Consider the following 72,089-nt stretch of genomic DNA (forward strand, 5'->3'; position numbering starts at 1 on the left):
CTTCCGTCATACGAAACCACACCCCATACCGTTGCTCCAGGTGTCGAGCACGCAGACTGGTTGGTTGCAGGTAATCAAGTGGCCTAATTCTGATCAACATACGGCCATCACTGGTACAATGGTGGAATCAGCTTTCATTGGAAAGTACAACAGACTTCCACTCTGCCCTTCGATGGCTTCTCGCTTGACACCAATGACGTCACAAGTGGCGGTACTTCAAGGTCAGTGGAAAGTACGCTATAGGGCATTTGGCTCGGAGCTCTCCTCGATGTGACCGATTTGTAGCAGTTCGTTGTCACTGTGAATCGAACTGCTGCTTATAGTTCTGCTCCGGATAGAGTACGATGTGCCAGAGGCTTAAACCGAACACGATGGTCGTTGATGCTACATTGTCGTCCGGAGCCTAGCCTTGCGATCGTTCATTCCAGTGATCACCACTGCCAGTAATAATGTACAGTGACTACATTACTGCTTCTTGTGTCTGTAGTATTGCAGAAGGAACTTCCAGCTTCTCGTAACCCTATTACACGTCCCTATTCAAACTGAATAAGGTATTGACAATGTCGTATTTGTACAGTGTACAGTGACTACATTACTGCTTCTTCTGTCTGTAGTATTGCAGAAGGAACTTCCAGCTTCTCGTAACCCTATTACACGACCCTATTCAAACGGAATAAGGTATTGACAATGTCGTATTTGTAGCCTTAGAGGCATTCTTGACTTACATAAACTCACCACGTCCGCTCTCGGAAGTAACTAAATACACGTTGTAATGGTCCTGAGAGTTAAATTAAACCTTATTTGCAGTCTTATAGTGGCGGTACTAGCGCCACTCTTATGCGACTGCCGCAAAATTTGAGTGGACATCAGCTTTTAGATGTAGGAACACGCCTCCCAAATCTCGTCTATGTTAGACAATTCCTTCTTGGTGTTGTGATTGTTTTCTGTCAGTGTATGTGTTAATAAGATTTTTACTTCTGAACAGCCTACCATACGTGTCACGTCAATTGTTACTGATGCGAATGTACCACTGTTTCATGTTATCCATATCTGATGAACTGTCTCCTTGAAGTGACAGCAACCTATCCTGCGGTCCGTAACATCCTACCATATCGTTTCTTCTCTACAAATGATTCTGCGTGAACGATAGACACTTCCTTTCTACCGGGGATCCAGTTCATCTCGTCTCAACAAGGAAGATCACGTCGACAGGTACCGTCCAAAATGTCCAAACTTTTCAAACCCACTGTTATAACCCACATATTAACCTGTGTGTCTCTTTTCCATACGTTGACAGAACTCCATGATTCTTGTAAAAACTAAACTCATATTTTCTATCGACCTAGAAAAAATTTTTCCCTTCACACCATGTGTACACGAGATGCTTTTGGAAAGGCTATTATGACACAATAAATTCCATGAAATTTATTTATTTTATTCCAGACAAAACACATTGGGCACAGCAGTATGTTCCCTGCTTAGGGAGAAAATTGAAGTTTTTTTGGATGCTGTATACGCCAGAATTTATTCACTTTTACTAATCCTGTTTGAATCACATAAAGTACGTGTAAAATCCATACACTTACACCATTTTTCAAAGACCTCAAATTCGGTGTACTAGAAGTAAATTCCAAACGTTCTGTGACAAGCACCTTCCGATCCATACTATTTGTTATCATGAACTACGCTATTGTCTGAAGGCCCTGTGCCGCCTTTTCGCTCGGGTTTCTTCGCCTGAATACATGGATAAACATATAAAATATGATTCTAAGCATTGTTAAAGTAATCTATATTCTGACCATCCACTATGATCTCTAATTATCCAGCGTAAACCTGATAAGATCTGTAACTATCTAATGAGGTGTACACTATGCTGTTCAAGGACTGTAAAAATAAAGTCTGTTTAGCAAAGCCACATTCGAATGATAGCCAGTATTGTCCAGTCAAATCATTCTCTTACCACGAACACTAATCAATTACAGTAGCGAAGTGACTAATATTTTCTGTGCCTTTCCAAACATTTTCATAAATCTTGAAGCGAATAATATCCAGTCCAATGGTAATACACAGGTTACAGTAATGATCACTGCCCTAAACAATAGAGGATGCTGTATAACATACCTGAAACCACTGTGTAATATTCCTGTTTATGGACTCTTTTGTAATAACCCCTGATGTTATTTAAGAGAAATATTTCAAAATTATGGCAGCTGAATCGAGTGGACAGTAAGGAACAATTTCTTTTAAATGGTTTATAAAGAGGCATACTCTTTGGAAAGGTTAACGTTTGTAAATCCCTTATATGATACTAATCTTTGTTCTGCAAAGTCTTAATTACTATATCTATAAAGAAAGCGACATTACAATCTTTTCTTCTTCGCTTTCTGGCTGTGGCACTATACAGATATAAGTGAATTCATTGTACATTTAGTCATTAGCAATTGGACCACTGTATTTTAAACTTTGTTTTATTTTCCAAAATGACGTACCTCCCAGGTTTCCTGTTTTAATTATAAAATGCAAGTAATTTCTGGCTAGAAGTGACTAGCTTGGTGATGGAACGATCGAGCGCCATAAGCGTTCTGTCCTTATTTACTTCACTTTTTGAAAGTGGAACCTGCATCTGAATTCTAAGTCTCATTAACTCTATACAGTATAGTTTCTTTCGCATGAACATTAATTGTGTACAGGGTTATTCGTCTCCAAATGAGTCTTTAACCAGCAATGACCATAAAGTTACTTTGGGTCAAAAAAGCACGTTTTGGAAACTCGTAATGATATTGCTACATGTGGAGTTTCGGTTGATCTAATATACATACACTACATAAACAGGTTTCATGTACCCTATGGAAATTATTGCCATTGTGAGAGTCACGAATTCTTTACTGAAGATGGTGGTTAGTTTAAAATTTGACATGGTGATATAGACTCTTGCTCCGTAACGACGATTCCAATGGGTGACTAAGAGAATTTCACAGTGTTCTCTGATATTTCCATATGTTAGCCGAAAATTGCGTTATTCATTACTTCATAAAATCCTTTTCAAAGTCATACATCACAGAAGCCACCTTTCGGTATTTAGAACAATGTATTCCTTCGATGCGAAACACTGTTGACGGAGTTAGTGCTGGTGACTCTATCCAGTTGCAAACTCAATCTTCAGATATTGCTATCTGAAGTACTATCGTGGATGTTAAATTTCTCACAACTTTTAGCCTAGGCCGGATGTGCTGCGTGGTGATGTGGGAGATCACTGATCGCGGTCTCAATTTCAATTCTTGTAGTGGAGTTCGCAGCACGTATTCGGTGCTGCCGTCTACATCCATATCTACTGGTGCGTCATCTTGGATTCTATACTTAGCGCAACTGATCTAATTTTAAGTGTCACGAATAGGGCACAAGCACATTTTTTTAAAAATTTCCCACAAGTTTACACTTAGGATATTTACGACATTTGGGCTATTTTAACAATTCCCTTGAAACTAACTTTCTTCCAAAGATATTAGCTGATTACTTCTTGTGTTGTACACCCATGACAATTGTTTGTGAGAAAGATTCTGCGGAATTAGAGTGAAGTATGTTTTGTTCTTATGTTGAGGAAATTAATAATGCATTTACTTTCATCGAAGCCCGAATGAGAGTAACTATTATCCAAAACTAAGAAAATACAGATTCTCTGACTGCGAGATACGTTTCTTTTAATTGTTCGACTTATCTGGACTTAGAAATCATTTTGGGTAAAGCACAGTCGAATATGAGGAAGTACCTGTTTCTGGTCAAACTAAAGAACCAACGAACCCGTAGAAATTCCCAAAATTTCCGGTAAGGATTTTATGCATTTATAACGTCCACGTGGAAACGCGTTATTTCAACCATCATCAACACAGCCGAAAGGTGCAGCGTCACCTGGACTACACTGTCGTTGTTGTTGTTTTTCCTTTTTGCTTTTAGTCTGATGCTTGCCGTACGTATCTAATGCATTGTATTTTGTGGAATGAGTTTTCTTCTATTATTTTATGTATTAGCTATATATGGTAGTGTTTGTCCTATTTTATTTCTATTTTGGAAGAAACTTTCTATCTCTGTGATTCTTATAGTTTCTTGCTATTTCATATGAAATTAGGCAATTCAATGATGTAATATGGTACAAGATGTATGTTTGGTTTTGAAAATCTCCTTCAGTTTTAACACCATCCTCCATTTTACTACAGAAGTAAGTTGTTACTCTGTTAAAAGTTTTTTGGTTGCATTCCATTTGCACAGTTCACTGCTCTACAATACGATTTTAGTGTGGAAATGCATCCCCCGGTAAAGCAGTCTCAAAACTCTGCATAGCGTAAACCTTAGGGCTACAAATTACTGTGGCTTTATATCACATGAGTTGTTGTTAGTTTTGTGTCTTTTGTTCCCTTAGACTGCTAAATGGTAATATTGCTGACGAATGGTAAATAATATTCAGTATTTACATCAGGATTACCCGTTTCGTAAACTGACATACGGCCAGGAGAGTGGTCTGCTGACCACATGCCCTCCATGCCCTCATCTACATCTACATCCATACTCCGCAAGCCACCTGACGGTGTGTGGCGGAGTGACGCCTGTGGACTGAGGATTACACGGCGGTCAGTTGGCACCGTTGGGCCTTCATCACCTGTTCTGGTGGAGTTGTATTATTTTTTTAGTATTTAGTACATCTTTGGTTTCCTGAAGGCAATGCTGCTGGAGTAGATGGCCAAACTGTCAGTCGATCATTGCTTAAGCCATTCGAAAGGTTTTATAATCAGTATGCATCACAATGTCGCTACTCGCTACGAAGTGTTGAGAATTTACACCTAAGGTCATGAATGCAATACGTGTAAACGTAGATATGTGTTAAAGTAATTATTAATTGACTGAATGTGGGAAAAATGGGACCAACTGAAATGGAAAATTTATCTAGACACTCTGATTATTTTAGATTCAATATACTCAAAGGTAACTAAAACTTAAAATAAATTCAACTGAGTTCTTATGTACTTGATTATCTGTTCTGTGGAATTCACTTCGTGAGTCACGATCGCAGTAGCGGGGAGGTACGTGATAAACTTTGGAACGAGGAATACTGCCCACCACTACAGAGTTGTGACACATCGCCAGTGAGTCAGCTGCCGACCATTCAGCTGTGAGTGCAGAGAGTAAAGCTTATTCGGTTGTCAGTTGCCCTGCAGTGCGTACGTCATCGCAGCGAAGGAGTTCTCAGCTAAAATGAAAGTCTTCGATTGGTTCGTCGCCTTTCTTCTTGTCAACGGTAAGTCTCTTTACAACATTACAACTACAATTTTTTATTCCCGTCTGATAAGGCATGTTATAAAGTGTTTGAATTCTGATACGGGTACTTGTCATCAATCAATATATCTTTGGCTAAAGCTGAGATTCTTCAAGTAGCGAGGCTCGAACAGGTTTCCTTCCACATTAATATCTACAGTAGCTAATGATATAACACACTTAACTTTGACATCGATGGTATGTTAAATTGTGTAACTTATTCGTAGCTTGTAGAAATGATGAGGAATTTGAAGTCATTGCCAACCGAATCACCGGGGTGTGTCTCTCACTAGATTAATACTATAAGAAACGATAGTAACTTGTAACGAGGTACGAGAGTGCTTCAACTTGAACAACTGTTTACGTACGAACGGTCTCTTTGTGTACACTTGTCTTTCTGGCGACATAAATGAAATACATTTCAAGGTATCCTTTTGACCTGGTTACGTTGTGTGCCACTTGATGTGTCTTTTCTTCCATCCCTATTGGATTAAGGTACTGGTCATCATATTCAGTTGTTGATATGAAATGTGAGACAACAACGGTTCAGTAACGGTGTGTAATTATAGTCAAGTTTTCATTTCACTGTTGTCGTACATCGATATATTCACGAGGCACATAACTTTATCATTCTGCGATGCGATCATTATCTGGACAGTAAGTTCAGAATTCACTTCCCAATCTACAACGAAATAATTATATGGGGCACAAAGTCGTATTGGGCACGGCTGCGGAAAGGAATGTAGTGTTGACTTTTCAAAGAAACTATCCTAGTAGTTCTCTGTAACATTTTATGGATACCATGGGAACCAGAAAAAATGCATGAGTGGACGGGTATTTAATTTGAACTTCTCCTCAATACGTTTTCACTGCTGGTCGTTAGAATTCATCTTGTATGTAAGGATACGGTAGTTGCAGGACACGCATGCGAATCAATCAGGTTTTGCTGTAGAGGGAAATGGAAATACACAGCCTGACAAAAAAAAAAAAAAAAGTTAACCACACAGAAGAGGAGGACAAAGACAATTAAACTTAATGAGTTGAGAGGGAATTTTACTTCAGCGATTTCAAAACTGAGTCAAATTTAGAAAACTTGGCAATATGACGCCACATAGAGGTAAGATGCTGCACTGCCTTCTGCCGCCGAGCAGTGTGTCAGCAGTGCACAATTAGCAGCAACTGGCTTATTTAGTGTTCATATAAGTGTAGTAGTCAAGTGGAAAATTTGTTTCAGTGTTCTTAGCACACTTGTTTAGTCAAATCCGTCAAATCATTGTGTAGTTTAGTATTTAGCAGGGGCAGATATGCATTTTAATATCTGTGACGTGTAAAGTAGCGTAGTCGTCTCTCATTTGTTTATTTTTTTCAAATAGTCTTTCTACCTTACTGACAGTACAGTTATACTTATGCCGCCGAGCAGTGTGTCAGCGTGCGCAAGTAGCAGAATTACTGCATTTACTAGGCAGTCTTGTATTTTAATAACCGCTTAAATTTTGTGTTGAATTGTTAGTGCTCTCTTTAGATTAGTTGAGACGTTCTTTGCACAACAGTATTTAGCATGGATAGGGACTGCGACTGCTGTGTTCGAATGCGGGCTGAGTTGTCATTCCTTCGCTCCCAGCTTTAGGCAGTGTTGGCTTCGGTCACACAGCTTGAGGCTGTTGCCAATGGGCATCACTGTAGGGATCCGGACGGGGGTTTGTCGTTGACAGCCAGCTCGTCCCACGCATCCACCGATCGGACTATGGCTGTGGCTGCCCGGGATACTGCCTACATTGAGGCTGACCTCTCACCCGTGGTAGAGTTGGAGGTCGTCTCGAGGTGTGGCAGGGGGCGTAAGACATTCAGAGGGCTTAACGGAAGGCCTCTCCAGTTTGTCTGACGAAGCGGTTTCAGGCTCTTTTTCCGGCTGATACTGATCTTCAGCCAGACATGGCTGCTTGTCCTGTTCCAGAGGTTGCCCCTCAGTCTGCAAGATCCGGGCGGTCGTAGAGGGTGGGTTTACTGGTAGTTGGGAGCTCCAACGTCAAGCGCGTAATGGGGCCCCTTTGGGATATGGCTGCAAGGGATGGGAAGAAAACCAATGTGCACTCCGTGTGCATATCGGGGGGAGTCTTTCCAGATGTGGAAAGGGTCCTTCCGGATGCCATGAAGGGTACAGGGTGCACACATCTGCAGGTGGTCGCTCATGTCGGCACCAATGATGTGTGTCGCTATGGATCGGAGAAAATCCTCTCAGGCTTCCGGCGGCTATTTGATATGGTGAAGACTCCCAGTCTCGCTAGCGGGATGAAAGCAGAGCTCACCATCTGCAGCATTGCCGACGGGACTGACTGCGAACCTTTGGTACAGAGCCGAGTGGAGGGTCGGAATCAGAGGCTGAGACGATTCTGCGACCGTGCGGGCTGCAGATTCCTCGACTTGCGCCGTAGCGCGGTGGGGTTTCGGGTTCCGCTGGATAGGTCAGGAGTCCTCTACACACAACAGGCGGCTACAAGGGTAGCAGGGACTGTGTGGCGTGGACTGGGCGGTTTTTTAAATTATATGGCCTCGGGCAAGTACAGAAAGGGCAACAGCCTCAAAGGGTGCGGGGCAAAGTCAGGACATGCGGGGACCAAGCAGCAATCGGTATTGTAATTGTACACTGTCGAAGCTGCGTTGGTTAAGTACCGGAACCTCAAGCGCTGATAGAAAGCACCGAAGCTGAAATCGTTATTGGTACGGAAAGCGGGCTGAAGCCAGAGGTAAATTCTGCCGAAATTTTTACAAAGGCTCAGACGGTGTTTAGAAAGGATAGATTGCATGCAACCGGTGGTGGCGTGTTTGTCGCTGTTAGTAGTGGTTTATCCTGTAGTGAAATAGAAGTGGGTAGTTCCTGTGAATAATTGTTGGTGGAGGTTGTACTCAACAACCGAGCTAGGTTAATAATTGGCTCCTTTTACCGACCTCCCGACTCAGCAGCATTAGTGGCAGAAGAACTGAGAGAAAATTTGGAATACATTTCACATAATTTTCCTCAGCATGTTATAGTCGTAAGTGGCGATTTCAATTTACCAGATACAGACTGGGACATTCAGATGTTTAGGACGGGTGGTAGGGACAGAGCATCGAGTGACATTATACTGAGTGAACTATCCTAAAATTACCTCGAGCAATTAAACAGAGAACCGACTCGTGGAGAAAACATCTTGGACCTACTGATAACAAACAGACCCGAAATTTTCGACTCTGTAAGCGGAGAACAGGGAATCAGTGATCATAAGGCCGTTGCAGCATCCCTGAAAATGGAAGTAAATAGGAATAGAAAAAAGGGAGGAATGTTTATCTGTTTAGCAAGAGTAATAGCAGGCAGATTTCAGACTACCCAACAGATCATAACGAAAATTTCTGTTCCGACACTGACAATGTTGAGTGTTTATGGTAAACGTTCAGGGCAATCGTAAAATGCGTTTTAGACAAGTACGTGCCGTGTAAAACTGTGAGGGACGGAAAAAAACCCACCGTGGTTCAACAAAAAAATTAGGAAACTACTGCGAAAACAAAGAGAGCTTCACTGCAAATTTAAACGCAGCCAAAACCTCTCAGACAAACAGAAGCTAAAAGATGTCAATGTCAGCATAAGGAGGGCTATGCGTGAAGCGTTCAGTGAATTCGAGAGTAAAATTCTATGTATCGACTTGACAGAAAATCCTAGGAAGTTCTGGTGTTACGTTAAATCAGTAAGTGTCTCGAAACAGCATATCCAGACATTCTGGGATGATAATGGCATTGAAACAGAGGATGACACGAGTGAAGTTGAAATACTAAACACCTTTTTCCAAAGTTGTTTCACAGAGGAAGACCTCACTGCAGTTCCTTCTCTAAATCCTCGCACGAACGAAAAAATTGCTGACATCGAAAAAAATGTCCAAGGAATACAAAAGCAACTGAAATAACTCAACAGAGGAGAGTCCACTGGACCTGACGGGATACCAGTTTAGTTCTACATTGAGTACGCGAAAGAACTTTCTCCCCTCCTAACAGCCGTGTACCGCAAGTCTCTAGAGGAACGGAAGGTTCCAAATGATTGGAAAAGAGCACAGATGGTCCCAGTCTTCAAGACGGGTCGTCGAGCAGATGCGCAAAACTATAGACCTATATCACTGACGTCGATCTGTTGAAGAATTTTAGAACATGTTTTTTTCTCGCGTATCATGTCGTTTCTGAAATTCCAGAATCTACTCTGTAGGAATCAACATGGATTCCGGAAACAGCGATCGTGTGAGACCCAACTCGCGTTATTTGTTCATGAGACCCAGAAAATATTAGATACAGGCTCGCAGGTAGATGCCATTTTCCTTGACTTCCGGAAGGCGTTCGATACGGTTCCGCACTGTCGCCTGTTAAACAAAGTAAGAGCCTACGGAATATCAGACCAGCTGTGTGGCTGGATGGAAGAGTTTTTAGAAAACAGAACACAGCATGTTGTTCTCAATGGAGAGACGTCTACAGACGTTAAAGTATCCTCTGGGATGCCACAGGGGAGTTTTATGGGACCATTGCTTCTCACAATATATATATATGACCTAGAAGACAATGTCGGAAGTTCCATGCGGCTTTTCGCGAATGATGCTGTAGTATACAGAGAAGTTGCAGCATTAGAAAATTACAGCGAAATGCGGGAAGATCTGCAGCGGATAGGCACTTGGTGCAGGGAGTGGCAAATGACCCTTAACATAGACAAATGTAATGTATTGCGAATACATAGAAAGAAGGATTCTTTATTGTATGATTATATGATAGCGGAACAAACACTGGAAGCAGTTACTTCTGTAAAATATTTGGGAATATGCGTACGGAACGATTTGATGTGGAATGATCATATAAAATTAATTGTTGGTACTTCGGGTGCCAGGTTGAGATTCATTGGGAGAGTCCTTAAAAAATGTAGTCCATCAACAAAGGATTTGGCTTACAAAACACTCGTTCGACCTATACTTGAGTATTGCTAATCAGTGTGGGATCCGTAGCAGGTTGGGTTGACAGAGGAGATAGAGAAGATCCAAAGAAGAGCGGCGCGTTTCGTCACAGAATTATTTGGTAAGCGTGATAGGCTTACGGAGATGTTTAGCAAACTCAAGTTGCAGACTCTGCAAGAGAGGCGCTCTGCATCGCGGTGTAGCTTGCTGTCCAGGTTTCGAGAGCGTGCGTTTCTGGATGAGCTATCGAATATATTGCTTCCCTATTTATACCTCCTGAGGAGATCCAGAACATAAAATTAGAGAGATTCGAGCGCTCACGGAGGCTTTCCGGCAGTCGTTCTTCCCGCGAACCATACGCGACTGGAACAGGAAAGGGCGGTAACGACAGTGGGATGTAAAGTGCCCTCCGCCACACATCGATGTGTGGCTTGAGGAGTATAAATGTAGATGTAGATGTCTCTGGCCTGGATGCGTACACTTATTCGGCTGAGGCGAGTTCCATCATCTCCTGAAGCTAGATGGCCCTCAACTGTTGTAACTGGTACTTGATATCGTGGATATTGGCTCTGAGAAGGAGTTGACATCTGAGCTGGGTCCCCAAATGTTCCATCGCAGACTGATGTAAGGATCTTGTTGGCTGCTGGAGTACCTCCACATCTTGCAAACTGTTCATAGAGATAGGTGGCAAGTGTAGGTGAGTGTTCAAAAATGGCACTACGATACCGTCTCATGAGCGGTAACACGTTAGAAAGCAAGATGCACGTGTCGTACCGTTGCGGCGTCAGAGTTTGTTCAGTCACTTCCATTCTACCAGCCGTGACATAAAGCTGTACCTGATGGTTCCCCAACACCATGACGCCAGGAATAACACCTCTGTACCTCCCAAAAACACTGAAAGAATTGGGTCACCGTTATATTCAAGATCGACATCCGGGGTAGAGCACAACATGATTCATCGCTGATTACAGCGAGATGCCATTCATCAGCTCTTCATGCTTCCCGGCTAAGGCACCACTTGAAAAGCAGCTGTATGTGTTGTGGTGTTTACAACAGCTCACGCATTAGACAGTAACTCCCGTGTCCAGTTGCAGCTAGTTTACGTGTAATGGTACGGTATGCAACAGAATGATGCAGGGAGTACATTACTTGCTCTCGGATGGTAGGCACAGATGTGAAGGGGATCAATGTGCTTGACGTGCAGCACGGGGTTCTTTTATTGTACTGGTAAGATGTCGTCAACCAGAAACATGACAAGTATGCATGCCATTCCGTTGCCATGGAGCCCAACATTTAGCCACTGCCACATCCGAAAATCCCACAAATATGGATGTTGCACGATTCGACCACTCGGCCAAATGAGGGCTCAACATGTGACCACATCTAAACTCGGTCAGGTGCTGATAATGCCGCATCAGTGGCTACGCGGCACCTCCGTATCCTTCACAATGATCACTCAACGTCTGAGGCTGTTAATGCCCTTGTGTACTCTACCTAAACAGGTGCTACACATGTTTACATGGTGAAATCTTGACTAAATTACGATCATTCTTACCAGTAATAGTCTCCATAAGAAGGGAACTCCTTTAGATCTGACAATAATTTTCACTATTGCCGGTAATCCTGTTGGCTGTCACTATACTTCAGTCAGAACTTGTCCTCTTTTTCCACTCAATCGTCTACTATTTCTACGGGGAGGCTGAGTATACTATCGCAGATTTTCAATATGCTAATGCTACTTACGTACAATTGCTCTGACGACTCATCCTGTATTCATTTACTTTCTGATCAAAACTATACGGGCAAGCCCATGTAATACGGAACTGATCAGTAGTTATCACGAAAGGACACATGAGTATTGTGTTTTCAGTACAGAAGCAGTAACAGTAGAATAAGTCGTTCCGGATAGCTTAGTGACTTTGAAACTGGACTAGACATGGGATATTAGCTGAGTAACAAATCCATCAGTAACATTTCAACAGCTCTAAAGCTCCCCAAGTCTACTGCTGATGCTGTGACTTTGAGGTGGAAACACGAAGAAACAATCGCAGCTAAATCAAGCTTAGATAGATCGTATATGTCGATGTATAGCTACCGTCGAGAATTGTGGTTAGTGGTTGTGAGGAATCGCATGAAATCAGCGGAACGAATAGTTCTTGAGTTCGAAAGTGCTGTCAGCAGTTGGTTTAGCGCAATGATTTTGCGCAGAGAGTTAAAAATTATGGTATGCAGTGGTCGAGGAACCTCTCACAAGGCACACATTTCTGTATGAAGATGGTATCCGTTCTTTCGGACATGTCGGAAAGAACAGATACCATCGGTGACCATGCTGCTCTCTTAGAATGAAATGATGAATAGAATAAGACCATAAGCTGTGACAGGCGTTGATATACATCAACGGGGACAGTTGAAAATGTGTGCCTCGACCGGAACTCGAATCCGGAATCTCCTGCTTACATGGCATACGCTCTATCCAACTGAGCCACCGAGGACACAGACGATAGAGCGACTGCAGGGATTTATCCCTTTCACGCTCCCCGTGAGACCCACATTCCCAACATAATGTCCACACACTTCACTCGTAGTGGCCCTTCCCATTACACTCATTACTAACGGCAGACAATCTTACCGAGTTTGAAATACGTGTAGAAACTTTGGGGATATTATGCTCACATTAACACGATTGATAAGTATAAAATTACGACGAGAAATGTTTGCTTTACTAACTAGATATAAAAACGTGCCGAAGGAGCAGTACTACCAATTTTACTTTGTTTGTACAATACAATGACCACTAGACCACTAGATCTGTTCAGTAGTAATGGTGGATGACAAAAAATATTACAAAGTCCTCCACCTGTTGCAATGGATCCATGGATCTTCGGACATGACAATGTCACATAATTTAAAAAGTTGCTTTCTACGATGCTTTCCTGAAGTTAACCTCATTGTCACTCGCTGTCGCATGCAATAAGGACTCTCAGTAACCCCATATAGAGAAATCGGCTAAAGTCGCAAAATACTAAACGTGACTGTTAACGATTGTATTGAGAAATGGTAGCAGATAGATAGAGGGCAGAGTGCGATATTGGAGAGAACAGTACCTTTAGTTTATGTTCGCAGCAGTTTTCTCCACAGTGGATGTTCAAGGTAAAGAATTCAACCACATATCGACTGACGCTATGCCATCTTCCGTAAATGTTCCTGTCAGTACGTTTTTTTCAGATTCTTAAATTGATGCCCACTGTTCTTTTTTGCATGGAGTTATAGGTGACTTCTTTGGCATTAAATGACTTTCCACTTAACTAACACAACTGCTTTTCACTAGGTAAGTATAACATCGGAGAAATATCAGGTAAAACCAAATTACTTTTTACAAATGTAGCTCTATTAATGTGCGGTATTATTAACGTACCATGACAGTGCTATAAATGGCTGAAGAGCATTCTTTTGTTTCGTTTCCAGCACTCCAAGGTGCAGTACAGTTCCCTATCATTGACGATACTGCTCCATATTTTGATGACTTCCCAGGTGGCGAGTCCACAGATGCAGTTCCGTTGTGAGTATTCTCATGGCAGCATTCATCGCTGGCGCAGTTCTGATTACGTTCGAGCAAGCCGTGTATTCAAAGTGCCGTCATTTGTTCTATTAGAGAATTCAGCCATAGGCACAGGCGATGTACTGGGCTATTCTTTTGAGTTCATAGATGGTATGATTCACTTTCAGCAGCACATGTTAACGAAAACACATTTGTCTGTTTTAGCGATTTGGTAGAATTCGTGCAAGTAGTAGCAAGTAAACGAGTTTGTCCAACGGTTAAGGACAATATTCGATGTCATATAACTCTTTAACCATGTACACCAATTATAGAATGAATTAGGTACACATCTGTAGTATCGTATCGCACAACATTTTGCCCTGAGCAAAAAATCGCAGTGTCGATCTACATATACATGGTGTCCTAGAAACGTTGCGACAAATTTCGAATGGTGGTAGAGAGTAACTTGATGAAAAAATTGATGATGGGCACTCGTGTCAGGAAAGTCATTCAACGACGCTACAGAGCGTCGAAGTTAAAGGTGCCGGCGCCTGCCACAAGACCAGCTGTCACCAGCAAACGTGACTTTGTACGCTGACGGACCATAGTCGGTATGTCTCGCAATTTAGTTTGCCATTCAGTTATCGCGGCTCATTGTCACTATGACCTGTGGAGAAGATGGAGCTAGCTGCTGCGAAGACAGGACTTATTTCCTGTGAATGTGATTGTCTTCTGTCTTGGTAGATGACAGTTTCGGACACTGATTACCATCTGAACTTTATTTTTCCACTGTATGCCGAAAAACATTTGAGATTTTAGAGGGTTCTAGGAGAAAACTGTACTACGGATGGAAACCTGTGTCCAAAACCGTTATCTGCCAGAGCAAAAGAGCATTCCATCAGTAGGAGAGAAGGCCTTTCTACGCAGCAGCTAGCCATGCCTTGTACACTGGTCATCGTGACAGTCAAAGAACATTGCGAGATGTTCCGCCTACAGTCCGTCAGCGTACATGGCGTCTGCTGCCGAACGGGAGGCCTAGTAGCAGGCTCCGGTGCATGTAACTTCGATGCCCTGTAGCCCCGTTGGACGACGTTTCCGATCACGGGTTCCTGTCCTAGATTTGTTCCTCAAGACAGCCTCTGCTACCCGTCGAAGTCTGTCGCAATATTTCTGGAACATCATTACTCTGCAAACCCCTGTGAAGTGCGTGGCAGATGGTACGTCCCATTATATTAGTTATGAAGACTTCCTCTCATTCTATTCACGTATGGGAAGAATGATTACTTAAACGTTTCTTTACGTTGGGTAGTTAGTCTATTCTTTTCTTCACGACCAATATTGGAGCCATACATAGGAGCTTGTAATATATTTCTAAATGAATTACTTAAAGTTGGTTCTAGAAATTTTATAAATAGCTTTCCTCAGTTCTCTACAGGAAATAAATGAATTGGTGCTCTTCACAGATATCTAGAATACATTAGCATAGACTCATTAAGTCATATTCATGATAAACGTTATGATGTGGAACGTGTCAACTGAGCAAGTAGTAAAAAATTAATTTGATTACATGCTGGTCGTCTACAGGTATTTTACGCATAAATTACTAATTATTGACATTTTCTGTCTATGAAAGATCATATTTCCGTTGGTGTACCAACAAAGAGTTTTATAGAGCTATATTTCACCCTTACCAGTGCCGAAGTCACAGACTGTGCAGATCAGTTTTGTTCTTCTAGTGTTGTAGTTATGAATGTCCCTGTCACTCACAAATCTATGTGGACTGTTGATAAGTTACATAAGTAAATGAAAGTAGAATGAGCTTGTGGTTAATATTCGCAGCCGATTAAAGGGATGCCAGCCAAATGAGAACGTTACCTTCAACAGAATTGTAGAGTATGATATAAGGAGAGTCACAGTGCGATGTTTATTGACATTTGTGGAGTCACTTTTCGCACAGAGAGGCCTAACATATTTCAACACATCTTGGAAAATGTCTTGAATTAATTACGCATTCCATAGTAACGCAGTACATGTTACTAGCCCACGAACTCATATTGTTTTGTATGTGACCTTAATCACCCAACAGGAAACTTTACTTATCAGAGACATGTTGTAGCGCAATCTGAAACACTGCGTTGACGAACATCAGCTGTATTCGATTAAGGATGAAATCGAAAACTGCGATTAGGGTTCTGTATCTGCTGCAGAATATTTCTGAAAAAATAAAAAGTTTTACCAGGCCAGTCCTCGAGCAGGGACTGAAGATACCAGGGCAGCAGGACAAATGGAGATTTTGGCCGCTCGTGCAGGCGTTAGCCGAAGTAGCTAAGGCAAATGCTGGCGACGAGCGGGGAATACGGGTTGGAGTCCCGGTCTGGAGTAAATTTACATTTCTTCCGAAATATTCTACAACTGATGCGGAGAGACCTGACTCTTTCAGGACCATAATAATATTCCATATTACAGAGGAAAGAGTAGGATCACTTGTAATTTCACTAAATACCTTCTCTATCGTTTCTTTAATTTGTATTTGTTTTCTCTTCTGAGCTGTTTCCACGAGTTGCTCAAAAGAAACTTTTAAAAATTTCCGCTACGCAAGAACTTTCTTTTAAGAAAAATGATATTATGTGCCATGAGTTCTTTCCATGTCTCTTTTAACAATACCCCATAAAGATTTGAATTTATTGTCTCGTAAGTCAATATCAGACAGCAGGCACATGCTCCAGGATTTTACTACATCATTTCTTAAACTGTTACAGTGCTGTTTACAACATCAATCTCTTTTAGTAACATTATCAGTTCTTCCTATTTTTTCATGTGGAACATACTATGATACCTGTAGTACCTTAAGTCTCTTTAATGACTTCCCAATATTACATTTAATTATCTTTCCACGAAAACTACATTCAGAATTGGATACATATTTATTAATAAATATTTTATATTTAAATCTAGCATTAGGTTCATAGCAAACATCACTCCAGGTAATATTTTTATGCTTTCTTTAAAATATTCGCTTGTTCTTTCATAAATCATTCTGTTTCTTAATTGTATATGGAGCTATGTTGTGTAATGTGATTCACTGCACATAATGATCTGATAATACGCTTACCACTTAAATTCCACTTGTTGTATGAGTATATTATCTGTAAGGGTATTATTATCTTCAGCAAGTCGAGCAAAAAAATTTATGACTTATTTACAAGTAGCTGTAAGTACCACTAGATCACTTTCCTTGTCAAATTCCCTCGAGAAATGGACTTTAAAGTCACAAAAAAGTCAATAATACCGTCATTCTGTGCGACGAATATCACAATGAGGCATCAAAAACTTTTATCGATATTTCGCAGTTACGCAGACAAACACAGATATATCATTTCCCAACATTAATTCACAAGAACATATTTCGGTACACTGATCTATACGTAATTCATTTATTTCTAAATTTTTTAATTTATATTTCTGTTTTATGAATGTGACAGCTCTTCCTCTACCGATACTGTATCTACATAAGTGTGCAGCTAATTTATAACTACTTACATATAAATTTTCTATCCTTGTCATTTTATAGTTTTGAGACGAATTATAACAATTTCTTTCCAAGTAATAAGACCATCTATACACCGTAACAAATCACTTTCTCTATTTTTTATCCCCTTGTATTCTGATGATGCAGACTTATTTTACCTTTCACTCTATTTTTATAATATTAACTGACAGTTTCTATCGATTTAATTTAGGTTATAACTGTCTGTATTAACGCTGACGTTGATATAAGCGTGGTGTCTCACATCTTCCTACAGCAACTACTGAAACAGCACTCATATGTACTCGACATCCGTTTAAAGGAGCATCCGCAGCACCATGTTTACTCACGTAATAGTAGAAAAAACATGGGACTGATCATGGTTCCACAAAAGCCGTATTTCTGTGCTCGGCAACTGCTTAGATTTTGTCTCGGTCACCTCTATTATGAATTTTCCGCTTTTAACCAGGTTATTTTCAAGTTCCCCAACTATCGGTACTTGATCATCTTTGGTAAAATCCTTACACAATGGTGTAAGCTTTCTGTTACCTGGATGAGACGCAATAGATGTAATGAAATATGAATGTATATTGCTATTTTCATATGTTTCTTGTGTGTAAAATCAGGCCTAATATTAGGAAATAGGTGCAAGAAGAAAATGTACTTTCACACAATTTTAACTTGTTTGTGATGCAAATAACACTTACACGTACGTAATTACACTCATGTAATACTCATAACAACAACAAATGCTTAAAACTAGTTCCTAATATCTTATTTATTGAATTACTTACGACAGAGGAATTCACTACGAACTCGCGGGCCCAATATTGCCTCTGCTTTGGTGGCTTTCTTTTGGTAACATCTCGGTCAGGTGGATTTATTCAGACAGGGAAGTGGTAACTGGAATGTAGATCATCGTCCACTTTCCACTAAGTAGTGACTGCAATGCCTGGAAAGCAGTTAGATATACGGGGTGGTTGTAACGGAACTTTCACTGCTTGTGATGTCCCCTGGGACAAACAAGTGACTGTAGGACATTGAAACTTTGAGGAAACATTTATCAGTACACGCAAAACAGAAATATCGAATAAGCCATTGAGAACAACACATTTTAATTTTCACGTTAGATGGTAACATTTGTCAGTTGCTTACCCTGAAAACGTTTCAGGTTGCAAACGGTGCTCAGTGTGAAGACAATCTGCATCCACGACAGCCTGGAACCACACTGCAGATACCATTTCACAATTTTTCGCAGCACTTATCGAACGGTGGAACATATAATGTATAACTCTCATAACACAGCTCGTGCACTACTTGCATATATTGCACACTGCGCACTGCATTCTCAGTCATGGCAATAGGAACTTCTTCGACAGTTTGTTGCGCAATTGGCCGTCGACCTCTCCCAAGAACAATTCTGAAAACGCCACATAGTTCCAACTTCCGAATCATGTTCTTCAACCCCTGTGCGGAGAGAGGACCCCTCAGTATTGCTTCAATACTTCGACACTTGTGAAGAGCAGCAGCACTGTTACTGTTGTTTTGATAAAACAGCCTTACGAGCAAAGCCCTGGTCACCTTGTCCGGACTCATATTGACTGTCTGCAACTGTAACGCGCACTGATGCATGTGTTTCAAATTTACGCTGCCGCATCGGTAAAGACGCCAAACGGCAAGACATGGCACTAACACTACTAACAACGCAAATGCTGCAGAGCACAGTCTGAACATCATTCCTATAACGTTTGGTAACCACACAGTAAACGGTTCTGTTCACCCTGACCCAAGTAGTGGAAGTTTAATCATAACCCTATACATCTGTATACTATAAATAAGATGCATACTCACTGTCACACCGATAGCAAATATTAATATATTTATCTGCTTATGATTCAGAGACGTATCCACTTCAGATGAAACCACCTCAAGAAACACACTGGAACCGAAGCTCAGTGAACCTGTCGATGGGTCAGATGTTTTGCAAAAGAGTGACTGTTCCCTGCCACCACCAGGATGCAAGTCAACTGGTTCTACATTTGAAGAGGTTGAGTTTTTCCGGATTACTACTCAGAAACCTTCGAAGATTACCTCTCCGTCTGTTGAAACTGATGGTACAACGTATTCGCATGTACATACATACATAGTAATTGGTTCCTTTTTCCTAGGAACTGTTTTTGTGTATGTTGCTGCCATATCAATAACGTACTTGGTGTTTTATTTAAAGGATAGGTGTTATGGTGTACATATTGATAATGAACAGTAAATCCCAGCAGTCTCTCATCTTCTGCATATAATATATGGTACTGAGCACATATAAGCACATACGACTTTGTACTTAGGATTTATTGACAGAGTGTACACGGTTGGGAAAATGAGAGTGGCAGTTATCGATAGGAATAAATATTAATAAAAAAATTCTGATGATTAATTCCTGTTGACGATTCTGCAGTCCGTTGGGTTGCTCTAGAACTTCATAACAATTGCAGCAAACCACTGTTTCTTAGCTTTCATTTATTTGTTCTGTTTTCATAAGCACAAATACACTCATAATGTACGTATTTGATGATTTTAAATAAAAACTGAATGGAGAAAGAGAGAGAGAAAATGTGTTTTACTTTGTACCTTATTAATCTCAGTTTGCTGAAAAAGTATCATCTCTCCCACGGTGTTTTCCTTGATAATAACACATCCCATTTATCAATAATGTATTCGTTCTGCATATTTTATTTTGTTGAAAGATTTCTTGATGCCTTCAGCTCCCATTATGTTTATTTCATGTACGATTGTACAGTTTCGGCTTTAGGCCATTTTTAAAGTGTTTTATGGATGATTTTTAGTAATAAATTATGTCATGTGTGTCGCTGCTCCTGGAACCACAGGAGGAACCACATACATGACATAATTTACTACCAAAAAATCAGCTATAAAATACTTGAGAATGTCCTCAGGCCGAAATTGTATAATCGTGCGTGAAATAAAGAGAATGGAAACTGAAGGAATCAAGAAATCTTTCTAAAACTTCATCGCAGCTGCGGATTCTATCGCACTGAAGATGATTTTATTTTTATTGCACTGGGCACATGTATGAATGTAAAATATTTCAGAACATGTCAAATATTAACAAAATATAATGATAAATTAAACAGTAAACTATGAAATGTAAATTTTAGTTAAATAGTTGTTGATAATAAACAACACCACGACAATATTCTACTTTATACATATAAGCAAGGAAAGGTAGGATTTCAGCCTTTGTCGATCAGTGTGAACCGTTCACTCATACACCTGCACTGATTTATTAGCAGTAATCTTCAAACGTAAGTTAATGAGAGCAACAATAGAAAAATTGTGCCAGTCTTACGATAGTAGAAATAGAGATAGTTAGTAGGGAAACACAATTTACAGGGATAATAGTGGCAGAATACAGGAGCATATGAGAAAACTATTGCTGGTGTTACCTCTAGAACATTCTGTAGTGTTCTATACATCAAACGTGGTACTCACACAACTGTGTGACTGTGAATGCATTCACTAATATCCTTTGAAATTATCTTCGCCGGCCGGAGTGGCCGAGCAGTTCTAGGCGCTACAGTCTGGAACCGAGCTACCGCTACGGTCGCAGGTTCGAATCCTGTCTCGGGCATGGATGTGTGTGATGTCTTTAGGTTAGTTAGGTTAAAGTAGTCCTAAGTTCTAGGGGACTGATGACCTCAGAAGTTAAGTCCCATAGTAATAAAAAAAAATTTATCTTGTCTCAAAACATGACGAAAGCCCTGTGTATAATACAAGGACCAAAAGCAGCCTCTGTAATTACTTCTAAGGTATGACATTAGCACGGAAAGAAGTCAGATACGGCTGTATATAATACGTGTATACTGTGAGGTTATAGTTTTATTGAATCATTTGTCACGATCGTCGGCGATCGAATAGGGCACAGAAGTTTATTTGTGTACCCTCAGTTTTGAGTCTACAGTCAGTAATTGAACTGAGCTTAATGGCAAACAGCGTTTGCAGCAATCATTTTTCAGCACTAACACGTCCCACCAGCGACTGTCCCACAGCTTCAGCCATTTAAGTGTGGTCGCTTTGTGGGACTGCAACAAGCCGGATAGATGTATCGACCGTCTGTTGCACATGTCTGTCACAGTCTATCAGTGGTGTGTTGCTACTTTCAACAGTGGGATCTGAACTATCTGGACGTCTGCGTTGTACAGACGCACTTTTAAATCCACGCCTTGTACGAGCGAGAGCGGTGGTGGCCAACCCAACACTCTCCAGGTACGACATCTGTGCACATGTCGCACCTGCTGTGTCACCAGGGATCATTAGGGACCGTCTGCTAGCAGCGGGACAAAGAACATACACGAATCTGGCTAGGCTACCACAGACACAACAACACCGCCGATCATGGGTACTCTGGTGTCGTGAGAGTGTTGACGAGAGTAGGATCTGTACGTATACGTGTAAAGGACGTTGAGCTACCTTTTCCAAAGTGCGTTCGCCGATGACACATGGGTCCCACCCCACGATTAATGGTGTGAGGGGCGGGGGAGGATCATTTACTGTTCATATTCACATTTGTTGTTTCTATAGGATAAAGTAACCAGAACCCGCTATACTACACGGGTTTTTATTCCCGTGCTACTACCATTTCTTCGACAGGAAAGTAATGTACTTTTTCAGTAGGATAATGAATATGCGAATGCGGCTGTTGAGACTTACATGCTCTTCGTCGTGTACGACAACTACTATGGTCATCCAGATCAGCAGATAACTCTCCAATTGAACATAAGTGGACATGATTAAGCGGGAACTTACTCGTTCTCCAGGGACTGCAAGAACCACTGCCGAAATACGACAAAAGGCGCAATACATTTGTGGACAATTTATCGCTGGGTACCATTCTGAATCTTTATGATCTTTAGCATGTGAGAATAGACGCTTGCATTTTTGCTAGATGGGGTTACGCTGAGACTGTTTTGGCACGCTTTACTGTGTTATGTGAGTTTCATTTCGTCGTAATTTGCTATCATATATTCCAACAATAATGAACTACCTGACACTTCACTTGAAAAAGAAAATGACTTAGTCCATGAGACAGTTGCATATTTTCCTCTAGTGTATAACAGCGTTTCAGGGTGAATCAAAGAATTTTCTGTTAGGAAATTCCTTCTACACCACTGTAGAATATCTTTACGAATATTCTTTACATTAATGTGTTAGGTTAAGAAACAGCCGCCAATTTTCGAAGCTGGTATTATAAATAATGGTGAAAGAGAAAAAGTTTCCAATTTGTCACCAAAGCCGGCCGGAGTGGCCGAGCGGTTCTAGGCGCTACAGTCTGGAACCGCGCGATCGCTACGGTCGCAGGTTCGAATCCTGCCTCGGGCGTGGATGTGTGTGATGTCCTTAGGTTAGTTAGGTTTAAGTAGTTCTAAGTTCTAGGTGACTGATGACCTCAGAAGTTGAGTCCCATAGTGCTCAGAGCCATTTGAACCATTTGTCACCAAATGGCTCTGACCACTATGGGACTTAACTTCTAAAGTTATCAGTCCCCTAGAACTTATAACTATGTGAACCTAACTAACCTAAGGACATCACTCACATCCATGCCCGAGGCAGGATTCGAACCTGCGACCATAGCGGTCGCGCGGTTCCAGACTGTAGCGCCTAGAACCGCTCGGCCACTCTGGCCGACTATTTGTTACCACTTGCTCAAACACAGCCTGGGCGCCTCAAAGATTGACTTCTTGTCTTCGTAGCATTCGACCAGCCTGCTGAAGGAGCTGCTTCTATCACCATAGTGATTGAATTTTGTTTGATTATCGAAGTTCCTCAGGCATTCGTGATAAAATGTTCCATTTCTGTTACTCCTATACAGACACTATCCCGCTCACTGTATGTGTTAGAGCAGTACCGAAACAACATTAAATGATAAATTAACCACGAGTTAATTTGGTTAAAAAGACTTTAAGTCACGCATAAGGCTTCATTTCTCATACTATCTGCAACTATATTACTCGGTTACTCTCACTGTCTGAGACATCTCTTGGGGAATGTAATTTCACACCCATTTAACAGATATGACAGTACTGAGAGGACTACAGAGCGTAGAAAAGGTGAATCAAGGAGGAAGCAGTTAATCAATTGAACATTTATTAAATAAGAACAACCTCTCGAAATCCGACATATTCAATACGTCACGAACAACCACGACTTTAGTAAGTTAGTATGTAATTAATTACATGATCAGCAAGGACTGTGGAATTTGGTGGTTTGGACGTTAATGAAAGAAATCGTGCCGGATGTGTTTATCGTGCATATAGGAATGAGTAGTACTGAATGTAGTTATTATCACGTAGTTAAAGAAGGATGCTACGAAAAGTCAAGGGAAGGACAGAGTCACTCAGCGAAGAAAGGCACTTTCATTCCAATAAATTCGACGTACTGAGAATTATAAGCATGCAACAGTGTTTGTTAGACTTAATGAGTTGCACGGCCTCTGATAGAAAGGATCTTTTACTGTAAAGTCAAAGTACGAAAGCACATGGTGGACAGTGCCACACACAGGATGGGCTCGAACTACAGGTCATATCGTATACAAACTGGAAACCAACAGGACCGTTCTTGAATATAAAGACGAAAGATGGCCGAAGGTGATTACATGAAAGAGTAGTAAGTGGGCTTTGGGACTGCAAGGGGATAGTACAGTAAACTATTACACATAATGCACAAAAAATCTGCTACATTGAAAAAACTTCATTCACGTTGCATGTCGTGACAAATTAATACTCAATGAAAACACTAGCATTGAAAAGTCATATCCAAACATGAAATACTAAGCTTTGCAACAACTGACATAGCACATGGTTAGTAATGGAATAAGGAAAAGACATATCTGCAAGATTTCACCTAATACACGAATTTAATTTGATTGAATACACGTACCTTACGCCATAAGCATTAATTATTGGTTACTTCATGAAAACGCTGTTCAGTCACATCTGTTGACATGCAAACCCACACAAACCAACCCGAATTAGGAAGGTCGTATGCCAGAGGAAAAAGCATACTCACGCTACGATGATGGGCACAAGAATAACTAAAAAAACGAGCCTCAAGGTATCCGTTGAAGAGGGAGCCTTGTTTGTTTGTATGGGGGAGGACGATGTCATTCTGTTAGCCGATAGAAGCGACACAGAAAAGCGTGAAGACTCTATGTTTGCTGCACACTGTGTTAGAGGACGTGTATGGAACAGAAACGTTTAGGTTAGTATTGCTACTCTCCAAACTGCTTTTATATATCTCGCTACATTTGAGAAACACTCACTTGTGCATCCATATTGTACAAACCGACATCCCGGGTATGGTAAGGGACAAGGAAAGGGTTTATTGATCTCAAATGAGATGAAAACAGAACCGCTCTCTTCTGTTCCTTTCCCAAGTATCCATACAGCCTCAGAAGCACAAAAAACTTTCGACATTAGTAGTGCATGAAGTGTTAAGTTATTCAAGGAGGCAAAAGTAATACCACTTTCATTACACTTCTGCTTGGGAAAAATTTACACCGGAACAGTTTCTTTTTAAGTTTACCGTACAGAATTGAGAACAAGGAAATTTTTCTTCTGACAAAATTAAGAAAGAACACCACTGATATATTTCCAATATCTTGAATAGATTATATAGAGAAGACTAATCTTCACCCAGTTGGTCTGCATGTTTATTGTGTAAAGAAAACTATATTAAAAGTAAGATTATTGTTTGGGTAATTGCGTCAGGAATAAAACATTAAATGCAAAGTTACAGTTGTGTCAAATCTTTAAAGAACAAACTATTAAAAGTTTTATAAAATTACAAATTGGGTGATCATATAATGAATATATTTAACATAAAGTTTAGAATTAAACTGACATTATAAGAAGCAAAACACTAATAACAAAAATATACAACGAGTAACTGATCATTGCTAATCACACTGACAAAAACATTAAAACAAGTATTAAAACATAGGAGACAATACTAATACTATCAACCAAAATGGTTATCTGAGATTGTCTGTAGCGTGTCGACAAATATTAATAATGTGTTAGTGGAAACTCACATAAATTCCAAAGTACGAGCATAGGTTGACAAGTCATAGCCGATCATTACGAATTATAAACGGAGAGACATACTCAAATTCAGAAAAAAAACAGAACACCTTCAACCACTCGAGATACATCGCTCATTTTCACAGGACATGTACATTAGTACGTTCGGCAAAAATGATTAGCATTTAAACCATGTCGGCCTATGGGTTCAAGGTCAACATCGATACCACGGCGCAACACCACCTACCAGTGAAATATGTCTGCGGCTCTCGTTGTCGCTATAATCTGAAGGTAATGAATCGGTGCGACTTGAGCAGACGTGCAGGATGTCTCGCAGAGGTATGCACGAACCGTACCGTAAAATCAGTGAATTTGAAAGAGGACGCATTATTGGCGTGAGAGAATGTAATGCATCCATTCGGGAAATGACTACTCGTGTGGGACGAAGTGTTTCGGCAATGCAATGGGTGTCTGAAGAATGTTTCACGAAAGGCAGAACACGACGAGATGGATCTGGCTGCACAACCAAGACGTGCGTCCTCAGCTGTGTCGCAACAGTGGAACATTGTAACACATCGAACGCTACCAGAGGTGACAGTCTGTCGGCGTCTTCCACTCCTCCGCCTACCTTTGACGAATTTGCATAAACACGCTAAGCGGTAACGATGTATGGAACGACGTCACTGGGAACAGGAATGACATCAGATGGTGTTTTCGGCGAATCCGGATTCAGTTTCTTTGAAAGTGATAGCCGCATTTTGGTTCGGTACAGACAGGTGGAGCGAAATCACATTCACTGCATTCGCACAAGACACAGAACATCAACTTCAGCCCTTATGGTATGGGGTGCTGTTGGGTATAATCACAAATCAAAGTTGATGCCTGTTGAGGGCATTGTGGCCAGTGTGCCCTACGTGAATGCCATCCTGTGACCTGTAGCCATACCCTTTCCTCGCAATATAGCAGACGCCATTTTTCAACAAGACAATGCATGACCGCGTGTTGCTGCACGAACCAATACCTTCTTGGTGTCACAGTATGTCAGCCTCTTGCTTGTAGCCTATCGAAAATGAGTGGAATATGGTGGAACGATAGGTACAGTTCTGTGATCCAATGCCAGTCACCACAGATGAACTTTGGAATCAGGTGAATGCAGCATCGATGGCTATACCACAGGACGCCATTTCCGCCTTTTACGCGTCGATGCCATCACGCAAGGAACAAGTTATCAGGGACCATGGAGGACCCTGTGCCTACTAGGCAACAGGACACATGCTGAACCGAGGTGACTGAAATGCTAATAATATTTGCAGAACATGCTACTATATTCATCCTCTGAATATCAACGTCCTGTCTCTAGTCCTTGAAAATGTTTTGTTTTTTCTTTACCTGAGAGTAGGATTACAAACACATTGATTATACACTATGTGATAAACAGTATCCGGACATCTGGCTGAAAATGACTTACAAGTCCGCGGCGCCCTCCATCGGTAATGCTGGAATTCAATATGGTGTTGGCCCACCATTAGGCTTGATGACAGCTTCCACTCTCTCAGGCAAACGTTCTCAAGCAGGTGCTGGGAGGTTTCTTGGTGAATGGCAGCTAATTCTTCATGGAGTGCTGCACTGAGGAGAGGTATCGATGTCGGTCGGTGAGGCGTGGCACGAAGTCGGCGTTCCAAAACACCCCAAAGGTGTTCTGTAGGATTCAGGTCAGGACTCTGTGCAGGCCAGTCCATTACAGGGATGTTATTGTTGTGTATCCACTCCGCCACAGGCCACACATTACGTACAAATGCTCGATCGCCATCCCCGAATTGCTCTTCAACAGTGGAAGCAAGAAGGTGATTAAAACATTAATGTAGATCGGTGCTGTGATAGTGCCACACAAAACAACGAGGGGTGAAAGCCCCCTCCACGAAAAACATCACCACACCTTCACACCACCGCCTCCGAATTTTACTATTGACGCTACACATGCTGGCAGAAGACGTGCAGCGGGCGTTCACCATACCCACACCCTGCCATCGGATTGACACATTGTGTACCGTGATACGTCACTCCACTCCACACAACGTTTTTCCACTGTTCAATCGCCCAATGATAACGCTCCTAACACCAAGCGAGGCGTTGAAACGAGTCAAATGGCTCTGAGCACTATGGAACTTAACATCGGAGGCCATCATTTCCCTAGAACTTACAACTACTTAAACCTAACTAACCCAAGGACGTCACACATATCCATGCCCGAGGCAGGATTCGAATCTGCGGCCGTAGCGGTCGCGCGGTTCCAGACTGAAGCGCCTAGAACCGTTCGGCCACTCAGGCCGGACAAGCGAGGCGTGGTTTGGCATTTACCGATATGATGTACGGCTTTTGAACAGCCGCTCGACCATGAAATTCAAGTTTTCTCACCTCCCATCTAATTGTTGTATTACTTTCAGTGGATCCTGATGTAGTTTGGAATTTCTGTGTGATGGTCTGGATAGACGTCTGCCTTTTTACACATTACGACCGTCTTCAACCGTCGGCGGTCTCTTTCAGTCAACAGACGAGGTCACCCTGTACGCTTCTGTGCTGTTCGTGTCCCTTCACGTTTCCACATCACTATCACGACGCAACCAGTGGATCTAGGGATGTGTAGGAGTGTGGATATGTCGCGTACAGACGTATGACAAAAGTGACACCCAATCACCTGACCACGTTCGAAGTCCGTGAGTTCCTCGGAGCGCCCCATTCTGCTCTCTCACGATGTCTAATGACTACTGAGGTCGCTGATATGGAGTACCAGGAAGTAGGTGGCAGCACAATGCACCTAATGTGGAAAACGTATGTTTTTGGGGGTGTCCGGATACTTTTGATCCCGTAGTGTATACAATTAATAATGGTTCTCGTAATAGAGACCAACCTGAAAACATATCATATGAGAACGAAAAGGGAAGAAGAAATGTTAGCAACTGTCTCACATTGATACAATACCATTAACTGATATCTAGGTAATGAATATTTAAGAAGAGACGGACACACAAAACTTAACACCAGGTATTAGTATAAAAAAAAGAGCTCACAAATAAGAAGAGATGTAGACAATAGGACAACGTCAGTGAAAAGGAAAAATGCTAAATACATTTGAGTGAACATTTGAAAATTAACATTTGAATGTAATTGTCTACAGAAGTATCTAATCACAGAAACATTGATGGCACTATTATTGAGACACAAATAATACGCTTGTTTTATCATGGCACTACACTGGGTATAACTGAAACACAAACTGGTTCGATGATAGAGTAGACACTGACGTGAAATTCTCTGTTGCAATATCTTGGATGGAGGGCATGGAAGTAAGCTTAGTTGACACGATTCTACGAAGACAATGTAAATCCTTATTCAAAGAGGACGAACAGATTTCAGATATTTACTGTCGAGAAACTATGATACACATTGTTCTCACTGGACAGAGGAAGGTTCAGATTTTTATTTTCGCGCAGAAACTATGCCATACACTCAACCCGAGCATTATGCGTTGCTCGTCAAACGTGTATACGCTAGTCTATTTCATTTTACATAAGAATCAACAGGTCCCTGTTTACTGAATCGACAGATTCAACAGTTCGTTTTCTCAGATTTTGAGTAGTAGCTGCCACAGGTACGACAAAGTCTCTGTCTTCTGCACATCCTCACAGACAGAAATCACATGGTGTAAAGCCCACTGACCTAGGAGGCCAAAAACAATGAAAAAGGTCTTGTTGTCCAGTTCTTCGAATCGAAGGTTATATCATTTTGGTGTTAAGATAACTCTGCACCTCATGGTGATAGTGAAGCTAGACGCTGTCATGCGTAACAGTGAAATGATAGGAATCTTCGTGAAGTTGACGCAATATCTAATTTTGAGGCATGTCCAGATATGTTATTCCTGCCACAGAAAGGCCTATAAACTTTGTGAATAGAAATGGCACAAAACACAGACAATTCTGGTGAGTCTTTTTCATCTTCGACTGCGACACCAGCATTATGTGACCTATAAATTTTTAAAATATGGTGGGTTACTCCACCCAATTAATGAAACGTTGATTCGTCCGGAAATATGAATCGTTCGGAGAAAGTATCCCCTGCCATATCCTGGAGACTGAAATGCTAAACTAGTACATTCTCTTACGGTCGCCGGTACGTAAATGATGCAGTAACCGCAAGTTATGGGGCTTCGTGAACAAGCGTCGTTTCCGAACACACCGAACCGTTGTTTGAGGAGGCTGAAGTTTCCCGCCTGCCCATCTTGTGGACTTCAGAGTGCTCCGTGTGAACGCATCTCTGACAACCTCGACATTTTTATTAGACGTGCGTGGCCGGCCAGTGCTCTCTCCTTAGCATACGTAATCAACTTCCGAGAGTTTTGTGTGCAAGTCATAAATCTGCTTGTGCTGTGGCTGAATCGACGGAGGAATGCACATTGCGCTTGAACAATGGATTGAATGAGTGCAAATTGTAACACATAAAATGAATTCGCTTGTGGTGAAGTCGCAGTGTTGATCAAACAAGCAACAACGCAGCTGTGGAAAAACTTTGAACCTTCCTCTATCCAATACACATGCACTATGTGTATCTACTTTTACAGTTCGTCAGTAATAAACCATTGAAATCTTTCTTGCTGAATGACTCGGTACATCAGTCGAAACACTAATCACCTCCGTGTAACCTGAAGTGCAGCCTCTCGGCTCTCTCCAGCTCTATACATTCATTAGTTAATTCCAGCACATATCAGACACCATCTAATATTATTTCATATATATAAAGTATAGCTCAGACTCCGTCGTCCTCAAATTCACTGTGGCTCCACAAGATTAGTATTGTTCATTAATGGTCACATAATATGAGCTCCAGTTTGACTCAGTTTCTTAGTTCATACCACTATGTTTTAGTGATTGTCCTTTCATCTGTTCTTGTGAGTGAGTTCATCTAAGAGTCATTAACACTCAAGCGTGAGGCACAAGCTGACTGTAGGCAGAAAATGATCGTCATGTGCTCACTCTTCACGCATGAGGCATGTCCAGGTATGACATTCCTGCCACAGAGAGGTCCATAAACTGTGTGAACAGAAAAGGCACAAAACACATACAGTTCCGGTGAATCTCTTTCATGTTCGAGTATGTCACCAGCATTTTGCGATCTCTAAATTTTTACGGTATGGGGGTTTACTTCATCCGATAGAGGAAACGTCGTTTAGTCCGGAAATATGACTCTGAAGTCTACAAGACGGGCAGGCCGAGTACTTCAGCCTCTTCAAAGAACGGTCCGTTGTGTTTGGAAACGACGTGTGTGCATAAAGCTCCGTAAGTTGCGGTTACTGCAGCATTTGCGTAACAGCGACCGTAACAGCATTGAAGCATTTTGTTGTTAAGATAACGCTGCACCATATATGTCTATATACCAAGAACAATTTGGCCTTCTGTTTTCCATCTCTCCACAGATAGCTAACTGGCAAGTCTCTCTGTTTTCCCTCTCACAGTAAGTCCCCTTGACTAAGCGGTTTTCGAGTCCTTCTCTGCGATGAACTTGTTCGGAACCTTCTGGCAATAGCTCATGCCCCCGCGCAACAGTTCATATGGCATCAGGAAGTCGATCAGCTCCAACTGTTCATACAACCGCTGGCCACATAACCTCAGGTAGAACAGCTTGTCGCTGCTCTATCAGCGTGTTTACATATGGCCGAGTGAGGAGACGGATTATCATGTGTTTTGAACCACCGTTCGCCTCAGCAATCGCTATGTTGGTACCTTTTACACGGAGCCTCAAGCAGCTATGGCCGGCGAAGGATCTCCTCGCGTGTACATCAGCAGTGGCAGCAACCTCCACCGTGTGGCCGGAAGGGGAATGGAAACAAGGTCATCTGAGAACAACGATTTCATCTAAGCCGTAAATAAGACGGTATCTTTCGAACTCGACCTACAAATCCTCATAACAGTAACAAGAGTGTTTTTCAAGGCGTACCTGACATTGGAGTCCTTTGACATAACCCCAGTCACACACAAAACGTAGAGTGAATTACAAGATTTACAACAAGAACAAATGAAATGAATTCGAATTTTACATTAGAATTGTCACGTCATAGTATAAAAACACTAAAGCGTACACAGAATTTGGAAGCGCATTTGGCAGAGCCTTATAATGTTCCATCACTTGTATGAGATGTACAGTTTGTTACCTAGAAAAAATGTAGAACATATTTGAGATACCTCAAAACTGATTCAGGATAAAAAAAAAATCATTGGATAATCTCATGGAGGTTCATGAAAATAAGACATCCTATGATAGGGTCAGGAAATGGATTCACAAACCTCCGAATTCCATTATTAGATGGTATGATACCCGCCAAACAGATATTAATCGCCCAACATAATAAGTAAAAACTATGTTACCACAAACATTTAAGTTACACTGTATCGTGATATCCCCTGCCAGCTACACTACTCTTCCACATGTTAACTACTATACACAAAGAGATAACCTATCCAATTCAAATACTATTTCAATACTCACTCCTTGTGATTGTTACTCTCCTCTTCCTCATCAAGTGTCCTCCATCCTGCTCCATAGGAAATCAAGTCATGCATAAGCACCTTTACAACCTCGACAACAAGTAAGCACCCAGAGGATATTTCATTTGTATTTGTCTCTTGTGGGTGTATGTTAGCTTTCCATAGGTGGTTATACATTACTAGGTAGGACATAACCAACTATGGCACGCTAACAAAAACCCACAAGCGACAAACGTCGGCAAACCCCTGGATATCAGTAACGTTTACTGGATATGCCAGCTGCTATTAAAGCCGACCAGGGAGACCGACGCACAAAATAATCGCCAACATCACCCTACATTGTGAATCTGATATATGACCTTTCGGACACAAAATGATGATGAACCTAACTTTTACAAGTATACTGACGCTGACCGAGAAATCAACACCGGCACCGAGCGGCAGTCTGCGAGTAACAGCACCGCACAACGTCAAAGCTTCAGCATGATACCCACTACTAACAAAGCCCAGCCTTCCTTGACCTGTCGCAGGCAGCAAGAAAACCGCTGCTGCTCTTACAACCCGGCCCAAGTCGAAGACGTTTTCTCCCTTTGCTCTTGCCTTGGCAGTTTTCCCCCTGCGCCCTTCAAACCACTACACTTCGTTCAACTTTCGACCCAATCTGTCTCCAGATCAGCGCGTGTTAATGGTTAACCTTAACCAGACGTATGCAAACATCACTGTATCCACATCCTGCGAGACCTCACTCTAGTGAAAACTAACCCTTTTGCAGAGATGGCAGTAGACCTTTTAACTTTTGTGTTGGTCATCCTGAAAAAAAAAAAATCGTCATCTCGATCAATGAAAAGTCAAGCAAATGAATCCTCTTTTTCATTACACTTAGTCAAAAGAAACACGATTCGGAATATAACAATAACAATCAATAGAGTTTTCACAGTTACAATAAAACATTATAATAAGAATTTCACTTCAGATTGCCTTAAAACGTTGTGTCAAAATACATATCTTACCTGACCGATCTTTCATTTAAGTACTTCTTTAATAAATATCTTCTGATGGGGCAAGATGATCCTATATTGTGTCCATACCTCTCTCTTTTTCTTTCTCTGTTGTTCGATCTAGCCTCTGACATCACTGGTCATCATGCACCACAGATTTGTAGTTTCTCCATGACATCCTCCTTAAAAACTCTGAACGAACCATTCGTTTATGAAAAAAAGTAACTTCACCACTGATTCTAATACAGCCTAGTTCCCTACGATTCACTGATCTCCCTGCTCTCTCAGGCCAGTTCTGCAGCACACCGCAACTTCTGCATCTGCTAATAAATACATAAGCACAGCGCAAATTCCGCATCTGGCAATCCGTACATGGGCACCACACAACTTGTGCATCTGGTAGCTCATATGCACAACGCAACTTCCGTATCAGCCATTTTAATGAAATACCTATTATAACATAGCAACCCTACAGATTTTCTACTGATGGTTTCAGTCAAGCCTCTTCACATGTGACTTGGCCAACTTTATTTCACCAACAAAAACTCAAGGAGGAAATTAAATCTGCACAGCTCACGTCACATGATAACACAAAATGTCAAGTAATTCCTACTGGAAATCCTGCTCCTCATCATAGCAAAAGAACATACTTCGTTATTATAACATCCTGGAAAGCTTTCTCACCCTTTGTCTGCCAAACTTCCACTCACATCCCTCTCTAAAACTCTTGGAGCTTCGATAAATGTAGAGCCACTTGTAACCTTTTCATGTTTGATATTTCCACTTCGACGACTTTTGGATGTAATATACTTCATTCTCGAAATGGGCAGCAAAACACATTAAAGAACATACCGCGAGGAGGCTTGTGTCTCTTCAACAATTCGTGTGATTTGAATAACATCTTCTGTCTACCCTTAAGATCCATCTGACATGACACTCCTTTGATGATCTTTCTACTTTTGTGAGCAACGATATTTTTCTCTATTACCAATCTTACAATTTCTGAATGCAGGTTTCTCCACACAGTAGGAGATTGAATTGATTGTTTAATCTTATCAGCTGATCACTTTTTTTTCCTATAAAGAATGGGACCCACCCAACAGCATCATGAGGCAGTTCATTGATCTTATTTTGAAAGCCTTTGAGGAAGATATTCCAGACTCCACATTGTCTTTAGCAACAGAGTCAGAATAGCTTTCTTAGATGTTCATAACTCTTTGTGCCACATTGGTAGCCTATAATACCGAGATGAACTGACGGCCTTAATCTCCCTCCACAGAAATGTATTCAGTCATCCATGAGACCAGAATTTAACAGCACAGCACTACTGTTGAAAACGACCTTTTCCACTTTCTCTATTTCTGTTAGGAATTTATCCTTAAACGCCGTGGTCACAGGCCTTGCTATGCCACTACTCAAAGGGACAAAAGTCACCAACTTGAAAGTCAATCAACACGTGCTGAAATCCATGTTGTGTTCAAGGTAAAGGGCCAGACAAGCCGGCTGTAGCATTTTCCCACAATCTCACCACCACAATCGGAAAAAATTAACTGTTGAGTGAAACAATTGGCAGTTTTGACTCTTGGCAGGAATTTTAGGACGCAGAAACCCTTCTATATCTCTTTTCCAGCTCACTGGAATATGAGGATTCCCACATTTTGCTGTAGCACTTCCACGTATTAAAGTGTATTCAACTCAAGTGTGTGTTCCACTTCTAATTGTTTGTGAATTCCTTTAGGTTACACAGCATGCAATTATCATCTACCTGACTTAGTTTTCAGATGAAAACTCCATTCGTAACCATAGACAAATGCTGAATATTCGCTTGGTTTCCACCGTTTCATTTTTTCTTCACTTCGTTAAGTACGGGGTCTTGATCGTATTAATGGGCACATTCGTTACAGTTACACCATTGTGGTTCCCAAATGGTATGCAAACAAATAAGACAGCTTTCAGATAAGTTGTTGTCAGTTCCTCATTTTAGTCCTACTCTCACCAGTGGGTCAGAGCCCAAGTATAAACTTCATTGCATTGCAGAGCCTTAAGACTGCAATATACGTTAGTAGATGTACCAAACAGAAAATACCACAACTAAGTAAATCCTTGCACATTTGTGAGAGGCTCCAACTACGCCAGGTCGGTATTCCTCCTGGTGTTGTTCAAAACACAGCTTGTGAATGCAATGGTCTATAAGAGTATTGGGCCATCTGGTTCCACTTGCTTGAAGAGATGAATAACTCTTGCAGTTCCTAACCCGGGTGGACCAAGACCGGTCCGTTTATTAATGCCTACTTCAGTGCTTGAAACTCTCTTTGCCTCTCTTCATTCCAGTACAAGTTTACGTGTTTGACAGTTAGGTGGATCAAGGTTGGGGTCCTTTATGGTGTTCTTGATAAATCTCTTATGGACTTAGTTAATTCAAGAAATGTGTGACCTCCATGTCTTGAGGCGGGTACCGCATAATGTGCGATGGCTTGTAATGTCTCTGAGGCCCACATGCCCCAAAAATTTCACTTCTTGAGTACTCTAATAATTAGTCAAGGGTCTCATTATGCACGTCCCACGACTTTTCCCTATCAATACAAAATCTACATAAAGCGTAATGTATTTTATTAAACTCTCTGGGATTACGGTATTGAACCCTCATACGAAGGAGGAAGATGACACAGTCACCCTGAATGCAGTTTTAGGAACTGATAACTGTTACCAAACCAGAGGAAAACTGTGTATTTTCGTCATGGTGGGTGTAACTCGATCTTCCAATAGCTTGTTTGGAGGTTCACTGATGTGAGCGTCATTTATCGTGAAAACGCGTGTCTCTGATGAGTCCGTCCCCGTTTCTATTATTGTATTGATTTGCTGTGAGTCAAGAACCAGTGTATGGATCCATCTTTTCTAGGCAGGCGAAGAACTGACCTGTTGTAATAAAGAATCGCTGGTTCGGTTACCCTTGTGTAACCACAGAATGGATTTTGACATTATAGTAGCAAAATTTTCATAGGTATGCTTTTAACCATTTCAAATTTCTCCGCATTTTTAACTTACGTCTCTTGGCTTCTGTCACCAGAGGGGCTGTGGGGATGACAGTAGAGCCATAATGAACAACATACTTTGGTCAACATTTCCAAAATGTAGGTACAGACATGTCAGCACAGGCAGGCTCCGGCTTGTCAGCCATACATGCTGGAAAGTTTCATAATGTTGCCGGGGTATCTTCGAGATGGTACTATTTTTAGCGTCCATTTCCACTGCACAACATGCGAGTCAGTTGGTGTGCTGAGTTATCTGGAAACATTACGGCAGCCATCTGCAGTGGTGGATGGTGCTCGCATTTATGAATACGTTACCAGAGAGGACTTGGCACATGGACCCTCTGACCACAGAAGAGAGCTCTACCTTACATTTTTTGTTTGAACAAAGATGCAGTTGTTGCTGTTGAGGCAGTATCACAGGAGTGGTGGAATCCAAGGATGTTTGAATTTCCCACCATTTTACCATTAGGATATGATCGTAAACTCACGACCTATGATATCGGAAAATGATGTGTATCCCTTGGTCCACCACCTTCGACGTAAATGACCATGCAGAGTGTTCTCATGACGCCAGATGACCTGTGTACGATCCTGATGTCTTACAGGCTGTCCTCATGTCTCCAGTCAACCCCTTGGTTATTTCAATTTCGCATCATTAAGACTATTTTTCATACTAGTTTTTCAAATTCCCACCATTTGACACTCACGTCTAGTGGGCTACTTCCACAGTGATATCTGAGTGGTGGGAAAAATATGTGGCACTATTTGGCTATTTTCAATTTCCCAATATTTCTTCTAATTTTCCATCATATTATATGTAAGTCAGTTGAGCTACATCAGAGGGGCTGTGGGAGGGGGAGGGGAGGAATCTGCCAACATTGCCGACTGACCTCGTTCTCTCTTGGTCCTACTACTTGTGAACATGACTGATGTTATCTAGAACAATGAGAGTGCCCACAGTTTACTCACTGTCGTTCCTCCAGTGTAACGAGATGGATGAACCCTTCGGAATTCATCTAACACGGTAGAAGGACTAAAATATAAATGTATTTATTTACAATATATTTGCTAGAAAGCATACATAACATTGTATCCTGTAGTCTCTCTGCTGTATCTCCCTCTATCCCACTAGTATTGGATTTACAATAGTCACTGGCAGTCGCAGCAGTCCTTTTCGGGGCGGAAATTTCTCATAGCACTGTTGTCCGTTCGATATGATAATATGAAGATAATCTTAGCATAACGTAAAGCCAGGCTCTGAGTCTGTCGGCTTATAGATACAAGTAGACCAATCACAATTTCGGGCCGTAGGGTGACCTTATTTTGGCGTTCTCTGGCTGTGTGTGTCACGGCACCTGACGGAGTCTGACGAGACCTCTCTAGCAGCTGACAGCTTAGATGAGGTCAGTGCGTGATGTGCCGAGGGCAGTAGACGAAGGTACCGTCGATACAGCACTCCTCCTCCCCCCCCCCCCCCCCCCCCCCACAAAAAACGAAAGCATTGCTAACTCTCTTCGCACAGCGGGGGTACAGACGACGAACGGGGTTAGTTTTTTATTATCGTGCTGCTGATGAAACTGCATATGTCCCAAATAACGTTCAAAAAATCTGGAGGGAGGACGTCTATGCAGCGGCAAGAATCCGGTCGACTATCGGTGCTGCAGTGAAAGCAGAGGGCTTGGCAGTTCATGCACACTCTACATCCTTCTCTTGCGTCGCTGGAAGTTGCGGTGGATGCTGTTCCAGTGGCTGTGGAGGTGGCGACGGCTGCGTGAGCAGGCAGTGGCCGAGTCCCATGGTACAGTCGTCTGACGATCCAAGGATCTAAACGTCATGCACCAGCAACATCTCCTCGGGGCAGCAGTCTGCGATGCAGGTAGCGTTCCTGAAACGTGAACGTTTATCGCAGAATCAAAAAAATCATTAAAAGGTAATTTTGGTGTTGTGGATTGGTATCTGATTTGCCGACAATGGTATAATGAGCTCTGCCAGTCGCCTGAGTTTCGATGGCTAATTTACAGTTTTGATACTTGTTAAAAAGACGATAGAAAACTTTGTCCTTCGTGAAGAACTTCTTTGCTAAGTTCGTGTCGGAACTAGGATATTGAGGTTGAAATTGATGCAGAGCAGTGACGACGACCATGTAATAACTCTGTCGGTGAGGTATCATGAAAAGGCAGAGTACGATAGGCCCTCAGGAACAACTAAAAAGCAGTTTCCCTCGACTGCGAAGCACGAGTTTTGGAAATCTGAACGTGAAAGTGCGAACGAAACGTTTGGTTTCGCAGATACATTGAGGAGATAGTGGTGCCGATCGAGTTAAGGCGTGGGCGACTAATCAATGCATCTTTAAACTTCTCAAATGAATGTTCGCATTCTCCAGTCTATTGCAACGGGATGCCTTTACGCTGAAGATCATACAAGGAGTAGCAATTTGTGCAGCTCTCTCGGAATAAGCTTCATATGGTAGGTAAGTTTGGCCAGAACTGCCTGTATTCTACGTTTTTCAGAGATTTCAAATAACCACTCCTGTAAATTACACTCAGGCCCTGCATTGGTTAATACTTGGAGAAGAGGTTCCAGGTATTTGATTTGCTGTTCTGGTATTTTTTCGGAAGCAGTGGTGACATCCAAATAATTTTAACATGACGGAACTTTCGACATAACTTGTTCAAGAAAGTGTTAAATAACTTAGGAACGGATGTGCTTCCGAAGGGAAGACACTGGTACTGATACAAGTCGACGTGTTTGTTGACCTCCATAAATTACTTTGTTTCCGCATCCAAGGGAGGCTCAGAAGCATTGGCTAAATCAATTTTAGAAAGAATCGTCCACCTTCTAGGTGATCCATTAGGTCTTCAAAACGTGGAAGCGGAAAAGAACCATAACCACTGAGCGTTAATGTCAGTACAAAGGATAATTTTTCCATTCGATTTTTGTACTAGCAAAAATAGGGTTCAAGAGACCAATATGTTCTGCTGAGTTCAGAAGGTACTTCATTGTGAATGGCGTGAGGTAACGGAAGTGCGCCGTGAAAGTTTGGTTGAACATTGTCTTTGAGTGTAATGTACACTTGAAAATTCTTTGCATATACCAACGTACCATTGAATAAATCTACATATTTTTTACAAACTGCTGAATTTTAGCATTCGATATTTGAGTACCAACTGAATGCACCTTGTCCTAAATATCTAATGCTAACCAGCCAAAAGTATCCTTGCCAAAGATATTGCTACTCGATGGTGATCGAACTACTGTGAATAGCACTGGTACTGTCATACTTCGATATTTCGCCAACAAATTTCACGTTTCAAGAACAGAGAAACTGTCGCCGTTGTAGGCTGTAAGGCGAAAAGTGATTTTTTTATTGTCAGAGTGTCCCTGTAGGTCGTAAGCAGTTTCATTAACCAGAGTTACTGAAGCACCAGCAACTTTCAGAACTGGTATAGATCGATAGCAAAGCTGTAATGATAAGAATAGTTTGCGGATTGTTGTGTGAATGTAACTGCCCGTTCTCACTTTTGTAAGACTGCTTTAATCTTTTTGTGAGAGACAGAGCCTCTGTGGTTTGTCCATGTGAGGAAAACTGATCTAAATTACCCACGTTCTGCGTTTTACGGATTTCTTTACAGTTCATGTGAGTATAGCCAGGATGAGGGGGTTGTTGTTGTTGTGGTCTTCATTCCTGAGACTTGTTTTATGCAGCTCTCCGTGCTACTCTATCCTGTGCAAACTTCTTCATCTCCCAGCACCTACTGTGACCTACATCCTTCTGAATCTGCTTAGTGTATTCATCTCTTGGTCTCCCTCTACGATTTTTACCCTCCACGCTGCCCTCAAATACTAAATTGGTGATCCCTCGATTTCTCAGAACATGTCCTACCAACCGATCCCTTCTTCTAGTCAAGTTGTGCCACAAGCTCCTCTTCTCCCCAGTTCTGTTCAATACCTCCTCATTAGTTATGTGATCTATCCATCTAATCTTCAGCATTCTTCTGTAGCACCACATTTCGAAAGCTTCTATTCTCTTTTTGTCTAAACTATTTATCATACACGTTTCACTTCCGTACATGGCTACACTCTATACAAATACTTTCAGAAACGACTTCCTGACATTTAAATCTATACTCCATGTTAACAAATTTTTCTTCTTCAGAAACGCTTTCCTTGCCATTGCCAGTCTACATTTTACATCCTCCCTACTTCGACCATCATCAGTTATTTTGCTCCCCAAATAGCAAAACTCCTTTACTACTTTAAGTGTCTCATTTCCTAGTCTAATTCCCTAGGCATCACCCGACTTAATTGGACTACATTCCATCATCCTCGTTTTGCTTTTGTTGATGTTCATCTTATACCCTCCTTTCAAGACACTGTCCATTCCGTTCAACTGCTCTGCTAAGTCCATTGCTGTCTCTGGCAGAATTACAATGTCATCGGCGAACCTCAAAGTTTTTATTCTTCTCCATGGATTTTAATACCTACTCCGAACTTTTCCTTTGTTTCCTTTATTGCTTGTTCAATACACAGATTGAATAGCATCGGGGATAGTCTACAACCCAGTCTCACTCCCTTCCCAACCACTGCTTCCCTTTCATACCCCTCGACTATTATAACTGCCGTCTGGTTTCTGTACAAATTGTGAATAGCCTTTCGCTCCCTGTGTTTTACCCCTGCCACCTTCAGAATTTGAAAGAGAGTATTCCAGTCAACATAGTCAAAAGCTTTCTCTAAGTCTACAAATGCTAGAAATGTAGGTTTGCCTTTCCTTAACTTTCTTCTAAGATAAGTCGTAGGGTCAGTATTGCCTCACGTGTTCCAACATTTCTACGGAATCCAAACTGATCTTCTCCGAGGTCGGTTTCTATCAGTTCTTCCATTCGTCTGTATAGAATTCGCGTTAGTATTTTGCAGCTGTGGCTTATTAAACTGATAGTTCGGTAATTTTCACATCTTTCAACACCTGCTTTCTTTGGGATTGGAATTATTACATTCTTCTTGAAGTCTGAGGGTATTTCGCCTGTCTCATACATTTTGCTCACCAGATGGTAGAGTTTTGTCAGGAGTGGCTCCCCCAAGGCTGTCGTTAGTTGTAATGGAATGTTGTCTACCCCGGGGGCCTTGTTTCGGCTTAGGTATTTCAGTGCTGTGTGAAACTCTTCACGCAGTATCATATCTCTCATTTCATCTTCATCTACATCCTCTTCCATTTCCATAATATTGTCCTCAAGTACATCGCCCTTGTATAGCCCCTCTATATACTCCTTCCACCTTTCTGCTTTCCCTTCTGGTTTTCCATCTGAGCTCTTGATATTCATGCAAGTGGTTCTCTTTTCTCCAAAGGTCTCTTTAATTTTCCTGTAGGCAGTATCTATCTTACCCTTAGTGAGATAAGCCTCTACATCCTTACATTTGTCCTCTAGCCATCCGTGCTTAGCCATTTTGCACTTCCTGTCGATCACATTTTCGAGACGTTTGTATTCCTTTTTGCCTGCTTCATTTACTGCATTTTTATATTTTCTCCTTTCATCAATTAAATTCAATATTTCTTCTGTTACCCAAGGTTTTCTACTAGCCCTCGTCTTTTTACCTATTTGATCCTCTGCTGCCTTCACTATTTCATCCCTCAGAGCTACCCATTCTTCTTCTACTGTGTTTCTTTCCCCCAGTCCTGTCAATTGTTTCCTTATGCTCTCCCTGAAACACTGTACAACCCCTGATTCTTTTAGTTTATCCAGGTCTCATCTCCTTAAGTTCCCACCTTTTAAAACTGAAGAAACTGCAAAATAGGTGGAATGAGGGGGTAAAGACTCAGAATGTAAGATAATAGTAACCTCCATTTGCTCAAACCTACACAGGTGTTCAAAATTAGAGAAAGACAGGTATTTTGCAAATTTGTCTTTATTTTGTCACAAAAAAGTATAAACGGGTGACAGTAAAGTAGAAATAAAGCAAAGAATTCAGAACGTAAACAACTGGAATGTGCATAACGATAGACAAAAACGTTCTTCCTTTTTTCCAGCTTAACGGATTTGCACATACATTTCGACAACTACTTAATGTGCTCCGTATGGGGTGTGACCGCATGTGGCAGTAATACAGGCCTGACAATGACGGGGCATGTTGCGAATCATGTCATCTGTCACACTTTGAGGGAATAACGCCCATTCTAGCTAGACAGCTGGTCGTAGTCTTGGAGAGCAGGGGTGGATGCAGACGTGACGCAAGCCACCTCCCCTGTGCATCCCAGACATGCTCTATGGAATTCAAATCGGGAGGGCAAGCAGGCCACGTCATGCGTGCAATATCTTCCGTTTCTAATAAAACATCAACCACCCGTGCTCTATGTGAGCGAGCACTATCGCCCATCAGTACAAAGTCCGAGCCCACAGCACCTCGCAACAACCGCAGATCAGGTCCAATATCTCTTCACGAGACCTGACAGCTGTTAAACCTAGACGATTCACCAGTACAATTTCATGAAAAGGAGTTCGAGCGGTAATACATAATCTCTGCCCACACTACTAGAGATCCTCCTCCTTTCTGGTCTCTTTCCACAATGTATTGGTCCCGAAATAGTGTTCCACGTTCCCTCTAGATGCGAATCCATCGAGAATCACTCACCAGACCAAACCGGGACTCATCTGTGAAACAACCTTGGCCCACTGTTCAACCGTCCAGGTGGCATGTTGATGACTCCTCTCTAGATGGTCGCTTCTGTGAAGACGAAGCAGAGGTGGACACAGCAGGTCTCTGGCAATAAAGGCCACTCTGCCGAAGCCTTATGCACACCGTTTGCCGTAGAACTAAGGCGGTACTGTCGTGCCCTCTCTTCCGAAGTCACAGTAGGTCGGCCCTGCCCTGGTAGTCGGGGTACATTTTCGGTCTCTATAAACTGTCGCCACAACCGATAAAGAACAGACCGATTCACACTAAGCAATCGGGCCACATTAGTATGCGACTGACCTGCTTCCGTTCTTTGTATGGTCCTCCACCGTGGAGAGTCTGGTAAGCATCTTTACTGTGCCACACTACACCGTCTGTGACTGTAAACAGCGATTGAGGATGTGGGACTAACCGGAAAACACTTCCTCATTTCATAATGTCCTGACGTCATCGTGGGCATGGTTGTCCGTTGACCGGAATTCTATTGTGCAGAACAATCTCGTACGCACATCTGGTTGACAGTTTGTATGATTATATCGCGAATTAGCCACAGGACAGGGAAATAACGGTTTTTTGCCTTAATTTTGGACACCAGTGTAGATGGAATTTAGTAGAGTTTGCTTTGCGCCTCTTCTGCAGATACAACTTGCTACATTTGTCCTAATTTCGGACAGTGTTTGTGATCATGCATTAGACAGTGTTTGTGATCATGCATGACATAACACTTGACACAAGAATTCAGAGCCCGTGAATTTATCAGTTTAATTGGTCAGTCCGCAGCTCGTGGTCGTGAGGTAGCGTTCTCGCTTCCCGCGCCCGAGTTCCCGGGTTCGATTCCCGGCGGGGTCAGGGGTTTTCTCTGCCTCGTGATGACTGGGTGTTGTGTGATGTCCTTAGGTTAGTTAGATATAAGTAGTTCTAAGTTCTAGGGGACTGATGACCATAGATATTAAGTCCCATAGTGCTCAGAGCCATTTGAACCATTTTTTAATTGGTGACGCGCCTCATGCCATAAGAACTCGCTTGGCTTGAGCTGTTGCGAACAAAAGCCACATGGTGTGGATAGCATTTAGAACGAATCTCTGTGACTATAGTACCATGTAAGTTTATTTCCGCCATTTCTTATACTACCTTCTTGTCGATTAATTTAGATATATGATTGAGACATGGATTTTGGTGCTGTAGAATCGCACCCCGTATTCTGTTGTCTGCAAGGTTCTAAATAATTGCACTGCAAAGCGTTTCCTCTTGATAGGAAGTTCCAAAAGTGCTGTTGAATTTACAGTTCCGAGTCATGCCCTTGAGCTAGACGACGCGCGAGAGAAAATTTAAAATTAGCAGCTACTACACGAATCCGCTCTTTAAAAAATTCATCAAGTTTGCTAATAACTTCCTAATAGGGCAGGTTTCGGGTCCTTTTTGCGGGAACAGTTTTCCATACAACAAAAATACTGACACTACTAGCCAAGAAAAAAACAAAGAATGTGGTGAGTATCTTACGATCTTACGACTTTGTAGACGGTGAAGTTCTGCTCGAGCTGTATCTGGTATTCTTTCCATTCCTCCTCTTGTTTATCAACGGAGCGGAAGAGACGACGCGGCACCTGGCCTCTGGGATTCTGCCCTTCGGTAGTAGAGCTTCCACGAGATTACATATGCTGTTTAGCGACGACTGAATATGTTAGCTCTGAAACTGAATAACTGATTGTTTGTTCTACAGATGCTGCCATTGCATACAAAATTAAAATTACTTGAAGAATAGATACAACCGATCTAGGGACACTGCAATAATAATGATAATAATAACAATGCAAAATTCAACATATATAGAATCTTTCTTTTCCTAGCTGTTTCTAGAAAGGAAAAATTTCATTTATTTTTGCCGACACGGAAAGAAATATTGATTTCTTCCGTATGCAGAAGTGTTAAATCGTCTTTCACAGATCTGGGTAGTCACTAATCACAAACTCGTCATCATAAATGTCTCTTGCGTCCCCAGCGTAACCAAGTGGAGGAACATCAAACGCTGGAATAGCAGGAAGACGTTAAGGACTATGCGCAGCTTTTCCATTCGGTGATATGTTTTCTCCCGCATGCTACACGAATGCTGACAGTAATAAAGTCGCCGTAATTCATATTTTGCCCACTATGTGCAGCAAAAGCAATCCGAAAATTCAGTTTACCAAGGAGACAGGCGGAAGATAATATTTTCTTGAGGTACTAGTTTTCAAGAAATAAGGTGGTAGCTTGGGCCACACGGTTTACCCAAAACTCACCGACACAGACCCTTACCTACACCGGGGATCGAACCACCACCCACAACAAATGCGAGGCATCATACAAAAGTTGGCGGATAGCGCAAGGAAAACCTGCGAAACACAGCTGCTTGACGCAGAATTAAACATCTCACCAACGCATTGCTCAAGAATGGTTACACGTTCAGTGAGGTGAAAAGAGCGTTAAGATCACAGCGTAAAAACCGTATCGATGTTGAAACGCAGGGGAAATGTAATGTTTTCCAGTCATTCGTTAAGGACGTGACTGACCGCATAGGAAAAGTCCTGAAAAATCGTAACATCTCGGTAATCTACATACCCACACGAAAGATACAAAATCACATAAAATCGGCCAAGGATGCTGCCCAAGCGCTGGAAAAAGCAAGAATTTATGGGATTACGTGTAGTTGTGGTGAGGTGTACGTGGGTACTACAAAACGAACTGTCAAAAAATGACTCGAAGAGCCCAAGGGAAATTGTAGGAGAGCGCAAATTGACAAATCAGCTTTTGTGGAACATGAGCTACGATCAGGAGACCACCATATTCATTTTGATAGGACTCAACTACTGGCAACCACAAGCTGCTGCCATGAAAGGCTATACAGAGAGGCCATAGAGATTGCAAAACACCCCAGGAATTTCTATAGGATTGAGAAGGGCGTGAACTTGAATAATACTTGGATCCCGGTGCTGAAGAAGTTGTGTACGAGCATACCACTGCGAGATGACAGCAACAGCGGACGACGGCAGTCGACAATGGCCTATTTCGCAAGCATATTCAAAACGTGTGACGTCACGCCACTGAGGGCAAACTTGCGGAAGCTAAGTTTTGCTGTAGTCAGTAAAAGCACGAGAGGAAAACAGCCACCTTCGAGGCGTTGGGATAAAAACGACACAGACTTTCGCATCTGTGGTTGCAGTAGGTAACCCAAAACAACGTAAATCGGTTGCGAAGATGGAAAAAGCTAAGGAAAAGTAGGCTACAACACTATTTTTCAGACCTACAAACAATCAAAACACCAAAGATGTTCGGGACGCATTGACGAGAGAAATAGATCCTCAACAAGAAAAATTGAAAATTATGACTATAAGAACCACACCGACAGTGGTGATAGTTGAAACGGCATCCGAAGAAGACTGTAAAAAGTTACAGGCAAGGGCAGAAACGATACAACATATTAGGTGTGAAGAAACTAAAAATCGAAGACCATTACTTATAACTCATGGGGTCCCAACTACAGTTACGGAGAGTGAATTTTTATTACAGCTTTATAAACTAAACATGGAAGGAAATATTAGCGAAGAAGAATTTTCTGAAGGGGTGAGGATCAAATTTAAAGCAGGGCAGAAGGGGAGGAGCACAACTAGCATAGTGTTGGAAGTTACACCAAAGATAAGAACAATTCTTTTGAATCAAGAACGAGTCTTTATAAATTTTTTGGCACTGTATATTGAGGACTACGATGCAATAAGTAAATGTTTTAAGTGCTGTGTGCTAGGCCACACAACTAAGTACTGTGATGATGAACAAATAACCTGCGCCAAGTGTGGGGAGAAGGGACTTAAAAAAGTTGATTGCTTGTCAAGGGAACCCCCAATAGGATGCATTCCATGTAAAAGAAGAAACAAAGTTTGTAACATAGGAGGAAGCTCAGATTCCCCAACATACAAGATGCTCCAAGACAGACTGATTGCTAAAATCCAATATGAATAGAGAAGGAAACGTAAATAAATTGAGGATACTACAGTTAAATATGAAGAATAGCATCATTGTGAGTAACGAGCTTCCTAAGGCAATGGAGGAGACACGAATTGATATAGCATGTTTGCAGGAACCGTACTCAAGAAATGGCAAACTGATATGTATCCCAAGTAATAGTAGAGTGATAACAGGAGAAACAGCACCGATGGCAGCATTGGTTGTAAAACCAGCAGATATAACTATTACTAAAATCACTCAGTGAAGTAATACTCATGCAACAACAGTAGAACTGAAAAGAGGAAATGATACGTGGATAATAGCATCCTTGTACGCCCAATATTCCCATGACATAGAACGATATGCAGATTGGATTAAGATGGTGGCCGAATATGCAAGAGGAAGAAAACTGCTCATCGCAGCTGATATTAACGCAAAGTCAACCGTTTGGCATGCAAACACTACAGATGATAGAGGAAGAATCATCAATGAAATCCTCGCTGAGCACAACCTATACGTTCTAAACAAAGAGGGAGAACCACCAACGTTCGACAATGGTAGGTCACAGAGCGAGATAGATATAACTATAGTAAACGACAAAGCCTTACCACACTGCCATAGGTGGGAAGTGCGACCTGGGCTTGTACATAGTGACCATAATGGGATAGTGATAGAGTTACATGGCACTCTAGAGACAAGTAATCGAGAAGGAAAGCAGTTCAATCTGAAGAGAGCAAACTGGCTTAAACTGAGACAGATAGTAGAATCAGCTGATCTTGCTTCAAAACGTGGTAGTGTGGACTACAGAATCCACGTCCTCACAACTGCAGGCCCAAAACACGAACACCATGGACAAATGAATTATCCCTACTTCGAAAAGATAGTAGGAAGAAACGCAAATTTTATCAAAAGGCGATCACCGCACAAGATAAAGAAATCAGACTGGCTGACTATCGTGAAGCGAAGGCAAAATATAAAGAAAAATTAATCGCCGCAAGGAAACAGCATTGGGACAATTACGTCAAAACGCAACTAGCTGAAAATGTTTGGGGCACGCCATATAAGCTTTTGACGGAGATGATTAAATCGCCCACCATACTGTCTACACTGAAACAAGAAAATGGGAACATGACGAGAGGATGGAGGAGCACTGCGGAATATCTGCTTTTTAAACTTATACCAGACGATGACTTGATGTCAGATAACCCAGAACACGCGAATATGCGACGATGTTTTAATGATGTCTATCTGACAGAAGCAGTAACTTCCCCTTTCGCGAATGAAGAAGTACAAAGGGCAATTCTCAGTATGAAAAGTCGGAAAGCACCGGGCCCGGACAGTATATATGCGGAGACATTACACCAAGTAGCAGTACAGATAACGCCTTTCTTGACAAAGGTTCTAAACGATGCATTATTAGAAGGGAAAATACCGGCTTCGTGGAAAACAGCAATTACGGTGATAATAAAAAAGGCAGCCGATAAAGACCCTACAAATCCGAGGTCATACAGGCCCATATGTTTATTAAACACCTTGGCGAAAGTTCAAGAAAGACTATTATGTGATCGTCTGCAAGCCCACAGAGAGCTTCAGGGGCTTAGTGAGCATCAGTATGGTTTTCGCAAGAACAAGCCAATAGATGACGCCATCAATCAAGTGCTTCGAATTATTAATGATACTGACAGGAAATATGCAGTAGCAATATTGATAGATATACAAGGAGCATTTGACAACATGTGGTAGCCTGGATTATTCTTGGGGTTAAGAGAGCTGCAGCTCCTGGGAACCCTGTACTACAGCTTGAAAGATTACTGCCGAGATAGGGTCATCCAATGGGAAGAAGGTAACAGGAAGGTAGTCAAAAAGATAACAAAAGGATGCCCACAAGAATCTATCCTAGGGCCCCTATTCTGGATATCACAATTGAGCCACTTCTCAGTCTCATGGAAGAAAGTGTCAATAGAGAAGGGATCGTGGGCTATGCTGACGATCTAACAGTTTTAGTCACGGCGAACTCAAGAGCCGAATTGGAAACAAAGGCAAATGACACTCTGCTTGAAATGAACAATTGGTGCCAGAAATATAAGTTAACAATAGCCCCAGCAAAGACGGCATATATGTTGATGAAAGGAAACTTACAGCGGAATCCAGTGATAAGATTGGGTAATAATAACATTGCCAGGAAGAAGGTAACTAGATACCTTGGAGTCCAGATAGACGAAAGACTATCATTTATGCAGCATATAAAGCTGATAACCGACAAGGCAGTAGCTATTCTACATAAACTCGCCAGAATAAATACCGCAGAGTATAGGATGACACTAAGAATGATTAAGACGTATTACAATGCAATATATGAGTCTATAGTGAGTTTTGCCTCTAGCACATGGGCACACAGATTACGTCTATCGACATATGTGACAGCCGCCAGAAGTGGTCAGAGGAATGTAGTCCTGCGGCTATCTGGCGCTTTTGTAACAACATCTACTGAAGCCCTATGTGTAGTGCTTGGCACGTATCCTATAGATATAACAATAAGGTACAGAGCAGCAGCGTATTGGCTGAGACGAGGACAGAATCACAAAGTTCAGGAGATAACTGACGAGGATGTCCCAACCAGATACGACTTAAAGCGATGGAGACTGATGGAGTGGCAAAGGCAGTGGGACACCAGTGAAAAGAGCAGGCGCGTATATGAGTTTTTTCCTAATATTGAAGAGCGCCTGAAAATGAGACATGCTGACCCAGGCGTAGGCATGATGCACTTCCTTACGTGTCACGGACCGTACCCAACGTACTTTAATCGTAGGCATCAGGACAGAGCTGCCAATTGCATATGCGGAAACGTGGGTACACCAGAGCATGTTGTTCTCCAGTACAATAGACATGAACCTGGTGAGGCATTACAACTGCTACAAGACGATGTGAAGCAAGCGCTGTGGGACCCTGATAAATGGAAGTTAATCAGTGACATGGTAGACAGAGTCTCGAGAGCCCTTAAGGAAGAGTACAGAAGAGACAGAAAACGCCAAGCAGCGCCGATTCGGCCACAGCAACGACAGACACTCCAGGACGACAGTGACAGCGAGGAAACAGAGGGAGATAGCACTGATGAGAGCTAACACGATGTGCATACCAAGAATTGTAAAGTAATAATGCTCTGACGGCATAAATAGAAACTACAGATATGATGTACTAATTGCAAGTTTTATGACTGACTAATTGTAAGTTTTATGAATTGACGTAGTAGTAATATTTTAAGCTTCTAACTTGTTTTTGAGAAATGTAAGCTAGTGACTGACAACAATTTCAATGTTAATATTTATGTCAATGGCAAATTTTATGATATCACATCCTAGATAGGTAAGGTTTTAACGTGTTAAATGCATGTAAAACAACGAGGTACATATGATATCTTTAATCCTAAGTTTTATATTCCTATAATCCAATATTGGTAAAGTTTCATTGGTTATATAGAAGAAGGAAATTAATATGAACACAAAATAAGTCTGTCTCAATTGAAGGTCTGCATTCTTGACAAATGAACGGTAACTGTATGTATAGTTAACTTAAACAAAATTTTATCAATATACTCCTGCATGTTAAGACATAATCTTTAACCACTACTTAATTTCATACAATATCTTAACTTACACTAACTTTAAACTTTAGAATTATAATTTGTTAAATCTATGTATATTTATTTTATAATAAGTATTTATGGCTGCAATCTATACTTAGAAAGAGGGCATAGTGGTCCACCTCCACGTTGGTGGGGCACGGGCAACGACACACAGAGTGTGGTTGTAGCGCTCTGTGTGTCGGCTAAGAGACCAGCCCATTGTCTAGAAAGGACCCGTCTTATGTATAAAGATTTCGGGTTATTACAAAGAGTAGCAGCAGTGGAAGTGTAGTCAGTAGCGAGACAACAGTCTCCAGAGGGTGGATACCGATACCCACAGTGATAGCTAAACCAATGACAACGAAGAGGACCAGGAGGGGGAAGACGAGATGCAACTGTAAATAAGCATAAGGTGCTGGAGATGTATCCAAGAAATCACTAAATGTTGTACTTTGATAAGGACCTAAAGTTAATACATATGATTGGCAATACTTAGAATTAACAAACTACAGGATTAACAATATTGTTTCTTTACTAATAACCTACTTGTGTGTGTGTTACTGGCGGTCAACACCTCGAAGAAAGCTGTATATTTTAACCTTAAATTACTGTAAATTACTGTTATTTTGAATAGTATTATTCTTTTTAAACTGTTGTAGATAAAACAAAAGAAAAGAAAACTGGAAATAAGGTGAAACCAGTGACGAATACTCTGGGATGTCAAGGAAGGCGGATGAATGCAGTGGTGCCGGCCACTGCTGCAGGGGCTGTGGATCCATGGCGTCTTTCGAGGCTCCACATCGATCTCCATCAGTGCCTCTTCCTAGGCATGAGCCTGCGCCAGGTTCAGGGAAGGCGATGACGGCTGGTGCAGCAAAGTCCTGTGAGGTGCAACATGTGTGGACGGAACGTCTACAGCAGGATCACTCAGAAAAGCTAATGGTTCTGATGCCACAGGTGCAGCCCAGAGGAACCTTGCACAGTGTAAAAGGATCTGCCCAAAGCCCTTGTTCCGATGCCTTACTCCCAGTGATGATCGTTACTCAACACCGAAAAGAAAACTTTGTGCTGAGGCTTAAGTATGGTGTGCCGAAGCAGAATGTAATACTCTGCTATGGGTGCACGAAAAGCATAAGCTAGCTGTTTTTGCATTCCTGAAGGATATCTGCACGTGATCTGCCATCACTTGACAGGGAGCGATAATACAACAAAAACGTAATGAGGGCTTATTGCTGGTAGTGGGAACAGAGCACTTTGTCCACCTGAGCGCAGATTCCTACAAAATATTTAGCCTCCTCACTGAGCGGCGGATGGAATAGAGTAATAGTAACCACCTCAAGACCACTAACTTGACAGAAATACCGAAAGTCTGCTGAAGTAAACTGAAGACTTATGTCTGATAGTATAACCTTGAGCGGTCCTTTCATCCGAAAGACCAAGAAGAGGTCTCCGCCATACTGACCATCATGTGGACTGTATGGGAATTACGAAACGCAGTTTGGTGAATACATCGACAGTGACTAGCCGATGACAGTTCCAGTAAGTTCCGGAGTAAATAGCATGAGTCTTCGCTATGAGCCACTTGGCCATGGCTACACAAAGGAACACTGTGGACGAGAGGATTGACGTACCCCACATGCTGTGCAGTGGGCAGTCAACCGTTCGAACAATGCCTCCATGTCAAGACATGTGTATTGGCACCTAGCTAACTGTTTTGTGTATGTGGTGCCCCAATGACAATGATGGAACAAGTGGAACACTTCCTGCTGGAGGGACTGAGGAATAATAATGCGTTCTTCGTCGTTATCTGCATGGACCACGATAACACGAAAGTGAACAGAGAGAGAGAATGCTTCTGCACCAAATATGAAAAATTAGAGGATTGCGAACACCCTTTTTTCTGCGAGGCCATCCATCACTAATGTACCGTTACTGTAATAACACCCTGAGATCAGAGTCGATATCTGTCTCCCTAGCTATCGTGGAAGGACATTAGTCTGTATAGGTACTGATGAAACTTTATCACACCATAGACAACAGGGAGCGCCTTTCTTCACATGGATACTAGCTGCATTTAACCTTGTTCAGAAGCTTTGCACCCCCCATGAATCATGGACCTTGCTGTTGGTGGGGAGGCTTACGTGCCTCAACGATACAGATAGCCATACCATAGGTGCAACCACAACGGAGGGGTATCTGTTGAGAGGCCAGACAAACGTGTGGTTCTTGAAGAGGGGCAGCAGCCTTTTCAGTAGTTGCAGGGGCAACAGTCTGCATCATTGACTGATCTGGCTATGTAACACTAACCAAAATGGCCTTGCTGCTCTGGTACTGCGAACGGCTGAAAGCAAGGGGAAACTACAGCCGTAATTTTTCCCGAGGGCATGCAGCTTTACTGTATGATTAAATGATGATGGCATCCTCTTGGGTAAAAAATTCCGGAGGTAAAACAGTCCCCCATTCGGATGTCCGGGCGTGAACTACTCACGAGGACGTCGTTATCAGGAGAAAGAAAACTGGCGTTCTACGGGTCGGAGCGTGGAATGTCAGATCCCTTAATCGGACAGGTAGGTTAGAAAATTTAAAAAGGGAAATGGATAGGTTAAAGTTAGATATAGTGGGAATTAGTGAAGTTCGATGGCAGGAGGAACAAGACCTTTGGTCAGGTGAATGCAGGGTTATAAATACAAAATCAAATAGGGGTAATGCAGGAGTAGGTTTAATAATGAATAAAACAATAGAAGTAGGGGTAAGCTACTGCAAACAGCATAGTGAACGAATTATTGTGGCCAAGATAGACACGAAGCCCACGCCTGCTACAGTAGTACAAGGTTATATGCCAACTAGCTCTGCAGATGATGAAGAAATTGATGAAATGTATGATGAGATAAAAGAAATTATTCAGGTAGTGAAGGGAGACAAAAATTTAATAGTCATGGGTGACTGGAATGCGAGAGTAGGAAAAGGGAGAGAAGGAAACGTAGTAGGTGAATATGGATTGGGGCTAAGAAATGAAAGAGGAAGCCGCCTGGTGGAATTTTGCGCTGAGCATAACTTAATCATAGCTAAAACTTGGTTCAAGAATCATGAAAGAAGGATGTATACATGGAAGAATCCTGGAGATACTAAAGGGTATCAGATAGATTATATAATGGTAGGACAGAGATTGAGGAACCAGATTTCAAATTGTAACACATTTCCAGTGGCAGATGTGAACTCTGACCACAATCTATTGGTTATAAACTGTAGATTAAAACTGAAGAAACTGCAAAAAGGTGGGAATTTAAGGAGATAGGACCTGGATAAACAGAAGGAACCAGAGGTTGTACAGAGTTTCAGGGAGAGCATAAGGGAACAATTGACAGGACTGGGGGAAAGAAATACAGTGGAAGAAGAATGGGTAGCTCTGAGGGATGAAATAGTGAAGGCAGCAGAGGATCAAATAGGTAAAAAGACGAGGGCTAGTAGAAATACTCGGGTAACAGAAGAAATATTGAATTTAATTGATGAAAGGAGAAAATATAAAAATGCAGTAAATGAAGCAGGCAAAAAGGAATACAAACGTCTCAAAAACGAGATCGACAGGAAGTGCAAAATGGCTAAGCATGGATGGCTAGAGGACAAATGTAAGGATGTAGAGGCTTATCTCACTAGGGGTAAGATAGATACTGCCTACAGGAAAATTAAAGAGACCTTTGGAGAAAAGAGAACCACTTGCACGAATATCAAGAGCTCAGATGGAAAACCAGTTGTAAGCAAAGACGGGAAAGCAGAAAGGTGGAAGGAGTATATAGAGGGGCTATACAAGGGCGATGTACTTGAGGACAATATTATGGAAATGGAAGAGGATGTAGATGAAAATGAAATGAGAGATATGATACTGCGTGAAGAGTTTCACAGAGCACTGAAAGACCTAAGCCGAAACAAGACCCCCGGAGTAGACAACATTCCATTAGAACTAATGACAGCCTTGGGAGAGCCACTCCTGACAAAACTCTACCATCTAGTGAGCAAGATGTATGAGACAGGCGAAATACCCTCAGACTTCAAGAAGAATATAATAATTCCAATCCCAAAGGAAGCAGGTGTTGAAAGATGTGAAAATTACCGAACTATTAGGTTAATAAGTCACAGCTGCAAAATACTAACGCGAATTCTTTACAGACGTTGGAGAAACAGATAGAAGCCGACCTCGGGGAAGATCAGTTTGGATTCCGTAGAAATATTGGAACACGTGAGGCAATACTGACCCTACGACTTATCTTAGAAGAAGGATTAAGGAAAGGCAAACTTACGTTTATAGCATTTGTAGACTTAGAGAAAGCTTTTGACAATGTTGATTGGAATACTCTCTTTCAAATTCTGAAGGTAGCAGCGGTAAAATACAGGGAGCGAAAGGATAATTACAATTTGTACATAAAGCAGATGGCAGTTATATGAGTCGAGGGGCATGAAAGGGAAGCAGTGGTTGCGAAGGGAGTGAGACAACGTTGTAGCCTATCCCCGATGTTATTCTATCTATATATTGAGCAAGCAATAAAGGAAACAAAAGAAAAGTTCGGAGTAGGTATTAAAATCCACGGAGAAGAAATAAAAACTTTGAGGTTCGAGCAAAGGACTTGGAGGAGCAGTTGAAAGGAATGGACAGTGTCTTGAAAGGAGGGTATAAGATGAACATCAACAAAAGCATAATGAGGATAATGGAATGTAGTCGAATTAAGTCGGGTGATGCCTAGGGAATTAGATTAGGAAATGAGACACTTAAAGTAGTAAAGGAGTTTTGCTATTTGGGGAGCAAAATAACTGATGATGGTCGAAGTAGGGAGGATGTAAAATGTAGACTGGCAATGGCAAGGAAAGCGTTTCTGAAGAAGAAAAATTTGTTAACATCGAGTATAGATTTAAAAGTCAGGAAGTCGTTTCTGAAAGTATTTGTATGGAGTGTAGCCATGTACGGAAGTGAAACGTGGACGATAAATAGTTTAGACAAAAAGGGAATTGAAGCTTTTGAAATGTGGTGCTACAGAAGAATGCTGAAGATTAGATGAGTAGATCACATAAGTAATGAGGAGGTATTGAATAGAATTGGGGAGAAGAGGAGCTTGTGGCACAACTTGACTAGAAGAAGGGATCGGTTGGTAGGACATGTTCTAAGACATCGAGGGATCACCAATTTAGTATTGGAGGGTGGCGTGGAGGGTAAACATCGTAGAGGGAGACCAAGAGACGGATACACTAAGCAGATTCAGAAGGATGTAGGCTGCAGTAGGTACTGGGAGATGAAGAAACTTGCACAGGATAGAGTAGCAAGGAGAGCTGCCTCAGGACTAAAGACCACAACAACAACAAGAAGCTTTGAGGGAAAACCAGTAGTTCTCTCTGTAGATCTTATTGTGTGGGAGAGCAGTGCTTTTATCTGTATGAAGATGCATCAACTGCGAGAATGCCTGGCTTATTGAGATCTTAATGAGAGAAACATCTATCACTAAACAAGGCATCTTTGAAGTGATGAGAACCCTTTTTAAAATCCTGAGATCAAATAAACGGCAAAAGGTTATGGCGTAGCTGGTGCATTGGTGCTACAGTTTGCGCTGTGTAAGTTATGAACATAATGTAATAAGATAGCTTACACATTGCTGCTGTAGTTCTATAACAATGAGAGGGTGGGAGAGATGCATAATAGCAGACAAACAGGAGAATGCCTTGATCGTTGATATCATGTCTGATATTCTATTTCCGTCTGAAAAATGCAACACTTACCTCTGTTAAGCTTTCAGATGTTCCAGCAAGCGTTGGAATAACACTGGAGGCGACGTGAAGCCGAAAAGCAATCTTTTAAACTGAAACAACCCCACGTGGGTGATTATGAAATTGAAGTACTAATGACGGGCCATATAACGAGGAATGCAAGTAAGAGTTCCGTACGTCAGTCTTTGAAATTAATCAGTCAGCACCAAATTTATCCATAAGGTAATGAGTTCTGGAGAGTGGAAATGGGTCTTCCAACAACTGTGGACAAACAGTGGACCTAATATCTGCACAAAGATGCAACCTGCCTGATTGCTTTATTATAATAAGAATCTTTGAGATACACTGATTTGCACAAACAGGAGTAATCACCCTTCTGTCTGTTGTAACCGTGACGGGAACGGTCGTTGGTTTGCCAAGAACGTATCACGGTAGGGCCAAACGAGAGCAGCCCGCGAAGAACAAACGAACGGGAAAGGACGGACATGAACAACGACGGACGACCGAGCGAGACCTTACGACGACAACACGCAAGAAGCAACGGGGTGACAAGAGACAACCAAACGAATCCACTATGTCTGCTGGTAACGAAAACAAAGTACTATAAGCGTGCTGTCTATCGCCGAGATGTCGATAGACTCCTCGAATTTCAGACTGCCCAGCTAAGCCTGTTTTTTCTTTATTTATTGAATTTCGAGTCCGCCAGAAGGGGGCGGGCTGGCAGCAGCTTAGTATGTCGCTCTTGCGCTCTTCAGCTTACCGAATTTGTTTTAAAAAGATGAAGATAATAAATAATAAAAACAGGCGATGAAATCGGAGATTTAAATAGTAACATGGATAAATCGTGGAACTTTAAACATAGAACAAAGGGATGATGATGCTAATGAAATACATATGAAGCAGACAGGTAAAATAATAGACAGACAATTAAAAATCACGGCGACAGTCAGGTTTCTGTTCGCAAGAGACATAAAATTCACACCCAGCGACAGCATGATTTCTGTTTGCAACACATTGGAAAGACGAACAACACTGAACATTCTCTTGAACACTGCACTAAAAAGTTGGCAAATACGACATACCACAGCCGAGGGCAGGTGGGGGGGAACCTGAACAGATGATGAGAAATAAAAAGGGGGGAAGGAGAGGAGAAATGGAGGGGGGGAAAGGGGGAAAGGAGCCGATGGAGGACGATGACCCATAGGAGGGGGAGGTTGCTGAGCAGACGCAACAGGGAGTGGGAAAAGGCAGAGGAGGGGAATACAAAAGGACTGGGGGGGAGAAGGGAGGTAGGGAGAGGTTAGGCGGGGAGAAAACAGGATGGAAGGGGGAGAAGAGGGAGCCCAGGGAAAGGACAGAGGGAAGGAGGGGGGCTCAGGATCAGAATTGATAGGAGGGATAAATGGAGGGAGAGAGGGCATCATTGGGGAGAGGGAGTTGACAGAAGTCATCTTGGGAAAGGAGATGAAGGTTGGAGAAATGGAGGGTCGGGGTGACACAACAGTGAAGGCGTGGCAGAGGGCGGGGACGGAAGAGGAGAGGAGCAACCAGGGGGTGAGAGGGATCAAGGTGGCAGGAGGTGTAGAGCATGCGGATATGTTCGAGGAATAGGAGCAGATGGGGGAAATGAATGAGGTCATAGAGGATCTGCATTGGGGCGGGAGGCGTATACGAAGGCGAGGCGGAGTTCATTACGCTCAAGGATCTGGAGCGACTTATAGAATTTGGGGGGTTGCGGATATCCAGGTGGGGCTGGCATAACAGAGGATGGGATGGGTTAAGGATTTGTAGGTGTGGAGGATGGTGGAGGGGTGCAGCCCCCATGTCCGGCCAGAGAGGAGGAGTCAGAGGTGGTTGTGGGCTTTGGATTGGATGGAGTGGAGGTGAGGGAACAAGGTGAGGTGACGGTCAATGGTTAGGCCAAGGTAGGTGAGGGTGGGGGAGAGGTGGACAGGATGCTTGCAGATGGTAAGGGAGAAATCCAGCAGCCAGAAGGACTGAGTGGTACGACCTATGATGATTGCCTGGGATTTTCAGGAGCCACTGGCTACACCATGTGGCAAAAAGGTCAAGGTGATTCTGGAGAATGGAGGGTAGGAGCCAGGGTAAGGAATACAGTGTCATAGGCATACTGCAAAAGGAGGGGGGCCTAGCTCAGCTTTTTTTTCTTTATTGATTTTCAATTCCCCCCCAGGGGGCAGGCTGGCAGCAGCTCAGTAGGCTGCTCTACAGCGTACAGACTTTTTTTTTTTTTAAAAAAAGGAAGAAGAAAGAAACAAGAAAAACAGGTGATAAAACAGTGACTTAAAGTGCAAAATGCGGAAAGTTAAAACAGAAAGCAAAAGGGGTTGGCAATGGTGATAAAATACACAGGAATCAGACAAGTAACATAGTAGACACACAATTGAAAAACACTGTGACAGTCTGGTTTCTGTTCGCAAGAGATAAAAAATCACACCCAGCAACAGTATGATGGCTGTACGCTACACTTCCCAAAAGACACAACACGGAACACTCACTTTAAAAACACTCACTGTAAAACACTGCACGAAAATGGCCGCACAAATATGACACTCCCGAGCCAAAGGCAGATGGGGGGTGGGGGACCTGGAGGGGGGGGGGAAACAAGGAGGGAGGAGAGGAAAAACGAAAAGGGGGTGGGAACCAGGGTGGGAGAGGACTCATAAGGGGGGGGAGAGGCCGGGCAGAAGGGCAGACGCTAGAGGGAATGAGAAGAGGCAGAGGAGGGAAATGGAAAAGGACTCGGGGGAGAGAAGGGGGCAGAAAGAGGGGAGGTGGGGAAAAAAGAGGATGGAAGGGAGGGAGAAGGAGCTTGGGAAAAGGACAGAGGAAAGGAGGGGGAGGGAGGATCCGAGTTGGTAGGAGGGATAAATGGAGGGAGAGAGGGCATCATCTGGGAGGGGGAGTTGATGGAAGCCACCTTAGGGAAGGAGATGAAGGTTGTAGAGATGGAGGGTAGGGGGGACACAACAGTGAAGACGTGGCAGGGGGTGGGGCCTAGCTCAGCGAGAGGCACGCGCGTATATACAGGACAAGGTACGCCGCTATTGGCTGCTGGGACCACGTTCTCCACCATGGCACCCTCACGTTATACGCGAGCCACGGCATATGGCGCGACGGCTGTAGAGACCTCTAGTGGTAATCGAGATCCATGCCGTCTGGCGAGGATTCAAAACCCACGGCGCTCTGTACCAAACTGTCTTGCCATTGTTGTAGTTCAGTCGCCATTAACAAACTATCTAACTATGAACAACACACTATTCGAACACCAGTCTTGTTTCCGTAAACATCGCAGTTAAATATCTGCCACAATAAAGGTAACAGATGCCATTAAGCTTGTCGTGAATGCATGAGAGGCAACTATCACGTGCTTTTCAGACTTAATCAAAGTGTTTGACACTGTCCACTTCGACATTTTTTTGCCAAACCTAGTAGCCTAAATATCTCGCCTAGCGTAGTGGTCGCGCTCATACCTGACATCTCGCCAGCAATGCGTTACATCTGGCACCATGAAGTCGCAGTGGAGGCAGGTAGTATCAGTTGTCGCCCAGAGTTTGGCATTATGTCTTCTACTCCTTTCGTTGTACATAACTGATATGTCATCAGTTTCATCGTACTGCAAAAACTACATGTATGCTGATGTCCTTCTGTTATATCTGAGTGCAAAACCAATAAACCTGAAGTCAGCTGTCGATAATCTCAATACCGACCTTTGAGCACTGTTATAATGTGCGTAGAATATAGGGTTAACACTCATCCTATCTGAAACCCAAACGGTAATGGCCGGACATTCTCGGCTCGCTAGCCTTAGAAATCGGGAAGGTCTATCATATTTACCCTAAGTTTGATCAATAACAACTTCATCCCTTCAGCAAAGAGTCTAGGGGTAAAAGTAGATGAACATCTAAAATGGACTGCCCGCCCGTGTGGTCGAGCGGTTATAGGCGCTTCAGTATGGAATCGCGCGACCGCTACGGTCGCAGGTTCGAATTCTGTCTCGGGAATGGATGTGTGTGATGTCCTTAGGTTAGTTAGGTTTAAGTAGTTCTAAGATCTAGGGGACTGATGGCCTCAGATGTTAAGTCCCATAGTGCTCAGAGCCATTTAAAATGACTGAGCACGTAAATGCACTGTGCAAGAAGGCATCAGCATCTCTCCATGCCCACAAAAATTTTAAAAGCCATTCCCTCATGACCTGAAAAAGAAATTTGTACAAGCACTCAAACTTCCAATTATTGATTACAATGATGTTAATCTGCAAGGGCTTTCTCAGGAAGGCTCACAGCTGCAGGAACTGGTTACGTTGATGATGTTCGACTCTTTGATCACTATTCACCATCATATGCACCGCTATCCTCACTGTATACAGAAAACAGTATTGAATTCCCTATCCCCTGTTTTCTCCACTATTTTACCATCTTACACTGTCCTCATATCTGTCCTCAACCTTAACTGTCTTATCTGAACGACATGGCAGAAACATCAGTTTCTATCAGAAACAAATTCTTTCAGTCCCACTCCACAGTTCAGCCACTTTCGTGAAGTGCATCTCAGCAGCAGGAACCCGAGTCTGGAATAGCCCCCTGCATTATATTAGAGAACTGTCAGAAGACAGTTAATGACATACCTATTAAAGCAAGAATAAGGTTTATAACTGTCATTGTACCCATTCGCTATCCTTGTAAATCCTTCCTTCCAATCAGGTCTTCCTCTTCTCTTAGCTGGTGCATCCTCAATAAATTTACTTTCATCATAATTCGCTATACCAGAAAGCGTATATTTTGTAAACCTATAACGTATTTTTATTTCTGTCACTATCATTATTTTAGTTAATGTCATAATAATAATAATAATTATTATTATTATCATTATTATATTAATGGCATCAGCTGCAGTAGTAAAAGTACTGCTAGTATTAACTTTATTAGTTCATAGTAAGTATTATTTATTCACATTGCCATTTCAGACACTCAAATAATTTTAACATCATATTTTAGGAAATGTTTATGTAAAAAACGTACTGCATGTGTGAAACTCTGGTCCGATGTAACAGAGAACCTAACGGAGCTAATCAAATCTGGTTAAACATATATAAAAAAACAGTGCCAAATAAACGGGCTGAATCCGGCAAAATCTAAATTGAACACTGTGTTTCAATGCAATGCATACCTCGAAATTATTTGCTATTCGTAGCCCCTCCTGAAACAAAAACAAACAGGGTCATTTCTCACATAACTTCGTGATACCGACATGGGGAGTAAGAAAGCTAACCTGCAGGACCTTATTTTGTATACCGCCAGAAATATTCGAACTCTCCAGTGAACACAACACTGTGAAGGACACTGTTTCCGTTGTATCAGAAAATGTCACCCGGAGGTTCCAAGCACCTAATACTGAAATGCCATTAGTATTATACACCTAAAGTGTAGTCTGCGACTTGTAAAGTTCACGACTAGCCAAGAACTCAAAGCTCAGGAGCATAACTGAAGCGCCAGTATCCAACTGCCGGCGAACACTTTGATTAGCAACCTAGAAATGTACAAAAGGCTTGTTTGACTGTCTTTGAATAGCTTGTGACACCGTCCAGAGAATATGGTGCTTTCTGCTGCAGGGCTTGGTGAACACATTGACATCAGAGTGAAACACGTTAAATTTGACTCACTCTGCTGATTAGTTTCAAGTTTATGCAAAAGCACCGGCTGTAGATGGCCTTGCTTTCCACAGAAAACCACTTTGTTTCTCCGCAAGGACACTCAATACGTTCATGCGTACAGAACCACAAAGAACAGGATTTAACGGCAAGAGCTGGGGCTGACACGTGCTGGAACCGCACCTGGTCTGCCGTGCTACGTTCGGTGGTTCACAAATCGACGGGTAACACCACATTCAACATCAGAAATAGCCAGAGCCTTCGAATCGACCTCTGCACTTTAAGGTGTGTCATGCTGTTCTATGATTTTAATCATTTGTTCTAAGCTGGGGTTCAGCAACATTCGGATGTCTGTTTCAATTCCTACGTAGAAAACATAGCCAAGATTATCCTGAAGTACACTTGAATTTACGGTACCTCATCTGGCCCCTAAGTTCTTCTTTCCACTGTCTACGCTACAGCTGCGGTTTCATCCGCATATGGAAAGACTTGAACCTAGGAGCTGCCACATCTATTTCAGAATAATCATCGAGTCAGTGTCCCCCGAACGAGAAATCAAAAATGTTTGGAACTCACCCGATACACATCGATACGGCTGAGAGAAAATGTGATATGCGATCCTAACCTGTATTATGCACAGCAAAGTGTACCTTACGTTATGAACGTTATTTTGCTATTCGCCTGTTGTCAGGATTACCGGTTAGTAACATATTGCGCATGTTCCTTGACTTTTAAATAACTCTTCTTAGCAATGTTGAGGAGTTTTTATAGTGTGCTACTAATGCTGGATCTTTACCCATTCGTACCAACAGATACATTTTTTTCATTCCTTTCACAAGTTACTTTAATCTCTCCAGTCATCCACGGCTTTTTACATGGTTGTTCACTGTCCTTTCTGATTAGCATATGCCCTAAGTTGTTTTCAAATAATGATATGAATTTATCTTGTAACAGATTAAATTTTATGTCAGTATTTGATTCATTAGGCAACGGCCTTGCCGCAGTGAATACACCGTTTGCCGTCAGATCACCGAAGTTAAGAGCTGTCGGGCGTGGCCGGCAGTTGGATGGGTGACCATTCGGGCCGCCATTCGCTGTTGCCATTTTCCGGGGTGCACTCAGCCTCGTGACGCATGTTGAGGAGCTACTCGACCGAATACTAGCGGCTCAGATCAAAGAAAACCATCGTAACGACCAGTAGAGCGGTGTGCTGACCGCACGCCCCTCCTATGCGCATCCTCAGTGAGGATGACACGGCGGTCGGATGGTCCCGGTGGGCCACTTGTGGCCTGAAGACGGAGTGCTTGAATTTGGCTCATTACAAATTTCATCCCAAGTCATCTCTTGTAAACTATTCTTAAAAACATTTCTTCTACAGTCATTAAATATACAAACTGATTTTCACTGAGAAGTGTAAATACGTTAAGGTACTATCTCATTTACGCGATATACCTGTGCACCGTTATCAATCACAGAATTTGTTACTGGGTAAACGGTTATCTCATTGCTTTGAGCTTCATCAAAGATAATATTATAATTTAGGATCCAACTGTCATTTTCCATACATATAGGAAACTTAATGACTGATATTAGATTTTACGATATTGTCACTTGGCGAAGGTTTAATTAGATGAATGACGAACACTAATCTCACTTAACGAAGGTTTATTCAGCACTTGCACATACAAGAGCGCGGAGCGAACTGCCTCAGGCAAGAACAAATACAGTATATATAGAGCTACAGAACATTCCACTACAATGATGCTTGACATTTGTGGATACTTCTAGAATGTACTCAAACCGAATACATAAATTAAAAAATTACTGTCCAAATGAGTTGTGAACTCACGACCCCCCATCCAACAATTTAGTATCATTACCACTACACCACGGAGCTACTCAGCTTCTTCTGGGACAATATGAAAAGGTTTCCAAATAATTTTTCTTATCAGAATGCCTTAGGGAAACTACATTGAAATCACCACAGAGCATTAACTCCTAGCTCCTGTCTGACAGATAGTATGGTAAGGAATCCAAATTCCCAATGATCAATTTAGGATGTCCCGATGCATATCAATATACTGTTTACTTAAAAGTGAACTATTTCTTTAACATTAATTCCCACACATGCGCTTCTGTGTGCTGAACAGCACCATACCTACTAGTGTTTTTTAACTTGTGTTCTGTCTTACTGCATGTCACAACTCTTCCTTATCCTATTTCAGTTCTACATGAGTAAGATGCTAATGTGTAATCTTTTATGTTAAACTTCTCTAACCTTGTGGATACGTGGTGCTCATATAGGTGCGGGATTTATAGCTTTTCAGAGCTCTCTCAATTTTCTAGACAGACAAGAAGATCTTCTACTTTATTACCCAATCCACGAATATTGTGTTTTTCAATCGAATCTTGTGACAGAGATAAACCTTCGGTGCAACACTGCTCATCACATGACGTCTGCCTACCATCGGCAAACTAACGGTCTTATTGAAAGCCTTGATAAGATCTTGGCCGACATGCTATCAATGTTCGTCAATGTTGAGCGGAGCAACTGGGTTGAGGTGCTACCTCTCGGGACGTTTGCCTGCAACACCGTCAAACAAGACACCACAGGATTTATGCCCTTTTTCGTGGTGCATGGGCGTGAGGCAACTGTGACGATGGAAACTGTGTTTCCGTAACGTCCTAATGACGTGGACGACGACTACATCGTCCAGGTGTTAACCAGAGCTGAGGAAGTTCGGCAGTTAGCTCACCTCCACTTGCTGCAGGCTCAAGAAAGCGATCGCCGAAGGTATGAGGCGAGCCACCGCCCTGTTATCAACCAGCCTGGTGACCTCGTCTGGATCTTCACTCTTGTTCGGAAGGTTGGTATCTCTGAGAAACTCCTCAGGCGCTACTTAGGACCTTATAAGATTGTAAGACAGTTGTCTGGTGTTACTTTTGAAGTTGAAGATTTCGACCCCGACGCAGGACGACGAAAGATCAGAGATACAATCCACGTCCTTCGAATGAAGCCCTATAAGGATCCTGCCACCAAGCATATTTTCGAAGCTCCAGCGACAGGCAACAAGCGGAAAGTTGTAAGAAGATCACCGCCAGGGCGAGAATCAGTCATCAGAAGTCGGAATATACAGGACCGATGAATCGTTCCGGGACTAGGACGACGTAATACCGAGACGCTATTACCTGAAGGATGGAGTAATGTCGTGGAAGAAGCGGAGTAGCGCCGTGGTGTAGTGGTAATGATACTAAACTCTTGCATGGGGGGTCGTGAGTTTACAACTCACTTGGACTGTAAAATTTTAATTTATGTATTCGGTTCGAGTACATTCTAGAAGTATCCACAAATGTCAAGCGTCATTGTAGTGGAATTTTCTGGAGCTATATACAATGTGTTCTTGCCTGAGGCAGTTCGCTCCCCGCTCTTGTATGTGCAAGTGCTGAATAAACCTTCGTTAAGAGAAGTTAGTGATCGTCATTCACTTAATTAAACCTTCGCCAAGTGACAATATCGTAAAATCTAATATCAGTAATTAATTTTCCTATATGTATGGAAAATGACAGTTGGACCCTAAATTATAATATTATCGTTGATGAAGCTCAAAGTAATGAGATAACCGTTAACCCAGTAACAAATGCTGTGTCTGATAACGGTGCACAGGTATGTCGCGTAAATAAGATAGTGCCTTAAAGTATTTACACTTATCAGCGAAAATCAGTTTGTATATTTAATGACTCTAGAAGAAATGCTTTTAAGAATAACTTAAAAGAGATGACTTGGGATGAAATTTGTAATGAACCAAATTTAAGCACTCCGTCTTCAGGCCACAAGTGGCCCACCGGGACCATCCGACAGCCGTGTCATCCTCACTGAGGATGCGCATAGGAAGGGCGTGTGGTCAGCACACCGCTCTCCTGGACGTTGCGATGGTTTTCTTTGACCCGAGCCGCTAGTATTCGGTCGAGTAGCTCCTCAACATGCATCACGAGGCTGAGTGCACCCCGGAAAATGGCAACAGCAAATGGCGGCCCGGATGGTCACCCATCAAAGTGCCGGCCACGCCCGACAGCTCTTAACTTCGGTGATCTGACGGGAAACGGTGTTTCCTAATGAATCAAATACTGACATAAAATTTAATCTGTTACAAGATAAATTCATATCATTATTTGAAAACAACTTAGGGCATATGCTAATCAGAAAGGACATTGAACAACTATGTAAAAAGCTGTGGATGACTGGAGGGATTAAAGTAAGTTGTGGAAGGAATGAAAAAATGTATCTGTTGGTAAGAACAGGTAAAGATCCAGCAGTAGTAGCACACTACAAGAATCCTCAACATTGCTAAGAATAATCATTTAAAAGTCAATGAACATGCGCAATCTGTTACTAATCGGTAATTCTGACAACAGACGAAAGGCAAAATAAATGTAGAGAAACGAGAGATAGTACATCTGACCAAAGGACAAAGTGACATCACTACTGAATTAAATGGAAAGGCTATAAATGAGCCAAAGTTAACAAATGTGATTATTAATTGCTTCTTAAATACTGTAGAAAAATTGGAGCAAACAGTTCAAGAGAAAAGCTACAGCAGTTTGTTAAAAAAAGATCTCACATAACATTCAGTCGTAGGACTGTAGCACCAAGTTCTCCCTCTGAAATTAAGAAAACTATATATTCACTCATAATTATTGTTGTCTGGATTTGATGGTGTTTCTAACAGAGTACAAAAGAACTGATCCCATATTATGAGCCCTGTCTTATCTGAAATATGTAAGTCATCAGTAGCTCCAAGCGTTTTCCCAGAGGGATTGAAATATACTTGTGTTGAAAACCTCTATAAGAAAGAAGATACAGCTGTCAATAACTACCAATCCATTTCCCTGTTGACCTAATTTTCGAAAATTATGAGACGGTGGTGTATTCTAGACTAGTAACCCACCTCATCAACAATAATAATGTCAGTAAATCACAGCTTAGATTTCAGAAGAGTTGCTCTACTGTTAATGCCGTTTACACTTTCACTCACCAAATTCTAGAAGCATTCAATAACGCAGTAGCACCGTTTAGTATATTCAGAGACCTATCTCACAAGATATTATGACACTGTGGAGCAGTTGTAAGCTGATGTTGAGAGTCACATTTGTAATGCATCACTAACACAAGGTATTTTACTAGACAGGCTAAAATATGCCATTGTTATGCCTCTCTACAAAAAAGGAGACAGCACAGATGTCAATAGATACCTGCCAGTATCCTTACATACTGCAGTTTCAAAAATCGCCGAAAAAATATTGTACCCAGCAGTGGTTAGCCATCTCGAAAGAAATGGGATACTTAGTAAATCACACTCCGAATTTCGAAAATGCTGTTCAATTCAGACAGCAATATGCAATTTAACTGCCCACATAATAGAGTCTTTAACAGTAAAATGTCACCAATAGGAATTTTCTGTGACTTAAGTGGGAAACGGTATTGGTAGGGATCAGGGCTACAGTGTTTAGTGTGACCTGGTGATAATAGCCTCTGAAGCGACCCATACCAATGTTGGGCTGGTGCCTGCTTTCGTGCGGCATGATTGATCAGCCCAAGTTGAACCGCTCTGTCAGGAGGGTAACTATGGAGTTCGATCAGCTGCATAGGGTGGCCACTCTGTTAGATATTGGATTGATTCCTGTCGAGGCTATTGATAGGGAGGATTTCACAAGGCATGGCCTACACCTCAATAGGAAAGGGAAGGGTAAACTGGCAGGGTCGTTAGCGAAATCCATAAGGGAGGACACTGGTACTAATGGATGTACCCCTTTTTTAGACTAATATCGGTGTCCAGTGAGAAGTTCAGGCAGGCAGGTGCTAACGAGGTCCAAAACTCACAACATTCTTACAACAGTAAAGTAAATAATAATGTTACCATATTTAACCAAAATATTGGTGGATTAAAGAAAAAAGTAGATTCTCACAAATGTAAAGTAAAAAAGAATGTTACCATTTTTCACCAAAATATTCCGGGATTGAAGAATGTAGTAGATGAGCTCCTGGTTTGTTTGGATGACACTGAATCTCGTAATGTAATAGATATACTATCCCTGTCTGAGAATCACATTGTGTCTGATATTGAAAAGGTAAACAACAGTGGTTATAAACTAGCTGCACACTTGAGTAGAGAGAATAAGGTGAGAGGAGGAGTTGCCATATATGTTAAAAGTTATCACTGTGTAAAAAGCTTAGATACAAAAACGTTTTGTCTAGAGCAACATATAGAAGCATGTGAATGTCAACTTAAACTGAAGAAGGGCTCTTTTATAATTGTGTCAGTATATAGGTCCCCTTCAGGAAACTTTCATGTATTCCTGGAAAAGGTGGATGACTTGTTATCTGTCAGATAAGGGAAAGCAATTTATTATTTGTGGGGACTTCAGTGTTGATTCACTGAAAGAGTGTTATAGGAAAAATGACCTGGAAGTCTTTCTCGGTTCTTTCAATTTGACATCTGTCATTGATTTTCCTACTCGGGTAGTAAAGGACAGCAGCACATTGATTGATAACATTACTTTTACAGACCAAGATAAGTTTAAAAGCCTAAAGTCTTGTCCTGTTGAGAATGCCCTTCTGATCATGGTGCTCAGCTAGTTACAGTATATATCATAGCTCCATTCAGTAATTCAAAACTACCCTCCAAAATTGTGCATTCAGTTAATGACTCAACAATTAGAAATTTCAGGAAAAATCTTCAGCAGCTAGACTGGGATGAGGTGTATAAGTAACCCGATGCTAATTTAAAATACAACTTATTTCATGATACTTGTAAGAGAATTTGAAAACTGTTTCCCCAACAAAGTAATTAAATCTAATTATAAGAAACCATTCAAGAAACATTCTGTTACAAAAGGAATAAAAATATCTCTTAACCACAAAATGGAGCTGGCCAGAGTGGCCGTGCAGTTCTGAGTGCTACAGTCTGGAACCGAGCGAGCGCTATGGTCGCAGGTTCTAATCCTGCCTCGGGCATGAATGTGTGTGATGTCCTTAGGTTAGTTAGGTTTAATTAGTTCTAAGTTCTAGGCGACTCATGACTTTAGACGTTAAGTCGCATAGTGCTCAGAGCCATTTTGAACCACAAAATGGAACTGTATCTAACAACAAGAAAAAGTAATGACCCAGAAACAGCTAAATATTATAAAAACTACTGTGCTAAATTAAGAAAGGTTATTAAAAGTCCAAAAGCATATACATCATGTCTGAGATTAATACCTCTGATAACAAAATCCAAACAACTGGAATATTATTACAAGGGAGATAAGGCAACCAAGAGTACAGGATGACGGCATTACCATGAAAGTGAATGGAAACTTGACAAACAACAAGCCGGAAGTCGAAAACATTTTGGATAATCATTTTCTAAATGTTTTAGAGGAAATAGGATCTAAATGATCATTAGAAGAAGCAAGGCAGTTAATGGAAGAGGCCTTACCCACACAAAATGATACAATTGAAATTCCACCCACCTCTACTTCTGAAATTAGGAAGATAATAAAATCTCTCCATAATAAAAGCTCACATGGAATTGATGACATTTTTAGATGAAATTATAAAAGCTTGTTCCCATGAGATAAGTGGGATTCTTAGCCACATATGTAATAGCTCTCTGAAGCAGGGTATTTTCCCAGATAGACTGATGTATGCCATTGTTAAACCTCTGCATAAAAAAGGGAATACGTCTGATGTCAACAACTACCGCGCAATCTCTCTTCTGACTGCCTTATCCACAATTCTTGAAAAAGTAATGTATTGTACAGTAGCTTCACACCTTTGTAAAAATAGTATTAACATAATGTCAGATTGGTTCCCAGAATGGTTTTTCTACGGGAAATCCTATATACACTTTCACTAATGAAATATTAAATGCTCTGAGTAACCAGAAGTCACCCGTTGAGAATTTTTGTGATCTTTCAAAGGCTTTCGATTGTGTAAATTATGGAATACTTCTAGATAAGCTCAAGTACTGTGGTATGGACGGGACAGCGCTCAAATGGTTTAAATCATATCTCACTGGAAGACTGCAGAAAGTTGATATAAGCGGTTCACATAACATGCAAAAAACTGGTGATTTCTCAAACTGGGGAACAATCAAGAATGGGGTGCTGGAAGGTTCGGTCTTGTGTCCTCTGCTGTTCTTAATATATATTAATGACTTGCCATTTATATTCTCGAAGATACAAAGCTGGTACTTTTTGCTGATGATACAAGTATAGCTATCACACCCAACAGACAAGAATTAACTGATGAAATTGTAAACGATGTTTTTAAGAAAATCATCAAGTGGTTCTCTGCAAACGGGCACTCATTAAACTTTGACAAAACACGGTATATGCAGTTTCACACAGTAAATGAAATGATACCATTAATAAACATAGACTTCGATCAGAAATCGGTAGTTGAGGTAGAATATTCAAAATTTCTAGGTGTATGCATTGATGAGGGGTTGAACTGGAAAAACAGGTTGAAGATCTGCTGAAACGTTTGAATTCAGCTATTTATGCTATTAGGGTCATTGCAAATTTTGGCGATATACATCTCAGTAAATTAGCTACCACGCCTATTTTCATTCTCTGCTTTCGTATGGCATCATATTCTGGGGTAACTCATCATTGAGTAAAACAGTGTTCATTGCAAAAAAGCGTGTAATCAGAATAATTGCTGGAGCTCATCCAAGATCATCCTGCAGACACTTATTTAAGGAGCTAGGGATCTTCACTGTAGCCTTACAATATATATCTTCACTTACGAAATCTGTTATTAACAATCCGAACGAATTCAAAAGTAATAGCAGTGTACATGGCTACAACGCTAGGAGAAAGGATGATCTTCAGTACTCAAGGTTAATTCTAACTTTGGCTCAGAAGGGGGTAAATTATGCTGTCACAAAAGTCTTTGGTCACTTACCTAATAACATCAAAAGTCTGACAGACTGCCATATAGCATTTAAAAGGAAACTAAAATAATTTCTGAATGGCAACTCCTTCTACTTATTAGATGAATTTTGGATATAGGAAGTTGGTAATTTCCCCACCCCGCACCAAAAAAAAAACAAAAAAAGACAAAAAAAGGAATTAGAAATATTAAGTGTCATGTAATATTTTGGGTAATGTAATATCTTTTATAGACACCTTTTATTAACATGACACGTTACACATCATTACGAAGTGTCTTATTCATGAACTATGGAACAAGTGCTAATCTAATCTAATCTTATCTTAAGCATTTGGTTGTGTGAACCATGACACTGTGTTATAGAAATTACAGTTCTATGGTATAAATGGAACAGCATATGCGCGGTTTAAAGCGTACCTACCAAACAGGAAGCAGAAAGTTTCTTTAAATGGTTTTAGCGATTTAAAGAATTTTGCCACTTCATCTGACTAGGGTGAATTTATATTAGGTGTTCCACAGAATTCGATCATGGATCCCCTTCCATTTTTGATATATATGAAAGGCCTCACCTCTTCTCTGAAACAAGATGCTAAACTGACACTGTTTGCTGATGATACAAGAATCATTATTAATCCAGTAAAATAAACTCCAATTGAAAATAATAGGAATAATATCTTTGGAAAAGATATTAATTGGTTTTCTATGCGAATGGGCTTGTTCTCAAATTTTAAAAAACACGGGCATCCATTTTTAGCTGGAAAGGGGCACAGTTCCTCCAATTAGTATAACACATTAACAGAACTCAGTAGCATATTAAGTTTTTGGGTGTACATATAGATGAGAATCTTAATTGGAAAATGCATATATTGGTTCCCCTAAAGCGACTAGGTACAGTCATTTTTGCAATCAGAATAAGTGCCAATTTTCACTGCTCAAAATAAATTGGTTAGAATAATGTGTGGGGCTCATAGTCGTACATCTTGTAGACATCTATTTAAAAAGTTATGAATTCTTACAACAGCCTCACAGTACATTTACCCAGTACTGAAATTTCTTCTCAGCTACATGGACCAGTTTAAAAACAAGCGTAACATTCAAGATTATAATACCAGATGAAAGAAAAACTTACACTATCCTCTACGTAACCTATCTTCAACAGAGAAAGGACTAAAATAGGCTGCTGTGAAACCTTTAAATAAATTACCAGATGAAATAAAATGTCTGACAGACAGCAGTAATACTTTCAAAAATAAACTGACGTCATATCTGCTTTACAACTCCTTCTGTGTCACAGATGAATTCATGAGTAGGGACAAACTAATCTGTGGGTATAACATATTCATTTTGGGCCATTTAAGGGAATGGGGCAGGTAATAAAAATTTTAGACTTCAAAAAGAGGGTGCCTTGATTCATGTGTGCACTTCTTATGCACTTGACAAGCTCCACTTCATAATAATTACCGTGAGATTGGACAATAGAATAGATA

At 41.7% G+C, this 72,089-nt stretch overlaps 1 protein-coding gene across 1 annotated transcript; it reads left to right on the plus strand.

Annotated features, from left to right (window-relative positions):
* Positions 1–5,200: 5,200 nt before the first annotated feature.
* On the plus strand, positions 5,201–19,844 carry LOC126471638 (uncharacterized). The gene is made up of 3 exons (XM_050099873.1): positions 5,201–5,287; positions 13,728–13,821; positions 19,226–19,844. Exons 1-3 carry the CDS (start codon positions 5,245–5,247, stop codon positions 19,590–19,592), a joined length of 504 nt encoding a protein of 167 aa, XP_049955830.1. The 5' UTR covers positions 5,201–5,244; the 3' UTR covers positions 19,593–19,844.
* The last annotated feature ends 52,245 nt before the right edge of the window (positions 19,845–72,089 follow it).

Source organism: Schistocerca serialis, chromosome 3, assembly GCF_023864345.2.
Source record: "Schistocerca serialis cubense isolate TAMUIC-IGC-003099 chromosome 3, iqSchSeri2.2, whole genome shotgun sequence".
In the NCBI taxonomy this organism is placed as follows: Eukaryota; Metazoa; Arthropoda; class Insecta; order Orthoptera; family Acrididae; genus Schistocerca; species Schistocerca serialis.

Bases quoted from the DNA above. Each gene is read 5' to 3' on its own strand.
- LOC126471638 (XM_050099873.1), top strand. From the start codon at position 5,245: ATGAAAGTCTTCGATTGGTTCGTCGCCTTTCTTCTTGTCAACG. The intron at 5,288-13,727 runs GTAAGTCTCTTT...TTTCGTTTCCAG, and splicing joins CGCCTTTCTTCTTGTCAACG to CACTCCAAGGTGCAGTACAG. The intron at 13,822-19,225 runs GTGAGTATTCTC...CTTATGATTCAG, and splicing joins TCCACAGATGCAGTTCCGTT to AGACGTATCCACTTCAGATG.